Genomic DNA, 68035 nt, shown 5'->3' with positions numbered 1-68035 from the left:
AAGAAAGAAAAAGAAAGAAGGAAGGAAAGAGAGAAACAAATAAATAAAGAAAAAGGAAAGAAAGAAGGAAGGAAAGAAAGAGAGAAATAAATAAAGAAAGGAAGAAAGAACGAAAGGAAGGAAGGAAGGAAGGAAGGAAGAGAGAAAGAAAGAAAGAGAGAAAGAAATATAGAAAGAAAGGAAGAGAGAAAGAAAGAAAGAGAGAAAGAAAGAAAGAGAGAAAGAAAGAGAGAGAGAAAGAAAGAAAGAAAGAAAGAGAGAAAGAAGGAAAGAGAGAAAGAAGGAAAGAAAGAAGGAAAGAAAGAAGGAAAGAAAGAAGGAAAGAAAGAAATAAAGGAAGAAAGAGAGGAAGAAAGAAAGAAAGAAAGAAAGGAAGAAAGAAGGAAAGAAAGAAAGAAGGAAAGGAAGAAAGAAAGAGGTGTCGTAGTGGAAGGCTCCGAAATTATTTCGACGTCCTGGGGGCATTTAAACGCGCTTGCACCGCACAGCACACGGGTGCCTTTTGCCTCCGTCGAAACGCGGCTGCTGCGGCCGGGTTCTGACCCGGGTACTCCGTAACGCGGGCAGAATCCGTGTCTATCTTTTGTGCTTGAAACCCACCTCTGCTAGCCAATGAGACCGGATACCAGCCTCCGATGCGGCTTGTACTAACGATGACCGTGGGCGGGCGGATCGTCCCTCTGGAGTTTTAAGTGCAGCTTTGATAGAATCCTCCGAACCTCGACATTCGGCGTGATCGTCTAGCATAATTGAGTGCCAATCTTAAAGGGCCAAAGCAAGAGCTTATGTGGACACGTATCCCCGTGGAGGTATGAGTCGCGCGGCGCTGCTATTGCGCAATACCAAGGAGAAAACTGCCTGGTTGTAGTAAGCGTCGTCAGCAAGAAGAAAACGACTCTCGGCGCAAGCTTAGCAGCTTGCTTGCCAGCATAGCGAGCGTTACTTTGACTGTGGGGTAAAGACATATCTCAGTCGCATAACTGAGAGATAATTGGGGTTGGAATAGGCTACACTGCTGGAAGCGCGCTCTTGACCCGACCTTTCGTCCGGCGCCTCCGGGACACTTTTCACTTGAAGAATGCAGTTTGCAGCAGAGTAGAAAGCATGACTGCCATTAAAAAGCTTAAGGAACCCTTTCAAGAAATTGTGCCTATAATTTACTCTCACCATCGCATTCCATAATACTGCAAGATTTAAATTTCTTTGTTCACATTGGCAACGGTCGTTGCAACAAAAACCAACAACAGAAACTGAAAAACTATAACCCTCGGCCCGCATTTGTATCTAATTCATACGCACCTGACCAAAAGCGAAACGAGCGCATGTATGTTGATATGCACTGGAAGCACCTTGTAAAACAGTTAAATAAACGCAGCGAAAACAGAGATGAACTAGCGCCAATGACGCGCATTCAGGCAAACAAAAACTTAGTGTTGCCCTCCTTCGACTAGGAACTCCAGCTGTTTCACTAGATTGTGCAGAAGAACTTAGTTGATTATTGAAAAAATTGTTGGTAACATAAAAAAGGCTCTTAATTTGGTCATATTGTGTGCTGTATGCTAATTTCCAACAAAAACGGAATTAAGAAGAGACTAGCAAAAGCTTTACTCATCACAGTCCTGCTTTCTACGGTTCTACATTGCAAAGTCCTGCATGCGGGCAACCATAGCTGGTCATTTTCTTTCTTCTTTGCATTATAATAGCACAAAGAGAAAAAGAAAAACATTCCTCTCTCTCACGGCCCGTCCCGATCTGAGCGCCGGAAGTGCCACTATCCGCCTCGGGCACCGCGTTGTCCGCGGCTTGCGTCGCCATGCTTACTTTTCCAGAGTTAAAGCTTGGGCGAGTTGGTGATGGTTCACTTGCCACATAGCGGTAAAAAGACACGGCCACAAGGGAGACACACAGGACGGGCGCAAACTTACAACTGAAGTTTATTGCATGAAACCAGGCAATATAACAGAGAAGAGGAGATAAGCGTTATCGTCAAACAGGATATACGGATTCACAGACATGAAAAGCATTTCCTTGTCAGAAAGAAACTCTGAGGCAGCCGTGACGCACATATCTTCCTTTTGTGAATGTGTATTGAATGCCTCCATGATTTCCCTGGTAAGCTGATCTTTGTGCCAATCAATGACAACAGAGCTTTCGATATCCGGATAACAGCCAGGACACTTGTTTGTTTAGCGCCCGTCCTGTGTGTTTCCCTTGTGTCCGTGTCTTTTTAGCGCTATGTGGCAAGTGATGCTTACTTTGTTCGAGAGCGTTGCATGCCGAATTCTCTAGGATGAAAGGCATGGCGCTAAAGACGTATGGAGGATAAAGTACTCTCTAGACTGAACTAGTAACTTTCAGAGCGATCAACTGTGCAAATATAGAGGAGACTGCATACAATAAATTGAGGGTTTCGAGAACTTTCTCGAAGAAACCATGGGGTCGCCCATCTCTAGTGCCAACAGGGATGTAGAGAAGAAAAGAGCCCCTTTTGGCATCATTTTCAGTTTTAAAGCAAAGAAGTTGCTAAGAAAACATTTCAGATTTGAAAAGGGAGGTGTGATACTGAAGTGCAAAAATCTAAACTTTGATCTGACTCAGTTTTTCAAAACAGATCTTCAACTTTTCATAAAATGTTGGTATTAAGAATATTCGCCCGTGTTTCAGGCATGGGAAGCAAAGAAGGAGCAAGCTAGGCATGCGACCACTTTAAATGAAACGCATTTACTGGAGCATTCTTACGAATAAGAAAGAGAAAAACAAATGATCTGCCATTAGCGGCGACAGACTATCAGTCATTTTGCAGACTGGAAGGCAGGAACTGCAGGTCTTTGTCATGTTTTATTCATGCATAGAACACAAATTTAAGATAATAAGCCCTGTCACTGACGCCAGTGCTAACCTTTATAATTAGACATCTATGCTTCTGACCTCAGGCAAACAAGCTAATTGGTCACGTGAAACAAAAGAGAAAGACATTTGAAGAGCCGGTGCTGTGAAGGGTAAACAAATCTGATCTGAAAAGAAATGGTGGATGTTCCACGGGGAACAAATTCTTAAAAAAAAAAATCTCTGCCTCTCCCGTAAACGAGAGTAGAGTAAGCATGAAATGTTTACGGGCCTAATGTCATCTCGGTGGATACCCGAACCGCACCGTACAGGAAGGGAGGAACGCCACCACCCGTTCAGCGCGATGCCTTGCCATTTGAACGCAAGGTTTTTTTGAGGAAAGGAAATGGCGCAGTAATTCTCTGCCATCTCGGTGGACACCCGAACCGCACCGTAAAGGAAGGGAGGAACGCCACCACCCGTTCGGCGCGATGCCTTGCCCTTTGAACGCAGCGCTTCTCCCCCGCATCACGTATGACAACGAAGTGTAACGTGGCATTTATGTGCTTTTTGCACGCCTTATTAGAAATCGGAAATTATAATTCCGTGCATTATCAAACCCACAGCTCCACTGATATCTTGATAAACATTGAGAAGGCACTGGCAGCAGTTATTTTTTGTCTCGTTTGGAGACCAACCGGTGCTTGCATGCCGGTCGCGTAGGAGGGCTTAGAGAGTCTCGTTAAATCTCGTTAAGTCTCCTACGGTGCCCGGATGTTCTCGTTTCAGAGCCCGGATGACTGGAATTCAGTGCCCGGATGAGTGGATTTCAGTGCCCGGATGAGTGGATTTCAGTGCCCGGATGACGGGAATTCAGTGCCCGGATGACGGGAATTCAGTGCCCGGATGACGGGAATTCAGTGCCCGGATGACGGGAATTCAGTGCCCGGATGAGTGGATTTCAGTGCCCGGATGAGTGGATTTCAGTGCCCGGATGATGGCTCTAGGTCTCGGCGTGACGTCACCACACTGCCGACAACGGGGGCTAAAAGCATTTCATGCTTAAAAAACAACGGCATTGACAATCAATTACCTTCATTGTAGCTTGATGTATGAAAATCAAGTAGCCACTGCCGCGGGAAAAGGCAAGGTCGAATTGCCGCTGTGGTCAAATGACATCGCTGCTCGAAAATGGAGGCTAATGGTGGTGTTCGCATTGAGACGAGGTATAGGGGGGAAATCCGACTGTGCGGCCTGCTCGTGCCACCCCCCCCCCCCCCCCTCTTGTTAATTTTCTGTAATGGTATGGCGCATAATGCGCCGCATGCACTCAAGATAATAGAACAGACAGCGCTCAGCCCCGATGTCGCGTTTGCAGCCAACTTTCTTGCTTTGTGACGCGCATAATGACATGGCACTTGGAAGCACAAGTAAAATTTAGGCGCACAATCTGCCCAATTGCGCATGTGAAATGTCGTAGTAATGTTATTTTTTTTATTTATTTCATACTGCAGATCATCTTACAGATCCAAGCCGAACCAAGCTTTGTTTAGGTCAACTAATACATTTTATTCTCTCTCCTTTCTTTTTGATAACAAGCCAAGTAATATTTTGTAACGTAATTGAACATCGACACCATGCTTATAAGGGAAAATAGAGGACGAAAGAAACCCAGCAGTGCATCGGTCTGGAGAACAGGAGTGCATCGACATGTGGCGCCCGCACGTATCGCGGCACAGTTCGGAACTAAGAGGAGGGGTCAGTTACTTTTCTTCCCGGTAGTACACACTGAAATCCCCTTTTACAAAATTTTAATGATCTCGACTAAACCCGCATATTGTGCCAGTACTTTCTGTGAAAGGTGTAGTACGAAGGCGTGAAGTGATCAGAGAAATGAAGCTTAAAACGTACATGTCACTCATACATCTGCAAGCCGATACCATAGGCAGAGGTCTACATAAAGATCTACGAAAGAAATCACATGACTGGAAGCGGTTAATTCTTGATGTTTTCTCACTCAAGTTTAGCGTCTTATGCAAGCTATGGGATGCACAAGAGATTTACGCGCAACACATACATGGTCTGTTCTGAAAGTAGTAGGACTGATTTTTTTAAACAAAATTTACTCAAGAGAATACTACAAACGATTACCATTTTTCAAGGTAGCACCCTTCCGCACCTACACGCTGCTGCCTATGAGTTTTACATTTTTTGTACGCCTCTAGGAACGCCTGGACCGGTATGCTGTTCAGCTCCCTCGTCACGGCCTGTTGAACCATCTCTACCGATCCGTGATGTTTCCCCTCGAGCGTCGATTTTATTCTCGGGAATAGAAAAAAGTCTGGCGGGGCCAAGTCGAGGCTGTCGGGGGTCTGAGGCAGCGTTGCCGCCTTGTGCTGTGCAAGAAATCGTAGTCCTCATTCACATGATGAAGAAGATCCTACCGGTTGGCCTTTTCCTCCTCTGACAACACTCCCGGCACCAACTTCGCGCACGCTTTCCTCATGGATACGTTTTCTGTCACGATCTCAAAACATTGGGTTTGAGGAATGCTAAAGTCATCAGCTATTCTCTGATACTCATTCTACGATCACTGTTAAGTAAATGTTTCACTCACTACACATTTTCGTTGGTCTTGCTGGTCGAAGGGCGTCTGGAGCGGTTTTCTTCCTCCACTCTTTCCTTACCTTCTCGGAACAGCTTGTGCCACTCAAAAAACACCTGATCTACCCATGGAAGCGTCACCGTAGGCCTCCTTAATCATGTTGTGAGTCTCTTTACCCGTTTTACTAAGATTTACTCAAAATTTGATCGCGTATCGTTGATCGAGCAAACGCTCGACTACTCTGCGTGACGAGACGTTTCGACAGGGGTTCACAGTACAGGCGACCTCCTCTCTTCAGCGGCCGAGAGCCTACTGCCGATTTTCCCCAGCATTCCCAATATCCTCCTTCAACGATCCTGCACGCGTAGACCAGCTCTCTTCCGCCCGTTCGCCCAGGAAAAAACCAGTCCTACTACTTTCAGAACAGACCCTGTATTTAACTGGTGAACACGATTACTCCCACAGCACTAGAAAAACATCTGGGAAACAGCGCATGAAATAGGATGCTGTTGTTTATATAAGTTTCTGGTTTCAACATTACGTCAGCACTTAAAGCAGAGCTTTATCATTGTTTACTTTAAATTTCATAGATATGTTTATAATAAACTCGAACTTTTTGTAATTTTACAATGGCGTAAAGTTTTATTTTTATCGCGTTATATTAAGGAACTCACAAACGGTTAGGTTAGATTATTCTCATGCCATATGACGCGTCAGGATGCGTTCATGTCCGGCTGTAAGAAATGGCTGAAACGCAATGCGCAATACCGCTTTTGGCCTCACGTGGTATTTTTGTTCGAAACCTACGACCTCCCTTCAAGCGAAACTCGAGCGATGTGTTGCGGAAAATGGATGGTAGCAATCAAAAACGCATCAAGGGAAAGCTCTTCGCCACGCTACAGGCGCATATGAAGGCCCAGTTATACCTAGGTAATTCTGCGCCGAGCCGGCTTATCACCCAGGCAGGGACGCAGCTCGCTTTGTTTTGACGCTGGCACTCGCCGAGCGGTGAACGAAGCGTTGTAGCCGGTGGCGATATACCTGCTCAATTTCCGCGCGTGACCAACGTCAGCCGCGTCACGAAACGAAACGCCGAGTCATAAACGTCCCAGGCGCTCCTTGCCTGCTCAGTTTCTGTTTAGAGATGAGGAGACATGCGAATGCTGTCGGCGCTATTATTTTTAAAGTCGCATTGAGCAATTCCATTAGGGTATCTGAAGGCTGCTCTACACTTCTGCTATGCAATGGGCCCCCCTAAGCCAAATGGTTCAGAATTTCCGCATTTTTCTTATTCAGGGTTTTTTCGATATTATAGTGGCCGCCAACATCCACAGAGCAACTATGGCAAAAGAAGCATGCTAGCTGTAGCCAGTTTGTAGCTAGCTGTAGCCAGTTTAGTACATTTCCGCTGAAACACCCGGTATATACCGCTCGAAAAAGACCGAAAAAAAAACACGCTGACAACTGTCGATAACTCGTTGAAAAGAAACCTGTGCGGTCTGTATTCATCGCGTGAGGGTAATGAGAGCAGTGGCTTCATGTGAGAGGCATGGGCAGCCGGCGGCATATAAAAAAACGAAACGAATGGGTGAACACAGGCTTCTAATGTTTTGTCCTTGCTTGCTTTTTTGATCACGAGGGCTCCTTGTTAGATGTGTTTCCCAACCCTCGGGGGCTCTTCATTGGTACATGGAAGCCTGGAGCTGCATGAAACAGAAGTATATGTAGAAGCTCCGTGATTAGCATGTAATTTTACAGCTCCCAGGCTTTAAGTAAAACGTTTAGCCCAAAAGTAATGTTCTGTACAGCTATTTATATGTGTGAGATACAGTTGCCTTCATGTTTGCTTCTCTTTTTGTGTGTGTGACTGCTTGTCTAACTTGCAGTTTGCTTTTGTGTATTTTGTGAGTATATATATTTCATCATCATCTGCATCACCGTCACCTATTTCACCACCACCTGAAACCCCGCAATTGAAGAGGTGTGATCACTGCAAAGAAAGCAAGAATTCTCTTATAATTAAGTGATCATAAATACTATTATAGTTAAAAATATTAATACAGCTCTGCATTGTACTGCGCAGTGATATCACTCATTTTTTTGTCTATTATTGCGAAAGAAGGCCTTATGGCAAGAAGTAGTGTCCTACAGGTACACGCTGAATTCACGATTGAAAGTCCTGCAAGGTCCAGTGATGGTCCCTCAACAACCAATCTTTCACATCCGAGGGTCGACGTGGGCCGGTCCGCACGAAGCAGATGCTGCTAAGCAGGGGCGTTCAAGGTACGGAAGGTTCATTTGAAGTGTCCAGTTTACACTTCGGAGACAGCAGCGGGACAGAAGGGGCACGAATCACCGAAAGAGGAGGGAATACTGCGGAGGCCACGACCCGGTAGAGTAGGGCGAATGTGACAGGCGCGGGTAACCATCTAAGCAAATCACCTTACCAGCGTACAAGGCCGCCAGGCATGCCGGTGCCGTGCTGTGGAAAAAGATATCTCTTGTGGCTCCTAAGGTGCTCTTTCTACATGAAGTCCTGTCTCTGGATAGGTCACTCACAGTGTTGGCTGCAAAGAGGCTAAACACAAGCCTCAGAATTTTTTTCTGGCTTGCACTAGGGTTACTAGTCTCAGTGTGCTAGCGTCGAAAAAGAAGCGTACACATAAGAAATGTTACTACATGACATTAAAGTAATGTATTTTCTTAAGGGAATCATGATATTTTTTTTTTCAAATTCTTAATTATGGTCATGTTCTCCGTGTTCACAGGGCACTTTCCCGATTTCGATCCAGATCTTGCATCAAAGCGCAAGCGCTTTCCTCATGGCGTGTTTCTAGTGTCACCTAGAAAAAGAAAAATGTCTCACTTCAGTATAATACCACTGGCACCACACCAGTTCGACCAGTCTCGAAGTGAAACTAAAGGAAAATATCAAACTACGCAAGACGAATAGAACATTCACTAGCGACATTTTTTTTCTCGCCGCGGAAAATAGGCTGCGTTCCTGACCAAACCGCAAATGAAAGTGAAAGAATGAAACAAGACAATTCGCACTGTCAGCTATGCTAGCGGCGCTGCTTTCCTCGCATCTGGACGGTAATTGTTCATCGAGACGGCAAAATACCGACAGTTCATAAATACTTCACTGGACACCGCTGTACAAATCTTCCAGTGGCAGCGCCACGTCTACATGTACTTTGAACTGCATATTTGCAGTTAGCTGAGCCTAAGCTCTCAGGCTATTCTGACTTGGTATTCCTCTTTATCGTCCCAATAATATAGTCCTAAAGCGGTTCTCTGTATTTGACCGGTATGGTGTTAAAGGCCCCCTTAAGTGTGCCGGCCTGATCGGCCGTGACTGAAAAATACAGACGAAAGTAAAGAAATAATGATTCTGGAATAAGTCAGTCAATGTTAGGATTTACGGCGAATTTCTCAGGGGCGTTCCTGTGACGAAATATGAGCAACCGAGCTGAAAAAAATTTGGGTGAAGTTAAGTTGGGGGTGGGAATTTAAACCAGGATCTTCGTAATGCGAGGCAGGCACTCTCTTCATAGGCAACAATACTCGATTTTTCATGCTGATCAAGGTTGACCTGGTGAATCCGCCGTGGCCTTTTACTTTGTCCAGTGTCTGAGACACGCACTCACTCGGACGTAAGTTATTATGAGTACGCTAATTAGGAATTACGCAATTAATCGACCATTAAAGCGAATGTACTGATAGTGCGCTGTACATGAAAAATCCGATGCTTGTGATGAGCGATTTATAGATGTGTAAAGTCTCATTCGAGTGTGCCTTATTTATTGTGTATGGTAATTAGTGAGAATTCTGATTAAGATGTGTAGTCTGTCTGCTATGCTCAGGTGACGTCACCACTCTGACGGCAAAGGAGGACTTTTCTACAATCACAGCTGTTTTAGCTTACATGTTCAGCAGCATTTCCGTAAGGGCAACTCCAATCCGTAGTCCGATGACCGAGTGGCCGCTGAGTGGGAGAGGAGGAAAGCCTCTTTACTTCCGTACACAGCCGCTAAGTATTCTACCACTGACTGCGGGGGAAGAGAGCACGACGCCAACAATTTCAATTGGCTGCGGCCACGAGATAGGGATAAAGTAGGGTGCATGGCGGAACCTATAGACCGCGCGGAAAGGCAGGGCATGGTTGAACCACTAGATCCCTGCAGGGGGCTCGGGAGTTGGTTGGAAGAACGGATAAGCTGCATGCCAGCCGTCGGTGGTCGCCTAAAGTCTTCCTTTAGAAACGCAGCATTTGCCCTTTGTTTTCATCGTATTATAGCTGTTGGTTTACCAGGAGTCAGTTAAAGTTTGATGTTGAAGCGAATACAGTTTCGCCATCGTCAAGTTCCCCTAGCGTGCATTTCCAAGCAGCCTGGCACCGTGATGCGGACAGAGAATGCAATAGAACCGAAGACCGCAAGCGGAATGTGGCCAAGTATGCACGTGTGTGAGTGTACGACGCCAGAACGGGCCCTTGTGACGCATAGTTGGCCAGTCGCCTGTGAAGCGTCAAAAATTGGCCTGCCATTCTATACTACCCGGCTGCTAATGCCAATCAGTTTTCCTGGATTAATGCGCTAAGCAGGCAAGCTTAGCTAAACATTTTTTTCTCCTGTAGCGAGCACTTGAAGTTTTGTGACCAGTTCTTATTCCCACTAGGCTATTTCGAAGATGAGCTCCAGTTCTGTAATTTCAACGTAGTCCTAAACTGAAAATTACGAAAATAATCAAACGGTTTTTAATTTTTATTAAACTAATTAGAGCATTCAGTCTCTCTACTGATGCCCAACTAAGTCTCAATGTAACCCCAGGGCTAAATTACATTTAAACCAAGTTACCGCTTTTTTTTACAGCGACAGCTGTTAAGCGTTCGTTACTGTGTTTCCTACCGTAGTGACAGTTGCATGTTCAGTCCTTGGCGCCGGCGTAACGGGTGGGTTCGTAGCCATGGGAACCACTCGGAGTGTGTTCACCGTGGAGGTTTGCTGTCGATGGAGAAGGGTATGGCGAGAATACAGGCGGACGTAACGGGAGGGCGGTTACCGCGGGAACCGCGAGAAGGGTTGTAACAGGAATAGGAGGAGGGTGTGGCAAGAACGCAGAACTTCAAAATCAGAAAAAGGTTACTTTGGGAGGTGGAGATTCCGGTGAGAGCAAAAAAGAAAGAAGGCGCAACCAGCTGGTGGTTGCCACCGGAACCATGCAGAGGGTAGTTACTCTATAAGGAGAAGGAAGGTTACCTTGGAAAGTGGTTGGTATTGCGACAGCGTCGGAAGTCTTAAGCGGACGGTGGTTACGCTTACCTTAGGAAGAGGAGGTGGTGAAAGAAGAGTGTATGGCGATATAGTAAACATGCGTAATCGGAGCGTGGTAAAAGCTGGAAACAATCGAAGGGTGGCTAACAAGGAAGGGTTAGGGATAGTATGGCAAGAACGGAGAAATGTAGCACAGTCTATCTGCGGTAGCTGCCGCGCGATGCGCCGCACGAGAAGAGGGTCATCGGTGGCTCCGCGCGCCTAGAGCGGCGCAATGGGGACGAGAATTGGCCGGAAAATCGAAAATGTGTAGAAAAATAAACAAGTGAAAAATAAATAAAGTGGTACTCTTTACCTCAACATATCGTAAAATATAAATAACTAAGCAGCTGTCACTAAATCTCGCGTTAAAAAGCGGTGACCATCCCATCAATTTCGTTTAATTGGGACCTTGTAGAAAACACTGTGCGCCAAGTGCTTTTCAGAGAATAATACAAACCTCGTCCATTTTCTTCAGAGGCAAAACGCCGAGCTTTCTCCAAAGCCTAACGAAGTAGCTGTTTAGATGAGTGGTGTCTGCTGTGCGCTTTCTGTACTCCCCTGTAAAGTCAAGAGCAGTGAAGTTGTCATCAATGTAGAAGTGAATATAAACTGAGAACTAGCATGGTATTAAAGAAAACACAAAATTTAGGGCACTAAGCACAGGCTTACTGTCATTTGTAAAACAAACGCTAGCTACATAATAATCGGCTGCCTTAAAAAAAACAACCTCAGCAGTCCGATAGCACATTTCTTCAATGATAACCACTTTTGCGGTTCCCGCCCAGTGTCAAGTTATTGTGACGAAAGAATGTCTAAATGGATCGTTGTATAGGTGCGCTTAAATTGAATGAAACGAGAAGGCGTTATTACCGATATGTCTGTAACAATTACCCGCCGTTGGCGTCGACGGCGTTTGAAGCTTCACAGCCGGTGCCACCAGAGCAACCGGCCGCTCCGGCAACCTGGTTGGGCCACCTAGATCACGTGACCTTGCAGTGTCATAGCAACCTGGTCACCGTATAACATGACGGCAGGTAACAGTCACCGAAGCCAAAGAGCATACAGGATGCGTTTTCATATTTTAAGGCGAAAGCCTTTAATGGCTCATCGTTGTAGACAGAAGGTTGTCAGCAGACGTGTCACTCTTTTCTAGTCAGACCAGAAAAAAATATTTTGTGCACGATGGGATTCGAACCACCATCCTTCCGTCCGCAGCCGAGCCTGCTAATGGCTACGCTACTTCCTGCCAACGCATATGCAGTTCTCATTGTCTAGCACACTGTAGAGTGTTTGCAGAAAGGCGTCGAATCAGACGGATGCCTCCCTAACGCCCTCCAGTGTCTCCAGCATTTAAGATTCACAAACAATTGTGTACTCAATTAACATCTTAACCACATATCAGTGACAAAAAAAGCAACACCACGCTTAAGGCTTTCGTCTCACTGCACTTTAGGTCAACAAAGTACCCCCCTAAATTTTTTAACTCGTAGTTTTTAATGCGAGGTTAATAAAAGAAGAAGAAAAAACAACCACGTGCCACCGACGGGATAAAATCACCCATGGTGTAGTCAACCTGTGCGAAGACCGCTTTAACCATGGGCTCCCCGCCATCATGTACTGCACGGTGGCGAAATAAGCGTTATTATTGTTATTACCTAGCTGCATGCCCGCCACAAACATCCATTCTGCCGACTTCCACTACAATTCAGCAGCGCCCGCGCCTAACCTACCACGGTACACACTTTCACCACACATTCCCCTCTTTGTTCCATCCTTGCACACTACTTTCCAACGCTTCCTAACTAAGATGCATCAACAACTACAACGACGAGAACGGCACATGCAGCAACAAATGAGTGCCTGGCAACACTTGGCGGTGCTCTGTAACGTTTTTATCAAGCAGATTGAACGCATTTCCCCGAAACGGGCTGCTGCCGTGGAATGTTCTTTGGGAAAAATATACCATCGCATCCAACCTCTCCTGGAGGGTAGCGATTCGGAAAGCCTTGGTAGCTTTCCTCCTCTGGGCGCTCATAATGGTCCTCACTAATCCTCGTGCAACCCTCTACTTTCCCTTGAAAATATGGCAGTGGAATCACCGGTCTTTTAAATGAAAGGCTCATCTCCATTCCAATGTATTCAATTTCGCACCCATACTCCCGCCGTTATATGGCTGCACTAAGTCGGACCCAGGCCCGTTCGGCTACGCGTACACTGCATGATAGAGAGCAATGACTGGCCCTGGTGCGAGATAAATTACCACCGGTATCATCCGCAACATCTAGCCGCCGCGGTGGCTCAGTGGTTATGGTGCTCGGCTGCTGACCCAAAAGACGCGCGTTCGATCCCGACCGTGGCGGTTGAATTTCTTTGGAGGAGAAATTCTAGAGGCCCGTGTACTGTGAGATGTCAGTGCACGTTAAAGAACCCCAGGTGGTCGAAATTTCCGGAGCCCTCCACTACGGCGTCTCTCATAGCCTTAGTCGCTTTGGGACCTTTAACCCCATAAACCAAACCAAACCAAACCATCCGCAGCATCTGCACGAAAGCCCGCCAAGCACTTTGCAGCTTTGGATTCAAGGCCACCTCCCATATCAATGGAAGCAAGCTGAGGTCATGTTAATCCTCAAGCCTAATAAACCTTCCTCCACCACAGTTTTCCTAATCATCTTCCTCACCTCAGGGAACTACACTGAGGACCGCCAACTCTTCCAACCATATATATATTCTACGTTCTGGCCAGGCCTCCCTGTCCATGCTGCTTTTCTCTTCCTCAACGATGATGTCGCCTCCACACGGCGGAGCACCTTCTCACTGTGGACATTAAAGGCGCATTCGACAACATCTCACATGACTACATACTGAAGGGAATAACGTTAGACCCCGCATCTTTCAACATGTCGCCGCATTCTTATCAAAAACACCACCCCGATCGGCCTCGGCTCCACACAACACCCTTTTTCGCCACATTTAAAAACAATTACGCCCCGGGACGCAGTCCTCTCCCCACACCTTTTCAAAAACGCCATGGCCACGCTGGCCCTCAAATGTACGTACAACACTCTGCGACATCCGCTACAGACTATACTTTGATGAGACTGGGCCACCCATGGTACCTTGGCGGACAAAAAACCCACTGTACAATCCGAAATACATGCAGTCGGAGCCTTAGTAACTTCAAGCGTAATGTGATGCGCCCCCGAGAAATCAGAAGTCATCCGCATTCAAGGCCGCAAGTATCCATCAGCGGGACACATTTACCTCCAAATCCACAAATGTAGAAACATGAAAGAGCACACATTCGCGTCCTGGGCCTCTGGCTCTAACAAGATGGGCGCCGTACTCATGCGATTACCACCACTAGAATCGCCCCTCCACATCGTCCACGTGATACGACGAATTGCCGGTCATCAAATGGTCACGGGTGAGGACAAAACGATCCGCCCGGTCAGAGCCCTCGCTATGAGCCGGATCCAGCACGGCTCAACCTTAACACCACCTCGTTCGCGCAGACCTGAACAAGATGACAGTTCTCCTGTGCACCATTTACAAGACTGCCTCGGGCCTCTCAAATGGCATCTCTACAAACACCTTCTCGTCCTTTGCACCAACAACTCTTTCGAAGATATTCAGGAAGCTCCCCTTGCCTCTCAAGGAACTCGCGTCCCCAGCCATTATCAACGACAGTGGTGAGCCCAAGCTACACGCATTGTGACGCTCACCGACATCCTCCCTGTGCAAGTGCACCCTCACTTCCAACTTGACCCCCTCCACTACACACGAAACTCGATCTCCAGGCTACCCGACCTCAGTACCGCGTTCCCTACCTCCGTGGACAGTAGTGCAATGATACTAAGGCGGTATATGTGGACGCGGAATCGTACCCTCTCTACCAGACACGCTCTAGCGATGGTCGATCACTCCTCCTCCTGCTTCTTTGGTGCATCCTTTGAGGCCCTCAACCAGCTGCAGTGGCGGCTGTTGCCATTGGCTACACCATCGAAAAAGAGGACAAATAACTGTGTAGCTCCCACACTATCACCGACTCGCAGGCTGCGTTTTTTTGTATTCACCGAGAGCCGAGTCTCCGAACTTGCCCTTTACCTTTCGGGCGCTACCCCCCACCAACAACATGCCGTTACCTAGGCACCCGGTCACGAAAACCTAAGTAGCAACATCAAGGCTCACATCCTAGCTCGCCATTCCCCCAACCGAGCGGGGACTCACAGTCCAGGTATACACCTCCTTTCGACCCACTGCTATACGCGACTTGGGACATTCTCATTAAATCGATGCATCTACCCCCCCCCCCCCCACAAACCTTTTTGTTCTCGGGATGCCTACACGCACCGCCTAATCCAGACTCTCACTTTCCCCATCTTGCACCACCTACACCACCTCCACTCAACACTATATGTACGAATGCATGCCCATGCTGCTGCACCATCTCTACTTTTCTCCAAATTGCATGGACATGCCCCGATAAAAAACATAATCTAAAATGCAAACGCGGCAAAGAGCAGGGGAAGATGGATAGATGGATGGATAGGAGCGCCCCTTTGAAACGGGGTGGTGGCAATTTCCACCATGCTCAGCTTTTATTTCTTTAATTTTTTTAACTGTGTTGTCAATTCTCATTAAGATTCGCCATCTTCTTTGCCTACGGTTTCCTACACTTCTAACCTTATGTCAAATCTCTGCTTTTCAGTCACCAATCCTCCAATCGCTTTTTGCTAACTTACACTGCAGATTTCTTTACATGACCATTGTTATCTTTAAACCCAAGGGCCTCCGGAAGAGTGACTGTGCCTGCATTGACATCCGGATGGATACCATCGCATTTGAGTATGAGGCGTTCAATTGTTTCCACAGATCTACCACACACTGCACATGTGTCATCTTCGGTAAATTTCATTTTGTAGCTGCATGTTCTAAGACACCCTGAACTAGCTTCAAAATGTAGAACACTGCCTCTTGAGTTATCATAGAAAAAATTCTTTCGTGATCTGCCTTTTCCAGTATCGATATAGTTCTACACTATGTTTCATTTCCATTGAATTAATGCAATTTTTAACTTCCGCGTTTTTACCTTGTCGTTTAATGCTCTTTCTTTCTTCGTGCTCATGACCGGCATACTTACTGGTTAGTTTTCTAGTTCTTTTCCGCCACTGTGAGTCAACGCTCTTTCTGTGTGAGCATTTAAATACCTTAGCTACCCACCTGTTATCGTCCAATTTTCTCAGGGGTTCTTCATATAGTATTTTACTCTTAGCTTGCCGTGCCTTGAAAGATTCCCAGCCCATATCTCCTTGTACTGCCTCGTTTGTGGTTTTGCCGTGGGCACCTAGTGCTAATCTTCCAACAGCTCTCTGATTTACGTCTAATCTCGACTGAACTTCTGCCCTTAAGCACAGAACCTCATTGCCGAAAGTAAGCCCCGGCACCATTATTCCATTATTCCTTATATTTGTTTTACCCCCATAATGCCCTATGTTTCATTACCCCGGCGTCTCTTCTTCCTTTTGCCCTAAGAGACTGTTCATGCTTTCCCGTGTAAATCTGCCCTTCGTTTAGCCATATCCCGAGGTATTTGTATTCGGCCACTTTGGGTGTTTCGTTGCCTTCTATTGTAAGCACCTGACCAGTTGTATGGTTGAAAATCATCGCACCGGACTTAGTTGCGCTAAACTTGAGTCCTGGAGCGTCTCCTTCGTCTCCACAGCAATTAACCAAAGTTTGTAAATCTTCCTGGCTATCTGCTAACAGCACAATATCGTCCGCATACATTAAACCCGGGAGTCGCTGCTCAACTACATTTCCGCCTAATCTGTACGACAGATTATAACCTAGATTACTTTAAATTACTGACCGGCTGACCAGCGCCACCCTGGAAGCCCAGGCAGCGCTTGTTGCCATGTCCACACCGTCGGTCGGAGCCATTGGGGTGTTGGACTCAAGACTCCACATGGCCTCCTCTGCCCAACTTCTTTCTCCCTCTAAGTGAATGTTTATTGTTTTCTTTCTTCCCACAATAAGGTCTTAATAAAGCTTTTTCTTTCTCCAGCTCTAGCTTGGGCGATCAGCAACGGCTGATTGCGTAGACCCGCAGGAAAACAGAAGCTATCGGAGTTCTGGGCTCATAACGCCGCCTAAAAGCGTCCCAGTCTGTCTTTCTTAACAAACCTTTGCACCACCCCCACCGCCAACTGGTATTATCTAAGGGCTCGGATCTAAATTCTTTAATGACTTCATTTTCTGAAAAAAAAACAGTCACCTTTCATTAAGGAGATAAAGGAAAAGAAGGCTAGAACACTGCCGGCTGTATTACTACAAGCGTTTTCGCCTTGGGCGAAACGTTGACTGCGTTGCTTTGCAAGCTGCAAATGAAGTCCCTAGTTTTATCGCTCATTACACCCCACCCGACAGAAACACCGGTAGTGTGCCGTCATTTTTGCGGCGTCAACCTTTCGGAGAGTGAAAGTGGCAAACCTATCGAAAAATCATAGAAAATATATTTTTGCGCCCATTAAATGGATATTTAATGAAGTATTCATCGGCACATGCCGCCACCATGCTCTTTGCGTCCTGTTTAGCACCATTTCTGCTAATACCAGCATCACAGTTCGGGAGGATGAACAACGACCGGCGTGCCTGTGCGTCATTTGCGCTCCAGAAATTCCTTTTAGAGATTCCTTCGCAACGGCCTGATGTGCGGTATGCGAAGAAAGTGACGCCTCACATACTGATATCTAAACAGCAGAAGTCGAGGCTGGCTTTTCTATCTGGAATGTGCTTCTCGTCGTCCGTAGAAACAGCAGTATAAGTAAAAGTGGTGATTCAATGGCGGCAAGAGAAGAATTTGCGCGGGAAGGCGGAAATAGTGCAGTTGTGCAGACTTTCTAACTTGCGCAATTTGCTGGCTTATCGACGGTCTGTATTTGGCAATAACGACAGACCAGGATGTTTGTGGTTTATAATCAGTGCACCTAGCCTTAGTGTTTTCTGCATGTCCTTTTAGAATCGGTATTGAGTTGAATCTATTCGAAACGTTATTTATTTAACTTGGTAACAGAAGGAATATCGACGCTGGCGGCATATAAAGGACGATTAGGATCAGAAAAGCAAACTATTACACAGTAAACTCTGGATAGCCACGCAGCTGCCGTTTGTGCTGGAAATTAACTTAGGCTTCGGGAGCACCGAGAATAAGAAGTACCTAGGCTCAAGACCTACTAAATTCGGGGAAGGCTGTTCGACATACCGGTTGCGAGACTTGCCAGAACTCCTGAGATCACGGTGGCGCAAGCGGCAATTGTGCATATCCAAAAAGGTGACGGTAGAGGTATGCCAGTATCATGATTAGATCTGTGTAAATATAAATAGGCTCAAATAAGATCAAAAGAAAAGGCAGATGTTGTGAGACTTGGTGCAATCATAACCGCAAAACAGCTTAAGGACGATCATTAATTTGTAAAGAATTCAGCAAGAAGGCCATGCTGACGCTTGTATTGGCATAGCATATTTTAGTAGTGATGAGTTTCTAACTGATCGCTTTAGGAGTATCAAGTAGCGAAGTGCCACCAACTTCTCAATTTGTCTGCTAGCCTTGACAAGCTGCGAACTATTCTCGAATAGCGTTAAGGGCAAATGAATAATTCAGGCACAATGTATAACAAGCTTTACTATAATTACCTAAGTATTAAACATAGCGATCAATGCTACCAAAACTACAACAGTGCTCAGTTTAAACCACAGAGGGTCATAATAAAACATTCGTGGTTAACAGCATGAATGCTGATAAGCAGCCTCAACATTTAGTGAGTAAATTTACTGCAAGATGTTTATTAGAAATGTTTAAAACTTTGCAGTGCCGGCGTTTAACGCGGCAGAAATTTCTTCGATGTGCCCTTACGTTGTATCCGACAGGACTTCTGTAATATTCCTGGCAGGTTGAAAATAGGTTCCGTTGTCAAAGCAGCGTTGAATAGTGAAGTGCATGCTTGGTGGCTTGGTTCCATTCTGTAGTGCTTGCCAAATAAGGAGCAGCTGAAGACTGAAGAGCAATAGCGTTGATATTCCAGCCCCCTGCAAGATGGCGGATCCATGACCTTAGCCATATTGAAAAGCATTTAGAGCATTTTTTTTCCTTAAGATAACTCGAATATAGAAGGTATGTCAGTTTCCGCGTGCGGAATTCTTATTTCGGCTGGAAAAATCATTGGGATATGTGGCTCTGGTACATCTCAGCCATCTGGCACTTCCAGTGGGAACAAAGCCAATCAATAGGAGGTTTTTGCGTTTCGGCTTGATCGAAATATGGCCAATGCCCCGAAAAAGTCAATCCACGAACTTCGGCTCAGCAGCCCTACGCAGCAGCTAGTGAGCCACCACGGCCAGTGATTGCCTAAGAATGGACTACATTTCATCTTACGAGCTTCTCGAATCGCATGCAGTGGCTTTCGTTTGCACGTGTAGGGTGGGGTGGGGCGAGCGTTATAAAATTTGAATTTTCCTATTGTTCGGTACCCCAACGTGGCAGCCACTATAGACATCGGAGAATCTATCTTTAGCACCGGCTCGTCGCACAGAATAGTATTTTATGAAGAGCAATATTATTTTCCGCTAGTATAACTAGGGTAGAACCGCAGGCACTTCGGACCCTTTCAAACACCACTCGTTTCTTAGCCTGCTACCGTTTGCATCACATGGCTCCGCAGCTCAGAAATCCGCTGGTGCCGTTGAGAGGTCAGGCTGTATTTTTACTATTCAGAAAAAATGGCATTCTAATGAACCTGGGGTAATTGAATTCCCCCTGCTTAATTCCCCGTACTCTTGGTAATACTTTTCTGCGTGAGCAAATTTATTAATAGGACAATAGAATGCAGCAGCTTGTCTAGCCAGCATGCGTGAATGAACGCGCAGGGGAGGAGGCGTGGTTAATTCGGACTAGAGAAGGAGCGAACTTGCTCGCTCAATGCTTTGCATGTACACAGTGTGAGCCACGGCTCAAGAGCTTTAAGAGTCTGGGCAAAAGCGGAGACAAGTAGAGCGTGAGCTTTTAGAAGCGTACCACTTCAAGAGAAAAGGCGATAACTGCATCAGTGATGCTTCTGTACTGCTGTATAATGTGGAAAAGAACTACCTTCGCGGCTTTTGTTGACCTCTGCAAAGGTTCGATTTGCCTTCCTTCTATCGTTGTCCCATTTGCTAGGCACGTGTGCACACTTCCTCTACTAGCCTCAGCGCTTTTAATGAATCCAGTTTATAGTTCGCGCTCTTTCCGTCTTCCTATGTTCTTCATGAGTCTGTCTTTTACGTGTGCGCGAGCAACCTTGCACCAAGTAGCCCAGCTAGCCCAAGTAGCCGAAGTAGGCCAGCAAGAAGCCCAGGTTCTTCTAAATATATTAAATATTTATCAGATAGTGTCCGCGTTTTCCAAGTTTCAATAACTCATAAGGCTATTACTAATGGCTGGCAAGAATTCTCTAACTTTAGTTAGGCGCATATAGGCAAAAATGAAAAAAAAAACTATTAGACTTTTGTTAATCACTTTACTAGTTAACATTATGCGTATGTTTTCTGAAGTCCGCCGACACCTAATTATTATGCCGCAGGAAGTTCTGTTTATCAGAAAAGCTTATTGTTATAAATTACTGGTGCGTTTCTTTCTAACAGCAGATATCAGCCTTCCTTCTTATCGGATTTTTATTGCGGTTTTTAATGAGCGAAAAATTTACAAGCAGTGCCCGCGTGTAACTGCCAGAGCGGTTGCGTATGCCTACGGCACGAACATTTATGTTCAATCAACTAGTTCAAGGACCTAAGTAGTTTACCTGCTAAGGTCGAGGCAAAGGCATAAAATTCTGCTGCGATGACTTCATTTAGGCTAGGGCGAAAAGCGAATGCGTCCATCTGACGTACGACGTCACTACATGTAAAGGGCCTCAAGTGGTACGAAGTTATCCGGTGCCCTTCACACCGGTTTGTTTTATGGCCCATGTGCAGTTTGGGCTATTAAACTGCACATGACATTCTAGATATGGCAAAGCTGACAGAACGAAATTCATAGATTGAAAATTAAAGGCCAGCACAAGGCTTGAAGGAGGCAAATATTGTTTTGATGCCTCCTCAGGTGTAGAAATATGATAGGGCCGTGCTGCGAAGTTTTCTTCCCAGGAAACGTTTTAATGAACACATTCAATAGCAGCACTTTTCAAATTACATAGGCCGAAGCAATTTTAGACTACTTATGAGCTATACTAGAAAGGAGATATGCAGCGGATCCACATCTTCACATCCAACAAAAGCAGCACTAAACTAACGGGAAAGCTGAAAGTTAGCCTTTGTGCTTTTCTATTTAGTGTTAAAAAAACACTCCACGCATCAACTTATCGGAAACGGTTTTCACATCCTTCGAGCTTGCAGCGAACAAATGACACTCAAATTATCCCTTTTTATATGAATATCATCCTATAGGATCTACGCCCGAATGTGCAACCGTTGGGGACCAAACAGACACTTACTTAGACGAAAGAAAAATGCGAACTGTTCACAGACGTTTCAGCAAGCTGGTAAGTAAATTTTTGCAAGTTACTTTCCACAAGTTAGCAAGCTTCGAAGATTGAATAAACTACCCGCTACGCGCTGCGTTTTGGTGGCAGGTTACCGTGAATAAGTCAGCTGCTCTTGTCACTGTTTTGGGGGTATTACTTCTTTGTTCCTCTCGGTTGCCGTTCTTCCTTAAAAACTGCCCGTTTCTTCACGGAAGCTGTATTGAATTTAGTCGATTCATTGTTAAATTTTAAAATGCCAAGGTGTAGATGAAGGTTAGTGATGATATGCGATCTCTGGCGGACACCTAGTAAGCATAAACTCAGAAGGGTGTGTTTGAAGCGGAATGCATTGAGAAAAGCGCTGGAACTCGCGTCTTAAAGGGCACAAGTTGTTAAAACATCCTAGCGATTTGCGCTGCGGCTGTGAGGTGTGATTTGTTTAAGCGCGGTAGAGGATTGTGATATTGCGCAACATCCCATCAGTTTTTCTGCAATGTTGGCAACTGATCCCCAACCAAACAGTGTGGACTTCGGCTGCAGCAACGGTGCCGAAACAGCGCTGGCTATAGCCAAAGTTGGATGGCTTTTTATATGATTTAAATTAAATTCCGCATTGTATAATCTCTTCCTGTGCATCGGGCCTCGGACTTACTGCTGGTAAGAAGAAATTAGGGACGCAGTATTGAGACCAAATATCTCTGCTCGCACTTAATCCTACTAGGCTGTTTTCAAACCCAAGCCGCTCAGTTTTTCTCCTCGTCTCAGTTGCAGCGATATAAAATACGACAATAGTGGCATCGGTGGAGGAGGAAGAAAAACTTGTGGCCTTTTTTTAAGCAGTGACAAAATATCGGAGGCTGTCTAGATTTCAACTTACAACAATCCAATACCTTGTCCCAGCGGGTATTTCGGCAGACAGTTCTTCCCGAATGTGACTTGCACGCACGGGCCCCATTATAGGTGTCTCTTAGAACTCGCGCGATCAGCCAGCTTCTTTTATTTTGCCTTAAAATAGTAATAATCTTTATTGAAATAGCATTAGAGTGTCGTAAGGCCGAAACCTCGCCCATGTCCTGTATCATGTAGTTAGCTGTTTGGTGGTGAGAGGTCAGGTCACCTTGTAACATCAACACACCCCGCCCTGATGGGCCCCATTGATGGTTCTAAACAGGTCACGTGGCCTTGTGACGTAATCACAACCTACTACAGGTTGTGAGTGATCGATTTTCATACCGCAACCTAGGCAGAGAATGAAAATGTAAGTATGAAAAAGTCTGATATCTAAAATTATCAGCACCGTCACAGCACCCACTGCAGCTAGCACCCTGTACATTTAAGGCGCTTGGTGGAAAGAGAAGTGCAAAGAAACTGACCTAAACGTACACAGATGCTGCTGCACAAGCTTCGACGAATGTCGAACATCTTGAGGTGACTTAAGCACCCGCACAGTTCTACTTACACCGTTAGGCAAGAAACACCAATTAAAATACAAAACTCCGAGACTCTTCACTTCATGCATACCGGCCTTAATATATGCTCCGCTAGTGTTGGCACACATGCAAACAAATAGCCCGACGTTATTCAGGTTCCGGTGTGTTTTCCTTAGCATTTAAATATGTGGTAAGTGCGTGTGGTCAGAATTGGTGCCGCTTACCTTAGAATGTACAAATGGGAATGCAACCGCAAGGATCACTAAGCCGAGTGAAGGACCAGCAGCGGCGTTGTACACCATTATCATGGCCTGCGGGATGCAAGATACGTCATCTGCTTTGTACATCAAAGAGAACACACTGGTTACATTACAGAGCTCTGTTAATCTCGTGCATTACCACCGGCATGCTTATTAGGGCTTAACAAGCATACTTATTTCTGATCATGAAACACATTCTTATGCGGGTTACATTATTCTCAACACTGCACGGTTTGTCGTGATGTTTATTGATCGAATAGACAACACACATATCAGGTCCGGAAAGCCAACAGTCATTAACAACAGTTCAAAATGAGTACGCGACTATTTTTCTAATGATAAAGATAACAAAAAATCTATTTGCTCTATGCTTATCTCTGTGTCGATGACAACTGACATCTTTCATTCGCATGTTGTGAATGAAGCCCCCGGAATTCTTTTTGTGCTGAATACCTAAAATGGCCCTCGTTTGGATAGCGCTGCTTGCACAAGGGGGTCCGCCATAATTGAAGCTCTCACTGTTCGATCCCGTTGCAAGTGCCACTTGCAACCTTACTGCACATTTTATGGACACCGGACCGGCCGAAGGTGGCACCGGGGAACACTGTGATGCTTGGGCTACACATAACATGAGCACCCTCAACAGTAAAAGTTTGGAGAACCACCGCCGTAGCTCAGTTGGTAGAGCACTGCACACGAATGCGGAGAATATGTGTACAGGTGCCACTGGTGGAATGCAGTTGACTTTTCTTGTATTTTGTAATCTTTTATTGTCAAGATAAAAACAATTATACAAGTAGTTTCCAATAATTAATTGCCACAAAATAATTCTTGATGCTTATGCTTATTTCGTGTACATGACTGTTAGCTTCCCTCATGTGTATGTGGTGTGGAGTTCCTTACTCCCCGATTTGTCAACTCGTGGCAGGCGCTATATACCAGTACTGCAGATAATTAGTATCTATCACACAAAAAACTTAAGGTATCAAAGAGCGCTACCCTTAGCAAAGAAAGACTGCTCTAAAAATGCATTTATAACATATTGTATTATTTACATAGTCATTTTGTTCGTTTTCTCTATGCTTAAACTGCAACATGAATGCTTTCCATGCATGCTGCAAGTAATGTTTCGAAGATTTTCACAAATAGGTCAAAAATAAATCTTTTGTCCGTTCAGTATGTTCAAGATGCATTAAAATATGGTAAAAAATAGATTAAATGCATTAAACGGCATTAAAAAAACTCCAAAAATATTCACTTAATACATTAAAAATATATATCCATTTGAGCTTAAAAACGTCCACTAGTCGGTTTTACCGGATGAGAGGGATTAATGTTAGCAACCATAGAAGTAATGAGTAACCCGGAAATTAGCGACAAGCAAAAGGAATCCCTCCCTGGTGAAACGCGGAGTTATCATTAATCAGCAGGTGTATAAGTATGCAAGGTCACGTGGTCGCCACACAGCAAATGGCGGCAGAAAGTGACAGCAGTTAACAGGAAGTTATAGGAAGAAATACATGGGCGTCTATGGGAGCCGGTCGACGTTGTCAGTTTGGTTCTCTTGGCTGACAAGTTTGGGCCCAGAGGTGCCCAAGGCCACCTTGCCGGTATGATGGCATAACATTCTCCACGCACAGTGTAAATAAGTGGTGATTACCTTCCTGCTAGAAGTTACTATAACCGAAAGGACGTCAGAAAAGGGAGCGTTTCCACTGTTCCCTGTCGGTGGATTTCATGCACTAAATTGGTCCACGCAGCTTGAAGTGTGCCGCTAATGTGTGTACGCGGACGGCGCCCATTTGTTAGAAATGAAGTGTATCATAGAGGAATTAAATTTGTATTTATGAATGCACACTTCCAATGCAGCATTTACCGAAACGCGGTTTCCAGCACTAGATTTTCCTACGGCAGCTTGAGGTGTGCTGCAAATATATTCACGCAGACTGGTCATTTGCTAAAATTCATGAGTACTTTCATAAATACTAAATTATTCTCCAAAATATACTTAAGTATACTTTGAATGGATTAATTTCGTAATTACGTATGTACTCTTTAGATACATTGCCAACATGCAAACGCCATGTCTCGAAACGCTATTTCGAACACTAGATTGTTCTTCGACAGGTAGAAAGGACTGCCCCTTATTAGAATGAAGTGTACTTGGAACGACTTGATTTCGTATTGAAAGCCATTGTCTGAACTCCGTTTGTTTGAATGAGAACAGGATGAAAAACTGAATATTGAAATGAAGACGCACACTTATGGCAAAGACAAACATAGCCCTGCTTTTCAGTCGTATTGCTATCGCCACGTATGTCCGTGCTTATCCTGGTTCACCTCGGACTGTTTTCGCCGCTACTTATGTCTTCCCAGTTCCTTTCAGTAAACCCCTGTCTTACAATACACCGGGTGTTTCAACGAACGCTTTCAAAAATTTGCAAATATAGCCTTTCTGATGTAAAATTATGTTTTTTTCGGCATAGTATTAACAGTGTTGGCAGACACTAGAAAACCGGTGCATCGTCTTAATAGTAAGATGGTTAAATAATTTTTAATGATTAACTTTTTAACTATTAGAGTTAGGTGCCAGGTCGCAATTGGAGATTTGTAGCCAGTGGTTGGTAATAGCCCCATCAGTTTTAGAGCGCAGCTCTTGGGCGTCCGTTCCTGGGTTTCGCGTCGTCGTCGGCGTTGTCGTCGGCCTCGTAACCAGCTCCGCCCCCCTTTCATCCCCCCAGCGCTAGCAGCGACCGACTGATACCGCTGGATGCCGCTGACGCCGCTAGAGAGTCAAGATAACGTGACTGCATAGAACACCGTCGCCGCCATGCAGAAAGAGGAGGAAAGGGTCCCCCCCCCCCCCCCCCCCTGTTCTTGTGTGGCGGATAGGGTGCTCTTCAGTTGCCGACGCGCCGGTTATTTCACGTAGGCCCCGGCACGTCGACGAATACGTGACCACCTTCCCACGGCTAGACCTGGTTCTTAGCGCTGCGGAAGCGAGGGTATCATATTGTTTGTGTCGGCATCGGCGGCGTTGTCTCTGAAACCAACTCCGCAGCTGGGGTTGACTCACTATCGAAAAGGTGAAACAGCTTATTTGCTGCGTTCAAATTTCGCATTAGGAAGTAACGTAATCGTCGGTAATTTTTAGAATTTCGAAAACGGACTACTTGTAGCGCTTTGGCTGGACGAAATTTGGCTTTTTCGACTAGTTACATGGACTCGAAGGATTGCTTTGCCTGCATGCTTTCGAAAGCACGTGTATTTTCGCCCGGCGCAGCCAGGTTTTGTCGTGGCTACAAGGACGAGGGTAATAGATTCTTTAAAAGAGCGCAAAAGACAGGGACACAGATAGAAAAGACACACACAGCGCTGACAGGGACAGTTTTTGAAGGACTAAAAACTGATATATCTACTACTAACGACAGACTACAAATCTCTGATTGCAACTAGTCGCCTAAGTCTGTTAGGAATTGAATTCTTTTGAATTAGTTATTCAGCTTACTACTTAAGACGTTCACTGGTTTTCTGATTTCCGCCAACATGGGTGATACTATGCAGCAAAGGCCATATTTTTTACCCAAAAAAGTCTACTTTTGAAAATTTTTGAGAGTGTTGGCTGAAACACCCGGTATATTTCTCCTAAAGTAAACGCCTCTAGGTTACGGGCAGATAACAGTGACAGCTTTCATATGCATAACGCACCTGGAAGATGTTCGTTTCTCTTCTTTTAATGGCAATTGGTGAAGATTTGATGTTCCCTATATATACGACGCATTTTTTTAACTTTTTAACCACGCCTCTGTATGGGCTCAGCTTACATACAAGAGCGGTCGTTTCTTCTGGGTAGGCTATACCTGTCAATCTCTGATAATATGGCAGCACCATCTTCGTTCTTCGAAGGGCTTCTAGAAATTGCTTTCAAAGCATTTGTAAATTTTAATGCGCATATATATTTGGCTTGAGCTCAAGTACTCATTCATTCAGGACATCCGAGCGCTTCGCGTATTCCTTCTTGGGCTGGTAAAAGTAACGCAGAATTCGCAGTCCGAAGGACCCCACACTTGATAAAACCAGTTTCTTTCTAAAAACTGTTTTCATCTGTGGCGCTTGGCGATACACTTTGAATTCAATTCAATGTTTATTTCCAGAAAGTGCCTAGAGGGTCTCCTTGACTAAAAGCTCTGAATTCAGTTTGTTCCGAAGGGTATTAAACTTGTAAACTTGTAACGAAGGGTATTAAAGTTGTATCCAATCGTGTACGTAAAAAAGATTTATAAAGACAGTTTTTGCGTTTATCTTTTTAGATGCTCTTTTGTCACCCATGGTTTCCTCGCTTTCTTAGTGCGTTCAAGTGCTTTAAATGGAAAATGTTTTTCATAGACAAGCGCGAAAACCTTGATAAATTCATTGTAAGCTTCACCCGCGTTACCTTTTGGTTTTACTAGTGACAAATCTTGGAATAATATTTCTTGTTTGAACAGCTCTAAACTGTTTTCATTAATGCACAGAGTGATCAAATCTTTCTACTGCCATTTCTTTGGCATTGAATTTACGCAGTGTGCAAGGAAACCCGGGCAATGTTCACTGATGTCGGATGAAATTGTGCCTGCACTGTGTATAGTTATATCAATGTTCGCTATCAAAAGGTCAAGTGCTGCAGATGTGTAACATGTAATGCGAGTTCAATGTTACAGTTTCATTTGGGAAACCAAACGAAAGCAAATTTCATATTAAATTCACGTGCAGGATGGCTATCTTCTAAAACATCGATGTTGAAATCACCCCCACCAGTCATATTAAGGTTATTTTATGACACGAAGTTTAAAAACTGTTCATAAAAATCAAGAAAGCGCATAACGTTTCCATTTGGGGGAGGGGGGGGGGGGTATACAACAGAAGTTACTTGGCTTTTATTTTGAAGTGTCAACATTTCATAGCCATCAGTGACCATACTGAATTCTGTAAGAATTTCACATTTCTTTTGAGCTGAAGAAAGTATCGCCACACCGCCACCTCGTCTACTTAAACGGTTAAGAAAAGAATGTCTCGTAGCCATCTATTTCCAGGATAGGGTAACTGTTTGAATACCATGTCTTTGACATCATTATCACATCAAACCTAAAGGAAAATTGCTGCAAAAGAAGGATGATGTCATCTTTGTGTTTAGCCGAACCCGTGTTAATATCCAGGACCGATTCACAAAAGTGAGGCTGAAAGTCGAGATTTGATGGTAAAACCAGTCCGTAATAATACATCTGTCTTCTTTTTTTTCGTTGGTAGAAGAAACTAAGCTTCTACAGTCGCGAGTAAAAAAAGATTAGCACTAGTGACGTGCCACAGGAGCGGAAGATTGCAACGCTCGGCGCTGCGGTTACGAACAGGCCGACAACAAAAGTACTAGGTCTCTTCGCAAAGTACGGCGCAGCGCTGGCCGCGCAGCGCAATTTTCTCTGCTCCAGTGACGTCATTGTGGTAATATTTTTCACTTGCAACTCTACACACTTTACTCATTATCATTATCAGTGGAAGAAGACGCAACCCTTGCCTGGCCGGAAAAGATTTTGTCGATGTCCAGTTCAGTAACAATCTGCACAGCCGGCATGCCATCGGACTGCGTTGCGAAGATCTTTCCATTGCTTGTCCAGACGTATTTCTAGCCATTTTCGTACTATTTCTTGACAGTCAGCGCTAGAAGCTTCTTAAGTACTGGGCATAGGTGTTCATTTCTGTCCTAGAGTGCTAACGCTAGGCGACCAGTCCTCTGAGCGGGAAAACATAAGTAAATTTTGATTTCACATTTAACTGCCCCTTCGTCTATCGATCTTTTCTTTGTAATTACTTTCTTTTTCGTGCCTGTGAACCAGGACCGTATTGCTAATTAAAACTGAATGAGTGACATCCAGCCATTTAACTCCGCCGTTAACTACAGATGCAGAACACACATGCGCTCACCTTTGTGATTGATCCCATGTAGACACAGAGGCAGCTGTACGCAGTCATGGTTCCGCCTAGGAGCAACGCTTAAGAAAAAAAGTCCATGATAGTGAAACGAATGAAAAAAGGCAAAATTCTGAATGGTGACGTATGTCTTTAATTCCCCAGGAACTACTTCCAATTTCACGCGACCGAAAGGAAGATTTTTGACAAGTGTACACAAGAGAATAACGGAGGACGGTATATAAACATACCCAAACCTCGCGTTATCCACAGGACATGGGAGTCGATATTCTTGACGCGTGGTGCCAGCACATCTACGTAGATTACAGCTGCGAGGGAGTTGATAATTGACGAAATTGAGCTGCGAAAAGTGGAGTAAGAGATTTTTTGTTGAAATTAAACAAGCCCGCATAATTCTAACGAGCGCGTTCCGGGAAAAAAGCCTCGAAAAATACGCACATACTCAAAGTTGTTAAAGTAGTACCTATATATAAAGATAGAGATCCAAACCAACCAGGTAGTTGCAGACCAATATCTGTACTGAGTGTGCTAAACACTCTCTTTGAAAAGGTAATTGCGCAACATGTCAAAATATCTTAAAGAAAATAATATTGACACATGCATTCGAAGAAGAGACAGAAGTAGTGCATGCGCTAGAAGAGGAAGAAGTTATTTGGCTCTCTCGCGCGCGATCGAACCACTGGGTGACCGCCGCAGGTTTTTCGTCTCTGCGCGGGTGTTCTTTTTGGCGTTGCACGCTACAGTTTGGTGGAGCAGTGCTGGGTACGCTTCCCGACCTGCAAACTCCGTACAGCGTCACTACGGATCTCACACCGGTTCACCAGCGACCGAGCCGCCGTCTCCGCGGAGAGTCGCCTGAATTTGGGCTCCTTCCCCCGCCAACAAGGACGACGCAGCCTCGACCGCCGAGTCCAACAGACATGGCCACTGAGACCAGGACCCCGCCGCCGATCCAGCCTCTACCGTCGAGTCCAACTGCCATGGCCGCTGACACCAGGCCCCTGGCGCCGATCCTTTGCCACCCACCGCGAACACTGCCATCTTTTCACGGTGACGTGTTCGAAGACGCTGAGGACTGGCTGGAGACGTTCGAGCGGGTCGCACGCTACAACGGCTGGTGCGACGAGCGCAAGCTGAATAACGTCTACTTTGCCCTGGAAGAGTCTGCTCGGACGTGGTTTGAAAACCACGAGGCTACACTTCCCACCTGGGAGACGTTCTGCCGTAGTCTCCTGGCTACGTTCCCCAACGCTGACCGCCGGGAGAAGGCTGAAGCTGCGCTGCACTCCCGAAATCAGCGCACAAACGAAAGCGTGCGCATGTACACCGAAGACATGGCCCGTCTTTTCAAGCGCGCCGACCCCAACATGACAGAGGAGAAGAAGCTGCGCCATCTCATGCGTGGGGTTAAGCAGGAGCTGTTCGCGGGCCTCGTGCGCAGCCCACCCCGCACGGTGGCGGAATTTCTAACCGAGGCGACCACGATGGAGACGACGCTGCAACAACGGGCCCGCCAGTACAACCGGGACATCAACTGCATGGTGCCCGAAGGCTTTTCGTCGTGTCTCGGCGGCAGTGCAGACACCTTGCAGAAACTAATTCGCTCCGTTGTCCGGGAGGAACTGCAACGGATCCATCTGCCCCAGGTTGCACCTGCGCCGCTGGCAGCGCTGACTGAAGTCGGCAGTGACGAGGTGCGACAGGCTGCGCAGGCACCTCTGTCCCCGAAGCGCCGTCCCGGTCGGATGACAGACCCACGTACGCATCCGTTGTACGTCGCACGACAGGCTACGGTCCCATTACCCCAACGCCTGGCGTGAGCAACATCGGCACATGTCACGGAAGCGTGCCTGGCTACGGTATGGCCCCGACGACCCCCGTGAGTAACATCGCCGCATATTCCGCACCCGCATCTGATACAGCTGGGCCACGCCCTCGCAAGTCGGATTTGTGGCGTACACCGGACCGCAGGCCTCTCTGCTACCACTGTGGGGAGCCCGGTCACCTCTACAGAGCATTTCCGTACCGCCAAGTTGGCCTTCGCGGTTTCCATCCCGACGCACCCTGCCCTCAGAACGGCGAACGACCGCATGAGATTGCGCTGCATCTCTGGGCACGCCAGAACCCTGCCTACTCTGGAAGGCGCGAGTCCCGTTTACCTTCGCCTCTCCGTTATCGCTCTTCCAGCCCTGGCCGCCAGAGTAGCTCTGCTGGCCGTCGCTCGCCGAGTCCGCGTCGGGAAAACTAACACCAGCGACCTCTGGAGGCAAGGCCGCTGACGTTGGGACGTGCAAAGATCATCCATCGCGAAACTCTCGAGCCGACGATACCTGGACAGAGAGAGGCAGCGACAGTATCAGATACGCTGCATCCGATTTGTGTGTGACAATTGATGGCACGGAGATTACCGCGCTGCTCGATACCGGTGCTGACTATTCTGTTATGAGCCGTGTCTTTGCTGGAGAACTTAAGAAAGTTCTGACACCGTGGACGGGGACCCCCATTCGCACCGCTGGTGGCCCCCTAATTTCCCCTGTGGGCAAGTGCACGGCTAGAGTTGGGATTAGTGGTTTCACGTACGTTGGTGAATTTGTCGTACTCTCCGAGTGTTCCAGAGACTTGATTCTGGGGATCGACTTCCTGCAGTCGAACGGCGCTGTGATTGACTTTCAGGAGGCACGTGTCACGTTCTCGACCAAACAGGCCGTGGCGCGCTTTGACTCCCGCGATCCCTGCAGCAATGCCCTGCGCGTTGTCGAGAACGACGGTACGGTGCCGCCGCGGTGCAGTGTTCTGGTGCTCGTGCGGAATGACCTCTTTCACGACTACGAGGGCCTATCGGACAGCCATAGTCCACTGCTGCTTAAGCGGGGACTTGCCGTTGCAAGAGGTCTCGTCCAACTACTGACGGCCGCACCCATGTCCTCCTGACTAACTTTGCCAACGAATATCAGCACCTGGCCAAAGGCATGGCTATTGCCTTCCTCCACGACTTTGCTGAGGTTCCAGGTTTGTGCACCGTGGGAGGACCCAGTCCGGAGTATGCTGGCCCACATCACGCTCTTCAGTCAGTCAGAATAAATCCTGCCCTGCCGTCGGTTCAGAGGGATCTTCTGTCGGACCTCTTGGCAGACTTTCCGGACTGTTTCGCTACGTGCTCGAGGGTCGGCCGAACTCCACTCGCCAAGCATCGTATCATCACTGATGAGACTACGCGACCCGTCTGCCAGCGCCCATATCGCGTTTCCCCGGTGGAGAGAGAAGCCATTCAGAATCAGGCTGCCGAGATGCTTGCAGACGATGTCATTCAGCCGTTCACCAGTCCGTGGGCATCGCCTGTGGTTCTTGTCAAAAAAAGGACAATACCCTGCGTTTCTGCGTGGACTACAGGAAACTTAACAACGTGACCAAAAAGGACGTTTACCCGCTGCCCAGGATAGATGACGCGCTCGACCGATTGCGGAATGCCCGATACTTCTCGTCATTAGATCTTAAAAGCGGGTACTGGCAAATCGAAGTGGACGAGCGAGACCGGTAGAAGACGGCTTTCGTGACGCCTGACGGCCTCTATGAGTTTAAAGTGCTTCCATTTGGTCTGTGCTCAGCACCGGCCACGTTCCAACGCATGATGGACACTGTTCTCTCCGGCTTGAAATAGCAGACCTGCTTGGTGTACCTGGACGATGTCGTTATATTATCGACCACCTTTGACCAGCACTTGGAGCGGTTGCGCATTGTGCTACAAGCGCTCAAATCTGCGCAACTCACCATCAAACCCGAGAAATGCCATTTTGGCTTTGAGGAACTCCGCATTCTTGGTCGCGTTGTCAGCGCACAAGGTGTTCGCCCGGACCCTGACAAGACCGCTGCCGTCTCAGGTTTTCCACGCCCAACTGACAAGAAGGCTGTTCGCCGGTTTTTGGGCCTGTGCTCCTATTATAGGCGCTTTATTCGAGATTTCTCGAAAATCGCGGAACCGCTGAACGCACTGACCCGTGACGACACGCCCTTCCTGTGGGGGACCGACGAAGAGGCTGCATTTATCGAGCTTCGCAGCCGTCTGCAAAGCACTTCGATACTCGGCCACTTCGACGAGCATGCTGCCACGGACATCCACACTGACGCCAGCAATGTTGGCCTTGGTGCAGAACTGATCCAGTGGCAAGACTGTGCAGAACGGGTCATCAGTTATGCTAGTCGAACACTTACGCGCTCCGAGGCCAATTATTCTACGACGGAGAAAGAATGTCTTGCAGTGATATGGGCCATCTGAAAGTTCCGACCGTACCTCTACGGACGACCCTTCCGTGTGGTAAGCGGCCACAACTCTTTATGCTGGCTGGCGAGCCTCAAAGACCCCTCAGGACGCTTGGCTAGATGGAGCTTACGCTTGCAAGAATACGACTTAACAGTAGTTTACAAGTCTGGCCGTAAGCATCAGGATGCGGATTGTTTGTCGCGCGCGCCTATCCCAATCAATACCGAAGAAACCACCGATGATTTTCCTTTCCTGGGCTCTGTTATAGTACCACCCAAATGGCCCAGCTTCAGAGGGCGGACTCGGAGTTGGCGCCGCTCATCGATTATCTCGAAGGCAGTGAAGGTCCCATTCCGCGTGTTTTTCTTCGAGGGCTTCACACCTTCACTTTACGGTCTGGTGTTCTCTACAAGCGCAACTTTGCCAACAGCGAAGAAGTGTTCCTACTTGTCGTACCATCACAGTTGCGGTCAGAGATCTTGAGTGCCTGCCATGATGCACCATCCGCCGGCCACCTTGGAGTCAGCCGTACACTCGCGCAGATTAGACAAAATATTATTGGCCCAGGTTACTCCCATCGGTGCGGGCCTACGTAAAAACATGCCGTGAATGCCAACGTCGGAAGACTCCTCCATTGAAACCAGCCGGATTTCTTCACCCCGTCGATCCACCGAAGACCCCTTTCCAACAAGTGGGCATGGGCCTCCTTGGTCCATTTCCGAAGTCTTCGTCTCGGAAGCGTTGGATAGTCGTTGCGACTGACTGCCTCACACGGTACGCTGAGACGTCTCTTTCCAAAGGCACTGCTGCTGAAGTGGCGCAGTTCTGCGTCCGCAACCTATTCTTGCGTCATGGAGCACCCGCCGTTGTTGTTACTGACCGCGGAACTGCTTTCACGGCCCGCTTAACCCAGTCCGTGATGACTCTGACGCACACGAGCCATCGACCTGCTACGACGTATCACCCGCAGACAAACGGGTTGGTAGAGCGACTTAACCGCACACTCGCCGACATGCTATCAATGTACGTTGACGTCCAGCATCGAACTTGGGACACCATTCTGCTGTACGTAACGTTTGCGTACAACACCGCCCTGCACGAAACAACCCGACTGACCTCTTTTCAGCTTGTCTTCGGTCGCCAGGTGACCACGCCGTTGGATGCTATGTTGCCCGCCGACCCTTACTGCGACTCTGACGCTGACCTCGACGTAGATACCTTCGTTCAGCGTGCTGAGGAAGCGCGTCAACTGGCCCGCCTGCGAATCCACCGTCAACAGGAGACTGACGCCGCTAGGTAGAACTCTGGGCGCCGTTTCGTCAGTTATGCGCCCGGCGACCTTGTGTGGATTTGGATACCTGTTCGTCGCCGCGGGCTCTCTGAAAAGCTGCTGCGCCGATACTTCGGCCCTTACGAAGTAGTGCGCCGCATCAGTGATGTGACTTATGCAGTTGTTCCCGCCCCGACAGCTTGTTCATCGCGCCGGTCGCACCGAACTGGAGTCGTACACGTTGTTCGCATGAAGCCTTACCACGACCGGCTACCTGACTGAACTGCGGTCCACTGCAGCTGTGTTCTACCCTTTCGCTGACATTTCTCTCCTAGCCGCATCGTGTCGATGCTGCAGAAGAGGGGGGCAGTGATACATGCATTCGAAGAAGAGACGGAAGTAGTGCATGCGCTAGAAGAGGAAGAAGTTAGTTGGCTCTCTCGCGCGCGCTCGAACCACTGGGTGACCGCCGCAGGTTTTTCGTCTCTGTGCGGGTGTTCTTTTTGGCGTTGCACGCTACAATATTATTGCACCTCAGCAACACGGTTTTGTTGAAAATAGATCAACTTTCAGAGCTGTATTAACGTTATCACAAACCCTTAATTCCGCCATGCATAAAAATCACATAGCTGTAGTTGTTTTCTTAGACATTAAAAGGCATTTGACACGGTCTGTCATCCTATCTTGTTGCAGAAATTAGAAAGTTATGGTTTTGCAGAGAGCTCACTCAATTTTTTTCATAGCTACTTATCTTCACGCAAACAAAGGGTAATTATTAATGATTTTAGGTCAGATATTAAAAATATATTTTGCGGTGCAACACAGGGCCCTGTTATGGGTCCCATTTTGTTTTCACTTAATATAAATGATATTCCACAGGCACTTCACTCTTCCCAATTAATAATATAAGCAGATGACGCCGCCCAGATAGTTGCTGGTGAATCTCTTCTGGAAATTCAAACAACAACAATGAGAGAACTGCAACTCCTGTCTTCCTGGTTCTTAAAAAATCGCCTAACATTGAACGTAGCCAAAACTATAGGTACGTCATTTTTCATTCTTGGTACAAGGCAACCAACAACTAAATTCCAGAAGAGGGCAAATACGGGCTGGTTGGTACATGTTTTACGAATTGGAAAAAGAGCGCAATCAAAGACGAGACACAAGAGAAGGACAAAACACCAGCGCTGACTTACAACCAAATGGTTTATTGCTACAGGCAAGGCAGCATATATATGAAATGGCACGAGTAAAAACACAAAATAAGCATGAAAGAAAGATACCGCACAACCACACAACTTGACTAAAAAAAGGCACGTCACTGATTAAGATACGCAAGTTCCTTTGAGAGTAGATTTATGGATGGGCTGCTGATACAGGTGTTACCGAGCTTTCTGATATGGCAAGCCTCCGAAATGAGCCTTGTGGTCTCATCTTTATAACGGGCGATGATAGTGGTCCCATTGAGGTGCGCTTCGCAATCTTCACACTCAGCACAGTGCACAGCAAGGTGGTTTCTGCGAGACTTGTTCTCTATATCTTTTGCATGTTCACGCAGTCTATCGTTGATGCATCGTCCCGTCTCACCGATGTAGAAACTGCCGCAAGAGGTCGGGATCTTGTAAACGACACCAACACGACACTGAACGAACTTCCGCTTATGCTTCTTCTGGCAGCCTTTTTTGCTTCCATCCTCAATAACACGCTTGCACAATCTGCTAAGTTTATTCCTGGCTGAAAAAACCAGTCTAATGCCTCCTTTGCTCACTATCTTTTTTAGATTGTGCGAAACTTTGTGCACATACGGGATGCACACTGTTCTTTTTCTTTCTGCCAGACCCGCATCGGTGTCCTTGATCTTTCGCAGACTACATTCTGCAAGCAGGGACTCAGCAACATTTGACACCATCTTCTAACCAACAACTAAATTACAACTTAATTGTAATTTGTCTACACGACTCTATGCCCACAGTGACGGGATTTGAAGGCGCAGGCTCCTTTCCCAAGCAATGTAGCCCTAGTAAGCCGAGCACCAGGCCGGGCCATAGCTTGTACCCATTTTGAGAAGACCGGTGGGTACCCGGCCGGTGGCGGGAGTCGAACCCACCACCTCCCGAAGCCGACTTAAGTTACACCGACGAAGCAAACAACTAAATTACACTTACTCTATGTAGCTCGTTCATACAACTAGTCTCGTCTTTCAAATACCTGGGAGTTATTTTTGATTGTCATTTACATTGGAAAGAACAAATTAACAATGTATGTAAAAAATTAGCTTCCCGATGCCAAATGCTCATTAAGGCAAAACATTATTTTCTGTACGATGTATTACGCTCCATATACAATTCCTTCTGCCATTCACATATCAGTTACTGTTTTGAACCTTTGGGCCAAAGATATAAATCTTACTTGTCACCTTTATTTCGTCACCAGAAACGGGCACTGAACGCGATAAAATCTGATTCAGATCACTCTAGAAGCAACATTTTTGATGCTAATCAAGTACTATCGTTCCCATCCATGCTTAACTATAAAATCTCGCTCTTGATAAACAGCATAATAAGCACTAGCTCTCCTCTTCCATTAAGCCTTTTTGCCCTACCTTCCGTTTATACAAGACAAGCATCTAATTGTAAATTTAACCTTCCAAAATGTAGCAATGTATATGGTCAAAGCCGGATAGAGTTCAATGGAGAAAAAATATGGAACGGATTGCCCATCGAGGTAAAAGTAACCAGAAACTTTGAAATGACTTGTAAACTGCGTTTCAAGACTAATCAAGTTTTGCCTGAAAGTTTTGTTTTGTGAATTCTTGACACCTCATTTTTCTTGGTGCTTGGTTTTGGTATGTCTTTCATTGTATTCTGTGTATTATTTTCTTATTTTTGTGTTTTTTGTATTTGCTATTCTTGGTATTCTTAGTATTCTTCTTGCAGTCTGCTATCATATTCTTGTTTTTTGCTGCGTGTTTTTTGTAACCTGCACTATTCTGTATAACATGATTAACTTTTTAGTCTTCTGCGCTCTGCGGCTGAACTGCAAGATATTTTTTTATTGGACACGTCAACTACATTTGTAGCTATCGGTCCAAACAGTGTTTGTGTGTATCAGCTGTTCTCGCAATAAAGTTTCTGTTACAAAAAAAAGGTATCGTTTCAGTCGGTCCAAAGCAATCAGGCGATAATTTCTAACTTGCGCTCCAAACATTCTACAAGGATCCTACTGCGGATTACGGACTAGTGTGAACCACCATAAATCAGTTAAATTACGCACCGAGCGACGAGGATGCAGACTCTAATGGAAGGTCCGGTCTATCAACAACCGACATGGCAGCTGGAGGGGTTTTATTGAAGCAACTAACTTAGAAGGAGGAGGAGCGCATGTATCCTACAAGGTTAACACAACTTGGTTCAGGTTGCTTCAAAAAGCCAGTTTTAGAACGTTTTATATGAACCTTTCCCGAAGCTTGAAGCATGGGGCGTCTTTACAATATTTCTTTTCAAGCGGCAATGTTTTATCGGTTTCTGTATAGAATACTTGCGCTTACTGATCAGATGTTCTGGGCTTACAACATACAATTTTCATTCAGTAGTTCGCGTACGCATTGCTTTTTGCAGCAATTTTATGGGCATGGTAAGGATCTAGTGTGTTTTTGTATTTAATAACGAGATAGTTCATAACCTACCCGTTAAAATCTAGCTATACGCGGATGACTGCGTAATCTATCGTGAAATTCACAACTCCAGTTATCAGGCTCTACTTAATAGTGCCTTAGCAAGGGTTGCAACATGGTGCTCAGATTGGCAGATGTAAATAAAAACAAAATAATCTGTTGCGATGACCGTAACACGCGAGAGGCAACCATTAAATTTCTCATATTCCATAGGCAGCAGCACTCTCGCAGTGGTAAACAACTATAAATACCCAGGCTTAACCATAACACCGGATCTAAGGTAGAATGAGCATATATCGGAGATTATTAAGAGCGCCATGCGGAAATTAGGCTATTTAAGAAGAACTCTTCTACAATGTACAAACCAAGTTAAACTAACAGCGTACAAAACCTTAGTTCGACCAGTAATAGAATATAGATCAACTTTTTGGGACCCGCCCACTAGTGGCAATATAGACAAGATGGAATCTGTGCAAAAGAAAGCACCAAGGTTTATATACCGATCATATAGTTGGCGTACTTGCGCGAGTGCTCTCGTAAAAAAGGCAGGTTTACACAGTTTACAAAAACGGCGTCAGTATGATCAATTAAAATACATGCACTTGTTGTTTCATGATAAACTAGGTATCCGAAAACACGAGCACATAGAGCCTGTACACCGACGAGCCACCCGTTTGCAACATAGCAATAAACGTAAGATTATTCCTTTTACACTCAAACCTTCGCTAACTCTTTTTTTCTGAAAACGGTCCCTGAGTGGAACCGGCTTCCAGACAACATTGTAGATTGCCCTTCTACTGAAGCATTTATGAATGCCATCAAGTTGCAACTAACGATTACGGAGTGTTTTTGCGATTGCTTTGTGTTTTTGCACGCAACCATGCGGCATCTATTTTTGCTCGTGAGTGCATCTTATTGGTTGCGAAAGCAGCTTGTTGTGCTTTGATTTGTTTTGCGCATGTCACTTATGTTTTTTTTCTTATCTCCCACTCCTGCTTACAGCCTCACCTAGAGGCTAGCAGTACTGTGTAAATAAATAAATAAATAAATAAATTGTATCTGTACTGGAAATAGATTTACAAGCATGCTAAGCAAACCCAGTTCTCATTCCTGAACGTTTAGACGGGACTTGAGATCAATTGTCACCTTGTCGCTGCGCTCACAACAGCAGACAGGAACAGGCCAGTGAACCCTGGAAATTCCTTCAGGTACGTCTTGATGTAAAATGGCAGAATCTGCTTGATGAAAACGAAGCGCTTAATTCACAGTAACACACACGGCATATTTAATTCATATCTGTCACTAGTCAGCTTGAAGGATATGTAAAATAGTTTTAAAAAAGGAACTTTAGTACACAGGTGCAGAAGGTGCTTTTTCTGTGTTGCTTAAGTTAAGGCATTGGCTAGAAACTTGCCTGGTCACGGCTGTTAATGGCGCCAGATAGTTTAGGGTCACAGCCCTGAAACCACAACACCACGGCAACGGCCATAGCCAGTTCTATAGTGTAGACAGTGGCGAGGAGAAGAGACCCCGTGAATAGAGTCCTGGAAATAAAAAGCAAGGAAAATAAATACTTGAGGTCGCTTAAAAGGAGAAGTGTTTTTGACAGAGTTTCAACGATCGATACCACACTGAGTCCTTGAGCATCTGCGACAAGACTTAGCCCTATATGAAGACTGATGTACAAAGTAGTTTCTCCATTTTCAATACAGGAATATCTCGCAAAGCTTATTTGGCCTCGAACCTCCAAGCACAATGCCTGATTGAGTTGAACGAAACGCTAGGAAGCACCACCTAAATTTAACAGCATTGTGAGCAGAACACGCCCACAAGACAAAAACTGTGCGTTTTGAATTCGTTATATAATTACGTGGCGGCTAGACGAAAAATGAGGCGCCATTAACGATGGCAAGCAGATGATTTAATGGGCGCTGGCCTCGCGTGAACGCTCCGATAGGCTAGCTGCTGGCTGCTGAGACATATTTCCTCTGCGAAAAATAGTAACTTGACATAGTTCGCTATAGGGAAAGGCTTTTCAACGCGCCACCAGGCGTCTGCGGTTGACAAATAGAGGTTATTGAACCTTCTGTTAAAATCTTCGTGTCTGCTCAAACTTCGCAAGCTTCGAAAAGGAATTGTGTTTTTGTTTCCAACCTCAAGTTTCCCGCATTTTTAGGGATTGAAATTTACCCTTCAGCTTAGACAGAACACCGTTTCCTTTTAAGAGTGTAGCAGGTTTTGGGTCATCAAAGCTGGCTCATTGTTGCCCTGCTAGACTGCATTTTGTAAACAAAACGAAAACGAATAACATTTTTCTCGATTTAATCCGTCACCATGGGGGTTTATTCTTATCCTTACCTTTGCGCGCTGGCAAGCGTCCTGGAAGCAAGGCACCTCTGCATGACAACCTGGTCCATGCTCCCACGGTACATATTGGAAGCTACTGACGAAAGCACTACCCATGCGGTCTCGTCATGGGTAAAACTGAACTCCGAGCTTCAAAAAAAGAAAAAATGACGTGCTTTCACCATGACTTCTTACAGAATTCTGAGAATACCAATATAATGGAGAGAAGGAAAAAACTTTCCCAACACTATAGACTCCACCAGAAGCGGCTGCTTACAACCCGCATCTCCGGCTTGGCTACCGCGGCGTGTGCCAGCTGAGGCGTAGGTCACTCCTCAAACGCACACGCGATAGATCCACCGATAGTAGCGAATAGAAAAACCCTTGGGAATTCCTGAGACGAGATGTTTTTGTTGATTCCAAGCCAGGATAATTCGCGGAAAGCAATTCTTGTTGGAAGTTGTTTCCAATAGCAATGTGCAGAAATGTACAACCGAGGGGAAAGCCCATTTTTTTAATATACCTATATTTAGACTTGTAGATTTGAGCTTTGCTTTTTGAAAATCCGGAATACTTTTTTGTTTTATTGCAGAACACAGTTTTGGGCTTTTTTTTTTTTTTGCTGGTCGAGGTTACTTCCACAAGAAGCAGAAGCTTCTTGTGGAGGTAAGGGTGTACTTCAAGCTTTTCCCTACGCTCTTCCACGTAAATTGCAGACTTTGCGGAAAGGCTTTTGATTTGTTTCCGCAAAGATTCATCCACCGCCACCGAAACCGAAAGGGGAGACACGGACGCCGTCAACCGGTCAACCTGCCCCAATAGAATTAACTGCATCACGTGCGGGCTACTTTTCTTTAGAACATTCCTGAAGCACAGATTGCAGGTGCTGCTCTTCACCAACGTAAAATGTGCTGGTTCATAAGGCCAAAGGCCTTAATAAACCTAGGCCCATGCTTCCAACAGGTATTGATCGGGTATTGATTGCGCTCTGTGTGTGTACGTGTTTTCTGTCTCTGTCCGAGTTTTTTTTCGCGCAGTTTAATCATGAATGAATAAAAAGACAGTTCTAAGTCTAAAATCTTAAGGGTTTTGTCACGCTCTATCTGTTCGGTAAAAGCCAGGCTCTTATAAGAGGTGCTAAAAACATTTAAAATCTTATCTGCCATAAGGGTAAGCTCATCAGTTGGAGCTAAATTATGAAATGAACGCTGGCGCAACAAGGACACTAACAAGAAAGGGACACCACATGCGCACACTACCAACTGTACGCATGTGGTGTCCCTTTCTTGTTAGTGTCCTTTTTGTGCCCCCGTTTATTTCATCATGCACCAACTCGCCCCTCAGGCCGTTATTCAGGAGCTAAATTACAATGACTGAAAAATTCAATTACTGAATTAGTTGTTGGCATTTCAATTTTAAAGCATAAAGTAATGCAACGTTGAAATCTTCCTTTTGAAGGGTAATAGTGTGATAATTTAATTTGATTCTGCGTTGTCATTCCAATCGCTCTTAGGTTCCATGAGGATATTCGTGGAGCCAAAAATAAATAAATAGTACTCGAGGCTGGCCGCCCCGTTTAATTCACTCACAGTTGTTAGCACTGTACGCTTCCAGTGCCACGTTCTTGTGCTTTTGCCACTTTCATGCATGATTTCAAGGTGGTTGAGGAAGCCTGAACTTCTGAATCATGCCGTCTGTAGCTTCCATGACTCCAAAGTATTTAACACTGCAAGTTTCGGCAAACTGTACACAGATTCGCTTGCTTAGTTACTGTTTGGAAGCGTTGCTGGGCTCTGTTCATTATGTCTGGTCGTCAGATGGTACACACGGGGCCGGACAGTACTAGACTTTTTAGACTACATTTTGATCAAGAATAAAAATCTACCCCTAGACACCCGCAGTGAGTCTGGATTTCTTTTGAATGCAACCATACAAAAAACCGTGTCGCCTGGTCAGTCGGGCACGTTTTCAGCAAATCCCTTTTGTAGCGAAACCTACGTTGGCCACGTACTTGCGATTTCGCTGTGGCGGTGCTAGGCGCAGAGCTCTTGCTAGGCAACCGCCTTGAGCCGTTGCCTAGACTATACATGAGCTAATACTTCCACCGCCGGAGTTAATTTTTTACTGTATGGTTTTAGGGCCTCAGAAATTATAAAAGCACGCACCGAAACAGTGTCTGACCAAAACAAAAAATCCAGGTCCGAAAGGGTTAAGAACGACTTGCTTTTATGTTTGTTTTATTCTCTGCAGCCTGAGCGGGACCTCTTCCCGAGATAAAGCGAAATTGGATCGTATGCTAAAGCCAAAGCCCAAGCGAATTTTCCTCCTAAAGATAGCCATTTGCGGCAAAAAAGCCTTAAATTTAAGGCTTCTTTTCCGCGAATTTTTTTCCAGCCAGCGCTGGTGCGAACCCTCAGACAGCTAGATCCGCTCATGCCGTAGAACACGAATAACTGCCCACCTTCTCGCATGATGAGATCCTATCGTACGACCCGGTGGGCGACGCATATTCAAAACTGGTTTATTCACGTATTCTCCTATAGCCAGATATGGTGGGTCAATGTGGCGACATCCACCAAAGCGGGGCCATTCGCCTTGCCGATATTTCGTTGCTGTCATTCCACTACGCCTCGCTTTTGTGGTCAAGAAGGGGCGCCCGAACATATTAGTTGTCTCGAGATACCCACTCACAAATATTATCCATAAAACGCAGCAAATCTTACGAATGCTTTTGACTTTGAAGAGCTGCTAGGCATAGGTAGCTCGAATTCTTCGGTCTCCAAAAAAAAAACGTCAGAAAGAGCGGGTTGTTCAAACATACGTGTCTGTAATTCAAAAAATAATGGTACCAAGCTGTTAGATATATAATGCTTTTGTTATTCATTATTATTACTATTTTTTACTGCAGGTGTGATTAAAGGGAATAACATGAAATTAGCGATTTCGTTTTTGTTTAGCGCATCCCTTATCAACCGAAATGGCGCGGCGAGCGACTAAGGACACCCAAGTGTGGCCGGCTTGCTATTCAGGCGACAGCCTTGCTTGTCTTATTGAGTGAAAAAACGTCGCCATGTGTGCCACAAAACCCACGGTGCCCATAAGAGACGGCGTCCCCATGCCGACGGTTAGCGCATTCCACTGCAACCTGATGCTGCAGCTGGTGGGGGATGGGGGCGCGGCTCGCAGTAGGGTGACGACAGCGTTTACGACGATAGCACAGCGTTGCTGCGATGGCTTAGAGGTAGATTGCCAGCTGTGTGATATCGGGTTGCACATCAGGCCGCTGCGCACGGAGCAGAAGGGGTGGAGAGGCGCCGCAAATATGGCTTTGAACACCTGTGGCGAGTAGGGCGTTGCCGGCTGCGTGGCAATGCCAATCCCTCTGCCACGTCACTTCAGCGCAAGTAGTTAGCGGCCGGTTCTGTCTGATCCTGTGCTATGGACTGCGCAACTGCGTCAACGAATTGAGTGGGCGGGCTTTCGCCTTCTCGCACGTATGCAGTCTTAAGTTTATGTGCTGAATTTTTAAACTGCCCTGAATAAACACTGCAATTTCGCAGTATGTTCCGAGCAATAGTGGATCCCTATGCTTGGTGCCCTATTCTGAAGCTCGCAAGTATTTCCAGGAAAATTTAAAGGTGGTTTGTGCTTTGTAGCGTGTAGTAGTCGAACCGAAACAGCGAAAATTAATTCATGAACACTTCTTGAACACGTAATTCACTCGCAGGTAATTAGCTATCTTGAAGAACATAACATTATCTTTAAATATCAACATGGGTTCCGCAAAGGCTACTCATGCGAAACGCAACTTGCCGGATTCATTCAAGACATACATTCATCGATTGATGCTGGCATTCAAGTAGATTCCATATTTCTTGATTTTTCTAAAGCTTTCGACAGAGTACCTCACAACCGGTTATTAATGAAACTGGCACTGCTTAATATTCACCCTCTTGTCATTGCATGGGTTAAAGATTTTCTCTTTTCCAGGTCTCAATTTACAACTGTCAATAACCACAATTCGTCTTTCAGCCAAGTACACTCTGGCGTTCCACAAGGAAGTGTGCTTGGCCCCTTACTTTTCCTAATATTTATCAACGATTTACCGGATTCCATTTCTTCCCATATCAGACTTTTTGCTGATGATTGTGTAATTTATCGCAAAATTTATTCTAACACCGATTACCAATCCCTGCAATCTGACCTGGATTCAGTAACAGCATGGTGCTCAACCTGGCTTATGCAACTTAATCATTCAAAAACTAAATTGATGTCTTTTACTAACGGAATGTCTCGAATTCAAACAGCATACTCCTTAAATAATAGCTCACTCGAGCTAGTCACCACGTATAAGTACTTAGGACTTCACCTTCATTCAGACTTAGCATGGAACCACCATATTAACCTTATGCTTACATCTGCTAATCGGTCATTAGGTCTCTTAAAACATAACCTAAAGCATGCTCCTCCTCACCTCCGTGCTCATGCCTATACCACTCTAATTCGACCTAAAATTGAATACGCCTCGGCTATTTGGGACCCTTACCAATCGTACCTAATAAATAACATTGAATCATTGCAGAACCGCGCCGTTCGTTTTATTTACTCCGATTATTCACGTAACACCAGCATCACAGCCTTAATGAAACGCGCAGGTCTCCAGGATTTATGTCTCCGCCGCAAAATTGCACGACTATCACTTTTTCATAAACTTTATCATCATACTTCACTTCATAACGACTTTTTTTCTTTGCCTCCTTCGATTTTTGACCGCCGCGATCATCCCTTTAAAGTTAGGCGTTTCACGTGCAGAACATTTAACTATGCGCATTCATTCCTACCACGCGCAATATCTGACTGGAACACTCTGCCTTCACATATCGCAACCACCACTGATCCTGATAAATATTTTAAACTTATATCTTCAATAACTACTGCTTAACTCTTCGCATACATTGTTATTTTATTTGTTCATGGCTTCCTTTTTTGCAGGGTTTGTTACTAAAAAGATTCATTGCATTAGTGTTCTGTTTGTATAATTTTAATACTGCAGTAATCTTCGTTCTTTGCCACGCTGCCATTCTTTTGATTCTTTTGTTTACTTATGTCATGCAAAGTGTCTTATTTGTGCTTTTGTTTTGATTCTTTTGCTTCCTTATGTCATGCAAAGTGTCTTATCTGTGCTTTTGTTGTTTGTTTTATATTTGTGGTTTTGTTTTATTCTGTTCAATTGCCTGTGCCCCCCCCCCCTATGTAATACCCTTTCGAGGGCCTTTAGGGGTATTCTGTATAAATAAATAACTAAATAAATAAATAAATAAATAAATAAATAAATAAATTCTTACAGGACGCAATGGTGCCTGCCGCAAAAAAAAGTACTCATGGCTCTGAAAGCTTCTTGTTTTCAACTGGCGAAAAAAAGATTAAAGTGGGTTATAGAGACAAAAACGAAGCACTAGCTCTTTCTAGTGTGAGGGCGTCACAGTTAGTCACGAGAGTGTACAAAAAGTGTAGCGGGGTAGACTTACTTCACGATGTGCCGGCGAACTTCTAACTCGGCAAGAGATTGCTCTGTACGGCCAGTTCTGTTGAGGTCGATAAACACTTTTGTAATGACAGTTGCTGGTCCCAGAAGGATGAAGAACAACTGCATGCAGTCGGTCCACACGACGCCGCGTAGTCCGCCCTGGTTTGTCGCATGAATGGCAGGAGCAGAAAGCAATTCATTACCAGGAACGAAGCACCATGACATGTCCCTGCTTTCGATTTTTCGTTTTTTAGCACAACGTTGTGACATGTTTCCCAAACGTTTCCCAAATGTTTCCCAAACGGTATGCGGCAATAGAAAAGTCGCTTGAGAAACAACGTCTTGGCTGAAGACCACAGCCTCCCACACAAAGCAGAGAGCGTGAGCACAAGTTGAGAATACAAAATGATCAAAATACGAAGACATCGGGATAGAAAACCATAAAATACGAAGTGTTCAGGCTGTAAAATATACAGAATAATGCACTTTGAAATGAAATATTCACAGAAGTAAGATAGTAGAAGAAAGTGTGATACTTTTTATCTTGTAAGAGAAGAATTATGAAATATTCGCGTAGTGTCCAGCCAGAACTTGTTCTTAAATAAATACATGAAGGATAATCTACGACTGGTGCTGCACTTGAGGGCTCTAGGCAAATACTGCCCACCTGTGGTGGTTTAAAGTGCTCTGACACAACGCAGTGCATGGGCGTTTTTGCATTTTGCCAGTACTGAAATGCGGCCGCCATGACCGGGAGTCCATCCGGCAGCCTAACTGCAAATCCGCTCAAGTACTGCGGAGGGACAAAAGCTACTTCCCTTGGTGTGGTTTTTACTCCTTATACTCTCTCCAAGCTTCCCATGCGGGTTCAAGTAGAAGGTATCTATTTTGCGGCAATTATTTCTGGGCAGTTGTGTACATTGCGCAGAAGTTGTAAACACAACTCTAAAATGCACTCTCCTGGCCACAAAGGCTAGGAGGAAGCCAGTCGGCCTTAAAATGACAGCACGTGGAGCGTTGCATTGCCAGAGGCCAGCCTCATCCCACATGCAGATCCGATCTGGTGCACCCGAACGGAGAAATAAGAAAGAGTTCGGCTCCAAAAGGGGACGCCTTCGGAGGCGCATCGAATGACGTAAACAACCCTCGTGACTTTTTTTACGCCACGTCAATACGGCCGAAAAAAAAAACGGAAGGAATTTTTTACTAATAACCTTATATATATAGATTTGGCCTTAGGGAACCTTTAAATTTAAATGTGTGTGTATATATTGCGTCTGACAGTCGCGAATATTACGCTCGGGTGCTGCCTTCTACTAGGCAGAGCGAAATAAATATTTGCGATAGTTTCTAATTCTTAAGTGGCATCGCATTGTTTAGACATTAAAATAAAGTTTGCTCAAGCAAAGCAATTGTTTGATAACGTAACAAACCGAGCATTTGGTGAACAGGGTCTTCGTGCATAGATTTTTTTAGCTTACTGCACATGTCCTCCCGTTGTGGAGAATCCAAGGGAATTGTTGCTAACATAATACCCACGCAGAACATCGCAATAGAAAATTTTCTGTGAGCACCGTTATGATGCAGTTCACATTCACACTGAGCTGCAGTGCAATTTGTCCACAAATGTATTTTTCGACTACGTAGTGTTGACCAAACAATGCTGTGCGTTTCCTGGAAGAAAAGCTTAAATGTGACCACAGCAATAGAAAAATAGAGCGCCTATGCTGAGCCCCATTCTTTATAGCACGGGCACTGGCATGAGGGCATAGGTGACATAAATGAATAGATCTCAAAGATTACATTTGCTCACAAGGTGTCTTACCAATGCGGTGTAAACAGTTCCGCACAATCCAATTAGAAGGTTGCACCATAGGAGAGGAACACCTAAAACTGAAATAAAAATTGGAGTTCAGTTGTGTTCTCTCGCAATAACGTGCGATGTGAAATGTTTGAGTTTTAGAGAATGGTAGGTGCTCTGATAAATAGCAAAAAAAACATAAAGCAATAACTTTCAACGTTCAGTTGAGAATATATTTGCAGACTAGTTACAAAAACAGGGCTGTTTGTTGTTTTTTTAGATATCGCTGTGCAATCCATGTGTATGCCACTTTATCTCCATCTTTGACAGACGCAGAAATCATTGGCTTGCTTACGCTGAATGTCATAAGTTATGCCTAATCGTTCTTACAACGTACCTGTGACAATAGTGATGCTTGCGGCGAAGATGGATAGCCCTCCAATGCTTACCTAAACAAAACGCAGTTTTAATTTTCGGTCCTTTAGAACAAATGCAAACAAACTTTGTTTAGACAGAAGCGATGCGCAAATTTTTATGATGTAATTTGGAATAAAAGCTTTGTAAACACCAGCTCCGCTGACTGAGTGGGTGGGTCGTTTGGAGGTGGGTTATAGGGTTGCAGAACCGAATCCTGGCGACGGGATTTCGATGGAGGCAAAAAGAAAAAAATACCCGTGTGTTGTCTAATGTGAACGCTCGGTAAACAATGCTAGGTGGTTCAGATTAATTCGCAGCACTTAACTACGGCTTTCCTCATAGCCCGTGCGTTGCTTTCGGGCTTTGAACCCCGAATAACAATGGTCTTGCACACAAAGATACTTGAAACATCTGTTTTTAAAAAGAATTGTAAAGCATTCGACCATTGTCAAGTTTTGAAAGTGATTCTGCGAGGTATTTGCGCACAAAATTACTAACACTTAAAAAGCCGACATGACGGATCAGTCGTTATGGAGCTCGGCTGCAGAACCCAAAGACGGGGGTTCGATTGCGGCCCCGGCGGCCGCATTTCGATGCAGGTGGAATGTTAGAGCCCCTTTTACTTTGGGATGCCAGTGCACGCTTAAGATCCCTATTTGGTCTAAATTAACCCGATTCCTCCACTGAATGGCTTTGGAAGGTTGAATATTTTCAATTTCAATGATATTTATGATACCAATAGCATGCGTACACCATACACGGTGTAGGCAATATTTACTTTTGTATTCTGTAATTGCGCTTAAGAGCGCGACCGCATTAACACATTGGACTTGCTAGAAGGTGAGCGCTTTTACTCCGCTTTCCTTATATCGCCGGTACGCTCAACGAAATCAAGATATGATGTTTCACGTGTTCAATGTTCGTAGTGCGCCGTTTCCGAATTTGCAAGTGAAGTTTACTGTTGAGTTCTTGCAGTGCGACTTGCGCAGGTGTACGCCCACACCTTCTGGCACTACTTGTTAAAAAGGCTTTTATCGTAGAAAGGGCGTATAATTGAACTCAATGATTGTTTTTTTTTCGTGAAATATGAACCGGTGAGGCTCACGGCTCCCTACGCTTCGGGGAAACTAGCTCCGCGGGCCGAGCACATGCCATCCTTCGTGATTCCGGTGCGAACGGGTGCATCCGTGTGCAACACCATCGAGTATGTCCGCAAGTTCTTGGATGGCAGCGCGGTGAGCATGCGCGCGACCCCCCCAGCGACTGGATAAAGGCCATGAGTGAGCAGCGCACAGTGGGAGACCACAGCGGCAGCGCTGCACGCGGGAGCGGCGCCCTTCCCAGCTCTATCACGGCGTGTAGCGGCATCGTTAGAGCATTTGGCGTGAGGGGCTGGAAAACTGACGACCGTGTCAGTGTAGTGCCGACGTTCGACTATCGCGCGCAGTCTTTTCCAACGAATAGCATCTTCTTGTTTTATCTCAGGCTGTCTTAGCATATCTGAGCGTATCTATGCCTTCTTTGTAAAGTCCAAGAACTCGTATGCTACTGCGGTGTTAAGCTAGTGCGAGCGCTATACTTCGGTTGGGCCACTTTGCGGTTGCATTTGCTTTCTGGTATATTTTTGTTTTGTCCCGTTTGCCAGAAATAAAAGATGTTCTCTGCTGATTGTGGGCGGCACTCGCCCGGAGATAGCCTGGCTCGAAGCCCCTCTTTCGAAGGAGTTTTCTTCAGGTCCTCCGAACAGGCTTTACGGCCTAATTCGTGTGATGGCGGTCATTTGCTTTGATGTTTAAGGAATGAAGTCTGTTGCATCAGGCTTCATATTTGGCTGAAACAACTAAAAACGCGTTCGTGTTTTTCGTCGGCAGGCCCGCAGGTCTGGGTTCCGAACCGTAGAGCGGAGTCTTTCTTTCAGAATTTCGCCTCCAACATTGCGCAGTTTCATCATCATCATCATCAGCCTGACTACGCCCACTGCAGAATAAAGGACTCTCCCACATCTCTCCAGCGCACCCTGTCCTGTGCCAGGAGTTTCCATCATATCCCCGGAAAATTCTTAATCTCATCCTCCCATCCGACTTTCTCCCGTCTCCAGCTCAGCTTGCCTTCGTTTGGAATTCAGTCCGTTAGCCTTAATGACAGTCGCATTACGTGTCCTGCACAAGCCCATTTCTTCTCGATTTCGACTAGGATCTTATGAACCCGCGTTTGCTCCGTGACCCACTCTGCCATCTTCATTTCTCTTAAAGCAGCACCTATCATTTTTTTTTTTCACTGGGCGCTGCGTTGCCCTCCATTTGAGCGGAACTCTTTTTGTTAGCCTTCATGTTTCTGCCCCATTGGTGAGTACTGGTAACATACAGCTGTTATATAGTTTTCTCTTGAGGGATATTGATAAACTGTCATTCGTGATCTGCGAAAACATGACAAACGCACTCGACTCCGTTCTTATTCTCCCAGTTATTTCACTCTCGTGAGCTTGATCTGCTTTCAGCAGGAGCCCTAAGCACACGTACTCCCTAACCACACCCAGCACTTCTCTACCAATTGTAAACTGGTGTTTCGATTCCCATGCTGTTGAGCATTTCTTTGGGTTTCCTCATATTAATTTTAAACCCACCGTTCCGCTCTCTCTGGTGTAGTCTGTCACTAAACGAATCCAGATCTCAAAGGATGCAATCAAAGAAATGCTTAGTGAGCAAGTATTATTGTAGTCAAGAGTCCGGCGGAAAGCCGTCTGGTCAGGCATGGTGATACAATGAAGTGAAGTAGCAGTCACTGACCATAGTCGCAAAAAGAAAGAAGAAAGTCGTTTCGAAACCCGTACGGGTTTCTTGTTCATAGTGAGCAGCACAAGAGCGGTGGCGAATCTATATCCGGAGAATGTGACGTCACATTCTCCGGATATAGATTCGTCACCGCTCTTGAACTGCTCACTGTGAACAAGAAACCCGTACGGGTTTCGAAACGTCTTTCTTTTTTCGACTGTGGTCAGTGACTGCTACTTCACTTCATTGCAGCAAGTATTATTGCGTATGTTTCCTGCAAGATCCCACAGCACGTGTTCCTATCTTATCGCAATATATTTCCAGGCAAACATGAGGTTGCTCAACGCTCCTTTTTATTCGCCAAAACAGGTCAAAAAGTGCAAAATGCACACCTGCAAGGAATTAAGTATCTCTATTGCGCCCTTCAGGAACATAGTTTAACGGGTGAAACTTATATTTAAAATATAGAAGCTGTTGTGATGTCGATTGTCTGGTTAAATATATTTTTAGAAGATTGCACTTAATGCGCTTGCGAAATGCGCCGAAGCCGCCACACGCAAGAATATTGGAACAGAGGATTGGCTGCGACGCCGCTGAATGCACTCCCTGACAATCCATGTCACAGAACATTGGTGGGAACCCATTGTTAGCAAGAAGTGGCCGGATTCTTATCGAATAAAGCAAACTGGTATATTTAAGGATACAAGAATACAAGAAGTTACGGATACTACAGTAAGATAACGAACGGTCGTTGACACGTAGGATGTTCGGCGGATCAGCAGAGTTGGGAGGGCTTTGCCGACGCGTCTCGTTTCGTCGGCGTCTCTGGGTCCTCTCCTGGGCCTCGCTCGAAGCATTCGTCGCTCCGTGCTGTTAGGTTCTGGGCCAGCCGAGTGGGACGCGTGCCTGCGTTCTGGGCAGCCGAGCGGGACGCGCGCCGGCGTTCTGGGCAGAGCGCTAACACGGCCCTTCCAAAAATTGCGCCAGTCCTCAGGCTCACGTTGTCGACAGCAATTCTTTGCCGTGCTGGGCGTTCTTCGCCGCGTACCTTGTGGCTTGCGTCCAGCTCGTTCCAATACGCCTTCGCTTCCATCTAGGGAGACGATGCGACTTGTGCGAAGCGCCGTGTTTGTCTCGTTCGTTTCGTTTCTTGGTCAAGGGCGTCGGGCTTGCACCGTGATGCTCACCGATACGACTGCGTCGTCGTATCCACCTGGGGACCTCATACAACTTATGCGCACTGCCGTGTTTGTCTCGTTCGTAACGTTTCTTGGTCCAGGGCGTCGGGCTCGTTGGATCGTTCCGCATCCTGCAGCGCTTTCGTCGCGCCGTTGCCTTCATGGATGGACCAGCTCGTGTTGGCAGCGGTCGCTGCACCGCAGTGTCCGTGCAATGGACGCGGGGTCCATAGTGTAGTTTTGAGCCCTTTTCGTGGCTCGCTCTCGGTGACACCGGCTGCTGCACCGTAGTGTCCGTGGCAGGGGCGCGGGGTCCGTCGTGTCGTTGGGAGCCCGTTTCGTGATCTTCTCACGGCGACACCGTGTGCTACACCATAGTGTCCGTGGCAGGGGCGCGGGGTCCATCTTGTCGTTGGGAGCCTGTTTCGTGATCTCCTCGCGGCGACACCGTGTGCTGCACCGTAGTGTCCGTGGCCGGGGCGCGGGGTCCGTCGTGTCGTAGGGAGCCCGTTTCGTGCCTCGCCCATGTCGACAGTGGCTGCTGCTCCGTGCTGTCACTCGTATCGTGTGCACCTGGCGCATGAAACGGTGACTCACTCACCGATGGCTGTACGGAAACCAGGGTGACGTCGTTCGAGGGGTTGAACGTGAAGTCGACGTTCGCGGCACGGCGCCAACCCGAACCCAGAATCAGGTCCATGGCACTTGGCAAGAAGCGATCACGACCTCTTCTAGACGCACGGTCGACGTTCCGACGGTCACCTCCAAGGTGGCCACGCGCACTGGACTGATGCATCGGTCAAGCACTTCTATCTTTTCGGGAGACGTCCAGGGTCGGGGTCGAACGTGGGGTCCAACGGAGCTCTCGTTGAGGACGAACACGTTCGAACCGCTGTCTATGCAGACTCTCACCGGTCGGTTTTCGATGAAACCCTTCACGATAGGTAAGGTGCCGCCCCTCGATTGGAGGAAACAGTTCGCGTGCCTGTTTGTCGGCCCGATGTTGAGTGCTTCGTTAGTTCTGGATCCTCGGCATCGTTCTGCACGGATCGTGGCTTCTGTTTTCGGCCTTGTGCAATCCCTTGACAGGTGCCCAATGTTGCCGCAATTGAAGCAGGCTCGTGCTCGCATGGCTCTACCTGGGTCTCGTTGCTCCCGCCGCCTTGACTGCTCGCCTGGATCACTGCGTCCGTCGTCCGCCGCCGCTCTGGACTCGTCGCTGCTCCTCCGCTGGTTCCGCTGCCCCAGTGCAGTTTGTCGGAATTGCGCCGTTACAGTCTTACGCCGCCTGGTGTCGAGCAGCGCTGCGCGGTCGATCAGATCAATGACGCTGCCGCAAGGCTGTGCAGCGAGGGATTTAGCCCAGGTGTCCTCGTTGATTCCGCTGAGAATCAGCGAAATTATTTCTTCATTCGCAAGCGCGTAGGGGGACTTGTCAGTAAGAGCACTTTTGGAGCGCATATACTCGACGAGGGTCTCCGAACTGCGCAGTCTTCGAGCATCCTGCAGTTCCAGAAACTCTTGCATTTTGAGCCTCCGGTCGAAACGCGTGGCGAAGGCATGCTTCCAGGAGTTCCACGTTTCGTAAGTCATACAGTAAGAGCTGTGCCAGTCCTTCGCAGCTCCTTGCAGCCGAGTTGCCGCCGTCGCGAGCGTGAGTGATCGGGACCAGTGGGCCAACGGAGCCACGCGCTCCACATGCGAGATCCAAGTCTTGGCGTTTCGTTGAGCACTACCGTCGCACTCGGGGATGGCGGACGCTGTATCGTTCGTAGACTGAATTAGCACGTGCGAAGCTTGCGCTGACATTCTCGTCAATGCCTGCGTCATCTTCAGCTGCGCCCGAGCGAACATAGCCACAACTTCGTTCAGGCTTGGCGTACACTCGGGAGCTGTAGTGGCGTCGTTTTCCGGTGAGGACTGAGGAGGTGTGCCGCGATCGGTCTCTGCCGGCCGTTGGTTGGCTGCCGCGGTAGGGGCGCGGACTCCCTCATGACGTTGGGAAGCCGTTTCGTGCCCAGTTCGTGTCGGCAGCTCGTGTCGTTGTTGGGCTAGAAGCCGTCGTATTTCGTCAACCTCGGCCCGCCGCATATCGATCGCAGCCGGCGCTTTCGAGTCCGCTTCTCCGTGGTCATCGCCATCTGTACCGGCCTGGCTGGTCGCTGAGTCGGACGTGGTTGCCGGAGCCTGGAGGCGTGCGTTCTCGTCCAGAAGACGAGTCACGAGATCGTCCTTTCGGCCGGTGCACGGAAGCCCGCGGGTTCTCAACTCGTCCGCCAGTCGCTGCTTCTTCAAGGCATTGAGAACGTGGCGGTCAGTCGATTTCGCAGGAGACCCGATGAATGTGGACTCAGAGCTCACCGACGGCGTTCTGCTGTGCTCCGCGATGTCCAACCTTTCTTCGTGCACGGGAGGTTCCTCTGCAGATCCACTCGGCTGCGCCATGTTAGCAAGAAGTGGCCGGATTCTTCTCGAATAAAGCAAACTGGTTTATTTAAGGATACAAGAATACAAGAAGTTACGGATACTACAGTAAGATAACGGTCCTTGATACGTAGGAGGTTCGGCGGATCTGCAGAGTTGGGAGGGCTTTTCCGACGCGTCTCGTTTCGTCGGCGTCTCTCGGTCCTCTTCTGGGCCTCGCTTCGAGCTGTCACCTTCTGGACAGCCGAGCGGGACGCGCGCCGTCGTTCTGTGCAGAGCGCTACCACCTTTGCCTGTGTACCTAGGGCAATTATCTGCGAGGCACTTAAGCTTGATACTTTCAGCTTCCCATTCAGGGACCGAGGCTTCTGTACGAAAACCAGGACCTTAAACCTTTTTATCAATCTCTGGTCGGCGTTCTTTTTTCTTGCTTTTAAGTGGATTTCGTAGTATAAAAACGAATGCATACTGTTCGACTAGGTAAACTTTTGCACGGAATCTTATCATGAAAAATGTGCTAGTCTTGCGTAGTGAAATTTTCCTGGGCAAGCTTAAGCCGCGGTCTCTACAATCAAAGCTCAGAGGGAAAATTTGATGTACTCACCAAGACAATCACGTAGATGCCGCACGCCGTAAGCGAAATAGCCGAGTTGAACCGCATTCGAATGTACTAGAACAAGAAAACATTTTTAACAATTCAGGGCGCGTTGAATAAAACCGGTGCACAGCCATCGTGCGGATGCTGGACTGTAGAGTCTCTGTATGATATGAAAAACGTCTTTTTATGCCGCTTTTACTTGTGGTGAAAAAAACTGTTTTGTGCTGAAATGTTAAATACTTTAACTGTGGCCAACGATCAGAGTACTACATGCCATATTTTTAAAAGCCCTGCAATTAACAGCAGATCATTAAATCAAAGCGCTATGTCTAAATGTCTGAACATCTTCTTTGCACAATGGAATGAATAAGTACGCGACACTTAAGTCCCACCTTTAAGGGTATGACACGATAGCTTTAATGGATCGTGTCAGCGACTCCACTTGCCCACCTAGACGAGGACGCTTTTGCCATAATGCGTGAAAGACTACAAGACGTACTGCCTTTGTCAAAAGTAACCAGGCTGCATGGTTTGCTTCTAGCTCGAACAGTGGAGCCCTTACAGCTTCCCTGAAGCTGAAATGGTCGTTAAAGGTGAGGACTGGGGGTCTTCTTACCTTTAAACAACTTTTATTTTTAGGAAAGCCACAACGGCTCCACTATACAAGCTAGAAGCAAACAGTGCATCCTGGTTACTTTTGACAAAGACGGACCATATAAAGCCCAGCTTTGACCAAGTCGTGCTAAAGGAACTTCTTGGCTCACCGGCTCGTTTCACGATTTTTGTTTCTCAATACTACAAGCCATTCCTTCTTGCTAGCTGGGCTTAAAATGCGACTGAGTTTTCGTCTGCATTATCCATTCGCGCTGACTGGTGACGGCCGTGAAAGAGATTTGTGGGCTTTCAAGATGGAGGTTACTTATAGATTCGATTTTCTTGCTCTTGGCTTTTCATTTCGTTAAAAGATTTGTTCGCGCTGCCAAAAAGACACATGGCAAAGGCACTAATGGTCTATTTATTCCCTGTGCCCGTTCATCGACATCCCTAACCTTGTATTTCGGGTGCAGGAAAGAAAGATCAGCGGATGTTGCTTCAGAACGCTGCAAAAACCTTAACTTGGTTAAGCCTGGAGAATGCGAAGCATCATCGTGTCGCGTAATTTGGAGGCGCACAACCACAGCGACGGCGCGGGGTGGGCCCCTGTTTCTCCACTGTCGTGACGTCATCGTGTCACGTGGTGTGATGTCATGTATCACGTGATTTGGAGGCGCACAACCACAGCGACGGCGCGAGGTGGGCCCCCGTTTCTCTACTTTCGTGACGTCATCGTGTCACGTGGTGTGACGTCATGTATCACGTGATTTGGAGGCGCACAACCACAGCGACGGCGCGAGGTGGGCCCCCGTTTCTCCACTGTCGTGACGTCATCGTGTCACGTGGTGTGACGTCATGTATCACGTGATTTGGAGGCTCACAACCACAGGGACGGCGCGAGGTGGGCCCCCATTTCTCTACTGTCGTGACGTCATCGTGTCACGTGGTGTGACGTCATGTATCACGTGATTTGGAGGCGCATAACCACAGTGAAGGGCTGAAGTGGTAGCTAAAGTAGTATGCTTCGCATAAAACCTTTTTTTAGAGTCCACACCTCGAGTCTGCCTCAACACATAGCTTCGTGTCAAGCAGACTCACGTGCAATCGTTGGTGAACTGCCGCCATTCCGGCCAACCGGAGCCCATCGATCATTACTTTGATTGGTGCCGTTAGACAGCGTTTTTTGGGACATACTTCGATATAAAAATTGAATGGCACATTGAAACCTCTCCTTTCGCTATAAGGTTCCTGCCTGTACTCAAGGACTCCGGAATTTCTCGGTATCTGTTAGTGCTGAATGCACTGATGAAGGTGGTTCATGTTGCGCAGCACATGTGTGTATCTTTGTGTCTGCCAAATATCGGGCTCCCAACGAAAGACTTCGCAAAGCTTACTTTGAATGAAAGCGGCAAAAGTTGTAATCCCTTCAATCATCAAGTTTTCTCTGGCTCCGTAACACCGCTACGCAAAAAACAGAGCAGGCAGCGGTCGTCTTTGGTCCCCTAGTCTCAGGTGCCGGCATTCGCGACAGAATTAATGCACATGTCCCTTTCGCTTCCATTTGACAGGTCGTCTATTGTACAGCAAGCTCGGAATTAAACACGATCTGCACGTATTAACAAAACCGAATATTTTACCTGTGTGCTTTTAGCTGTACATTACAACTATCTTGATTCAAGTTTCTGGGTAAAGGATGTACTAAAGTACATATTCATAGCTGTTGGATAGGAATATCTAGCTGCAAAGTTTAAAAGTACAACACATCCGTGTTCGCGTTTTATTCTGGCCTTACTGTATAAATACACCATGCTACGAGGCTACGAAAAACAACAAGTCAACAATGCTGTGCGGTGAACGCACATTCCCGCTTGCAGAACATCGCTGCCGTCAGCTGAGGCGGTGGTGGTGGAAAACATTTATGTACGGATACACTTAAGGAGGTTGTGCTTGAGCTGACCCAGAGGGGGCCAGCCCTCACAAGTACTAGGTGGAGGTCCCTAGTTCGAGACCCCAGTGGCGTCGGCCGCCGTCCTTGCTCGCGCGACCAAAGTTCGTTGGGCAGGTCAGAGCAGCCGAGCAGGGTCGCCTCCCAGTCCTCCCGGGTTGGGTTGGGGTGACGGGGGATAGCAGGGTTGGAGGGGCAGGTCCGCACCATGTGGTAGATGTCCGAAGACTTCTCCGCACAGTGCGGACCGCTGCCCGCTAAAGAAGGGTCGAAGTGTTTGAGAGCTGCCGGGCGCAGCAAAGCATTAGTATACAGGTGAAGCAGAAGCCGCTCCTCCGACTTTGAGGGACCTTCACACGGGCGGGGATAAGGACCGTGGCCAAATTGATAAAATAAAACAACATGTCTTTGAAGGAGTAAACTGGAGTGAAATCGAGTTCCTGATCGTCGGGTTCAGAGGGGGTTGTCCGGTGAGAGAGCGCGCGGGCTGCGGCGTCAGCTGCTTGATTTCCCTCTAGGCCCATGTGACCAGGAGCCCAAACGATATGACGGTGACCGGGTTCCCCGGTGTAGACGCTGTTTTGGAGAAGGCGGTAGGCTAGGTACGGCACCCAGCCCTGCTCAACGTTCCGACAGGCCCCGCGCGTTTCGGAAAGAAATGTTTTTGAAGTGGGATCAGATTCAGCCAACGCAATGGCGACCTCGTGCACGTGTGTTTTGTCACGGGCTTGGAAAGTAAGGCCGTTCACTGTTTTTTATTGGTGAACGACTGCGGTCGTGTACCATCCCCCATGGTAGGGCTGGAGACATCCATGTAGAATACGCCGGGTTTCGATTCATAGTGGCGGGCCAGGACTTCCGTCCACGCCAGGCGGCTGCCATTATGGCCCTAATGCTTCATGTTCGCGGGAAGAGGGCGCACGTGGAGGGCGCATCTCCACTGGGATGGCATACGTGCGCGCTCTTCCATGAGAGTGGTGTGTTGGATGTGCAGCAGGGCAAGAAGGCGGCGACCCGACGATGTCTTCGAGAGACTTGCGTATTGGTTAGTCAAGTGGGCTTCCCGGAGCTCCCAAAATGTGTTCACCATGCCCAGCCCTAGGAGGCGCTTGTTGGAGGTGTTCGCGAGGAGGTCCAGAGCCCGCTTAACAATTCTGCGGAGGATGATTTCGAGTGAATCCTCGTCTTGCTTCCGTAAGTGGAGGCACGGAGTCGAATGCGAGGCGTGCGCTCTATATGCAGACACCCTTAAAGCTCCACGTAACTTTTCCTTGCTGCAGCCCTTAGTATCATATGGAAGGACTGCGCGAAATCAGGTCATTTGAGAACGGCGCGTTTTTGATGCTTTGCTTGACGGTGAGGACAGTGAGCATTTTTTCTCTGCGAAGGTACTGGGATAACTCCGCAGAATCGGGGTCGTAATCAGCCGCTTCAGTCCTGATTCTGAATTCAGTTTTCCATGGTACAACGATTGGAAAGCAGGACATGAAAAGGTTGACGCCTACGTTGAGGACTGCTAGCCGGCTTGCCTACAGCGCTGCTGTAGCAAGGAAATGACCTGAATTAAGGCTGTACATTACGGCGAGAATTTCATGTCGGTGTCATTTTCGTATTTTTTTCATTTTTTTATGAATTCGCATTGGCAGTCGCATTCGTCGCCACTTTTTCCAATTATGAAAGAAATTAGAATTTTCTCTCTGCGGCAATGTCGATATTTCTTCGTTATTTTAGCAGATGCTCTTACCACCTCCCCGCGCTCTTGTGTCTTTGTAATAAATGACGCAAAGCCCATCCTAAAATAGGAAAATCATTTCCTGTTATCCTTCGGAGCGAATTTTTGTAGTGTATTTCGCAGCAATTGTCGTCATGGCGACCGGGCATTGCGCAAGACTGGAGAACGTGCTGTCTTTATGGAATAAATTGGTGCCATTGGGGCCCCTTCAAGCACTGAAAAACAGCCCGTATTTCTATTCTGCTTAGTTTTTTTTTTTTACTGGACATCATGTAGGCTATGAATGAATAAAAAACTGGTTTGTGTTAATATGGGGGTATGAGAACGCGATCCGCACTCATCGTTGCGCTTTTCCGCTGGCTGCCATTTACTAAGCGGGGTAGTTGAAGCTTCCGGAGATCAGCAAAGCACTCAGGACGCCTGAGGCTATTTCACCTCATTATTTCCTTACTAGAGTGGTAGGGCTACAGCTGGCGCCGAACTTACCCAAGACTCCTCCCTTTGGCTGCAACTTGCGCGAAGCTCTTCCGAAATAACCGGAGCTTACCTTAATTACTCCGAGGCCTCACACAAGAGTTTTAGTTGGAGCCGTGCTAAGTATAGTGCTTTCGCACTATAAAACCAGCACAGGTGCGTGCCGCTTCAAATGGGCAACTTGGCACCGTTTAGTATATCATGCAATATGGCCCATGCAATATTAATAAATTATGCACCGTGTAGTACATTATATAGTATTGTTTTATAACCATTAGCAGTAGTTACTATTTGTACACGCAAGAAAACTTAAACGCTCCGGGTTGCGTGTGACTTAGCGCGTGCATATAGTAACCAGCAGTCCGTAGTACGATGGTCGCGTTGTTTTTTTCTTAGCGCTCAGGCAGTAAAAGTACCATTTCGTAAAACGGCGTGTTCCGTCCACTGAAGCCATTAAACTCCTGCCGCCCACTTCCCACTTCACCCCTCCAGGAGGCCTCCTCCAACCACTGTCTGTGTACGAAGCTTCCACCCTCCTATTGATCCACCCCATAACCGCAACCAGCCTCCAACCTCATTCCCCTTTCCAAATCCTCCCCCCCCCTCCCCCCGCGCGCAGGCCACGCAACAAAGGAACGAACAAGTAACGACGAAGCCAAACTTAAACAGGCATGGGTAGCGATCAGTGTAAAACGAATATGTACATAAAAGTAAAAGTAGCAATAACATAACAGAGAATATGAAAGCCACGTTCAATCAATGATTACTGTATGGGCTATTAAAAGCACTGCTTTTCTTTCTTTCTTGTTTTTCTCTGGAGAAACATCCAAAGAAAATGTTCAAATTAAGCGCATAAAAAACTGAACAGGCTTTTGTATGCAAAGCGAATGGTCCCTTTAATATTGAAGTTCATGTAGAATTAATACTGTAAGCGAAGATTTTACGCACCACATCTTGTTACCGCCTGTTAGATTTTTAAGCGTTGTGATACCACATAAGGTGAAATAAACAGCACAACCTGGGCCTCGCTGAACACTTGTCATTGCAGCACACCGACCTACCGCTACAAATGTGCAGGGGGGGGGGGGGGGGGAGGCTTTCGGATGAGATAAGAAATACCGCATAAAAGCAGATGGCGAAAGAAGCATGATATAGAATGCTGATTTTCCCATGTGTTTCAGGTGTAGACATCTGCTCTAAACCACCATTTTTGTTTTATCCCTGCCTACATATATGTAAAAATTTGCTGCTTTTTCACCAGCCAGCTATGAAAGAAAAACCGTTGGTGCAAAGCATTACGACAAGTTCGTACAGCCAAGATACTTTTGCTAAGCGGACATTGAGACCCGGTTTTCACGGAAGAAAACATTGATCACAGAAGGTGGGAGTCTTACAATATCACCTTTCGTATGCCACACCTGAGCACAGGAGCTAAAAAGCAGACTGAGCTGTTTAATGTCTTAGATATATACACGCGCTGTGCGTGAGTGGAGTACGTGAAGTAGTTATATAGTATACTTATACTACTGATGCGAACAAACTGTGATTTCAACTATTTGCACTCTGTATGCAGGGGTATGATCCTGTAGGAAGGTTTGTATTCTCGTCATATTCTGCGTACATTAAAATATACCTTGCATTTTGGCCTAAACGATAATTTATAGGAGACACTTAAGCTCCGCCTTAATGATATGACGTGATAGCTTTAGTGGTTTAACGCCCATACATATGAAATTCGTCATAATCGACTTTACATTCATAGATCGATGACATCACACCACTCCTGACAGAGTGGTACAGCGGTTAAGCGACGGCCCTGCGATGGCAAGTGCTGCCATCGGTGGTCATTTTTGTAACAATGCGGTGCGCTGGTTTTGATGATGCCGCATGGTCACGTGACCTAGGCTGCCTACCTAGGTTGCTTTTCTGCGGACTTTTCGCTCACAGTGCCTACAACCTCACCGACGACGATGCCAAATTTTCTCCACAATGGACGCCTTAACGCTACGTTCCTTAATATTTAGCTACGACGATTGTCACGCATTCATCATGTTGAGTTGTGCAAACTTTTCAAAATCCACATCTTGACCATGCTTTAATTGGGTATGCTGTCGCTAACTCGACAGTTGCGGACAGACACTTTTCCCCGTTTTAAAAATGTTTTCTCGCCTACGACATGCGGCTCGCATAACGTTGCTCAGTAACCACTACGTAACTAGCACCTGCAGGCGGTATAAGTAGCGACGTCACCTGGTAAGTACTGAACGCATTGCTTCAAGGCTATCCTGAAACATTATTTCGTTAAAAGTTAAATTACAGGCACTGCGCTCTTGAGCGGTGGTCAAAAATTTCTCTAATTTTCTTCTAATGGAAATGCTGCATACTAATTCAAACTATCAATAAAACGCTGCGTAGATATGAATTCGAACTTGCGAAACGACAGTGGTCCACACTTGAAGCACTGAACCACGAAGCCATGCGAGTCATCAGTGGCCTACCACGAGCAACTCCTATTTGTCTGCTGCAGGAGTATGCCCCACTCAACACACTGGAAGATTTAATTACACAACGACAAACCAATAGAGCACGGAAAGTTTCTCTTCGTCCGATGTTCGTGCCTCAACCACCTCCATGGAACTACTGTCACATATGCTGTAAAACTAGCGCACAACGAACACAGGGACGGATAGGAAACGACGCAGACAAGCGCTTAGCTTACTGTCACATAACATCAAACAAGCCTGCTCGCCGTTACCACCGCGAGTTCTCACCGACGTTACGACAAGCTTTTTCTACGCAACATGATAGCTGTATTCTTTACACAGATGCTATAACCCCAACAGGAGGATCAACTGCTTTTATAAGCCCGACACACCCTCGACTCTACGGCCGACAAATCTACTGTACTGACACTTCATCACTTCCTTTGGAGCTGCAAGCGATATTAAATGCCATAGCAGCTTTACCTGACGACCCTCTTTATAACCAAGTGCACCTATGTACTCTGTCACAAGAAGCTCTGAAGCATCTAAAGAAAATATGTGGTAACCTTCGAGTTTCCCAGGCCATACATGCTGCTTGTAAATCTTACCCGGTGCCTATACTCATCCACTGGGTTCAAGCTCGCACAGATGCCCATAGCATTGCACTTGACATATCTCGTTCGACTCACGTTCCAGAAACTCCACCTGCCTCTTCGCCACCAGATCCACTTCTGACACTTCTAATATCTTCAGCCTCCCTCAGGCAGCGTACACGGGCTCTTATTCCCCCGTGTACCTACCCCCTTCCCCCCAACCCATCAAGGTGGAGGAGGTCTCTCTGAGGCGACTGCGGGTCGGAGTGGCCCTTACGCCTGCATTTCGCAACCAGTGGCCAAGTGACAAGATTCCTGTGCCGCAAAATGCCCTCACTGCGAAGCACCCGCTTCCAACACCAATGTCCACCACCTACTGCGGACACGCCCAGGAACTTCGCTGGTGCGCGCTCGTGTTCTTCAAGAGGCAGGCCTGTCTTCAAACAATGACTCTAATTTGCCCTTGTGGCTAACGAAAAATATTTACGCCCGAAGCTTATGTGACTTTTTACACGCAACCGGGCTTCATGGTTTTTTGTAACGTATTATACCGTTCCTCATTAACAGCGCGTTTTATGCCGCGCGGCACACTCAGCGCCTCAAATAAACAAATAAATATGAATTCGGCATTTTAAGTTCTTTAACTCAGGGAGAAGGAACGCTCTTTACATGCCATAAAAACAGTGTAAGGACGCAAGTATTGGAAACCTCGGTTGGCAATAAAGGACATTAATGCGACAGGACTCTGCCGTAACATGAGCAAGGGTCGCTTGGGGTAATGAACAAAAAAAAATTCGACTGAAAGTGGTAGTGTTATTATACGATCATGTGACGTGGATGAGATGGGATATCTGCAATATGTATGCCGTCCAAAACACTGCAGACAAAAGCGTAAATTTGGCTTAGCAGAGAGGTTGCTTTTTCTTTATTCGAGTCGCTCGAATTTACTGTGCGCGTTCCCCCTCTTTACTGTATTGCAAAGTAAACTGGCCTATCGCTCCGTGGTAAAAAGCGTTATGCGTTATAAGGGGCAGCACCGCAAAGTCCTCACCGTACTCAAGCACTGACTATATTTCGTCACTCGCATCGAAGAGCAAAATTAATCTTCCCGTACTTAGTTTATAAAAATAATAGCTATGCAATACCAGTTTCCTGAAAGAGAGCGCATTGCTATCGCTATTTTTATTGGGTGATTGCTTTCATGAGAAAACAGAAATAGGCTTACTTGAAATACTGAGGTGATTCGCAGTTCGTACATGACGGGGAGAAATACGCGGGAAGTCACGGTCGCGGCAGGGACGGCGACGAGGGAAGTCCATATGAAGTGGAACCCATAGGCGTAGAAGTGTCCAGCCAAACCCACTATAGAAGTGGATGAGATGAGGCTGGCCGCAATGGACGCTGCAAGGGGAAAGGCGCGCAAGGAGCGACTTCCAAGGAATACCTCTGTGGTCGTCTCGGGTGAGTTTGCCTTGCGTCGCACGGAGAAGTACAGGCCGAGTCCAAAATTAAGGATCATTAATGCGCCGAAGACCACGTACTCGACGACTGAAACCATGGCTTTCCAAACCTTCACCAGCCTCTGCGACGACGAGAACTGTTTGGAGAGTCGTTTGTGATTCAGGCTGCATTCACGAAAGAATAATTCATGAAGAATAAGTGGTTCATTCTCTTCAGCGGTTTCCACAAAGGTGCAGCACTCAACAGCCGATACAAATATAGTTTGCAGTACTTCCTTTCGCCGCTAACCATGTGAGGAAAAGTATTTCAACAAAAAACTAACTGCAAAGTAGTATAACCTTGAACAAGGATGTAAAGCTACCAAGTGTAGGTGCTTCAAAGCTGGTCTAAACGTTGCTAGTTATGAATATTACATGCCCCTCTGAGGCGCACATTGGCTGCAGCTTCGGCGGTTTCTGGAGCACACAGTATTCGAACATCGCACGAAAAAAAGAGGCCACCTGCGTTTCTCAGCCGGCACTGAAATGCCACCTGTTCTTTGTGCCACCATTCCAGTGCCGGCCTAAAAACAGCCTATGAGTGGATGACGACCTCCGTTGCTGCTGTGGTTCGCAAGAAAAAGCAATTTGCCGTCTATTCTATATCGCACTCAACGGTTCTCGCTAGGCCTGTTTAGCGGAGTGTCGGGCGAAACGTGAGAAGGGAAAAAAAAACGAACTTTTTTTACTGTAACTCCTGCAACTAAATTCGGAAATCATTATAATTAGATATTTGGCTGCCATAGTAAGCCCATGTGCATTATAAATGCACCGAAGATTGACCAGATTAGCAGTTTCAAAGTCGGCAGAAAATTCTGAAGTGAGCCTGTGCAGTCGAGAGATCAATCAGAAAGAACACGAAGTTCTGCGCGCCACAGTTTTCACAAGTGTACACCTGCACCGATCTTGCGTCGTATTGTAATGTAAAATAAGTATTTAATTATTACTGCTCTTTTTTAACGTCCAATACTTGTTTGATTAGAAGTGCGTTGTACAGAAATAATGCTAAAACAGCAAAAAGGAAACATTCTACGCGATGCGACCATAAAGGTGCTAAATACCAATTTGAATATAGGCGAACAGCTCGCAGTAACAAAGCACGCAGCACTCAAATGCTTGCATGGCTACAAAAAATTGGCTGTGGCGTAGCTAAGGTTAAGCCTGGATAAGCGAAAAGCTCCCGTTGCTTTTCAGCACACTCCCAAGCTACCTCTTCTGGATCGGTGTTTCTGCGCCGTCCGACTGTTGCTTCTTCTCCTTCCATGGCGAGTGTGTGCGCCTGTTCTATGGGCAAGCGCGCCATATAAACTCCTGTCAAACGTGCACTACGCACGGCTGCGGCGAAAGGTCAAACGATGGCGAGGATGGCCGCCGCTCATGCGTTCTCGCAACGCCTTGCGAAAGAACCTTCTCCTCTTGGGACGGCGGCGGCGACGGCTCGGCAGCGACGAAGGGTAAAACGGAGGCGAGGAGGACAAGCGGTGAAGCTCAGAAGACGGAGTCAGCGCACGGCGGCTACGGCGGCTGCGGCAGCAACGGCCACCTGCGCTTCGCGTGACGTCGCTCGGTTTCGCTCAAGCGCAACTGTGGCTAAAATTGATCACGGCGCATGCCAGACCCGGTGTTGACGAGCCTAGTGAAGCTTCTTGCTGCAAAAAAACAAACAAGAACAAACAGAGGGAAATAGATCGAGAATGGTGGACAACGAGTAAGTAAACCACAATCTCTGCGTAGTAAAACAAAGAACCATGGGTCGACTTTTCAGTAGAAAGGCACACAGATACTTAATATACGTCAAAAGATTTGAGCATACCTTCGAACTTAACCAAATTGTCTGCGATTCCAGGATTGTTGGGAAGGCCGGTAAATCGTTTGCTGTTCGCATGAAGAAAGACCGCCAATGTATGTTTTTTTTGCACGGCTGTGACACCAGTCGAGTGTGTTTGTGGTGAACTGAAAATGGGGAGTATTTTGTGGGAATCAAAATAGATGGAACAGGGTTCAAGTGGCTAATTTTCGGCGTGGGTGAAGATAGGTTCTTTATTTCTGTTTCACAAGTGTAGGACGAATAATCGGAACACACAAATCTAACGGCGCGACTTTGGATACTTTTAGCAGTTTCAGAAAGATACTCTTGAAGCCGTTTCCAAACGACGGCTACATATTAATTCGAGGACATTACTTGGCGGTTTGTGCGGAAATCTCGCCGTCAACAGAAACCTGCGACCAAATGCGGCACACAAATGACATCATCACTCATCCTGCAGCAGGAGGCCGCCAGCATCCTCACCACCACGTAAAGCAATAGCGCGATTGAGAAGTCCCCTGGCCCAGGGAGCCATTGATGCGCCTTTCCTTTCCTCAACAACAACGAATTCTAAACGTTCCGCTGGTTTTGATAAAAGGAAAGGCACACAACTACCGCAATGTGTAGGTGGGCTGTGCCGTCTACTGACACCGTGATTGAGGTGTCCACTGGCCCAGGAAGCCAATTAAACTTGTGCGCGCGTTTACGCATCACAATAATTGCCTCTGTGCCCCCAAAGTTGTCTAATTTAAGGTGTATTAGTGTGGTGAGTGCTCGTAATTTTACATTTGCTGTAGCAAACATAAATTAGTGCTTATAAGAAATTGGCAATGCTTACTGCCACCTTATTGGCCGTGCTTCGGAATTTTTGCGGCTTGAAATCTTAGGTGAAAGTTATTTCAGCAGCAGACTCGGTGTGGGGCAGTACGCAACAGCATGGTGCTATGGAAGGACTAAAGTAAAGATAACGGCAGTACTTCTAGTTCCGAAACTTTATCCCTGTTCTGCTCTCTAGAATAATCTGAGGGCACACAAGTTAAACACTGAATATTTGCTAGCACGCTGAATAAGAAAGCCCTGCTGGGACGCAAGAACAGCCCTTACCGTAAAGCCTTTTTTTTGTTCGCAGAGAAGCCCACCATATAACAGTAGGGAAAATGAGAGGGTATGAAACGCGAAACAGCATAAAATACCTTGCGAACTTCAACGTCGCACTCTTTCCGGCAGGCAAGAACAGCTCCTAGCACAGTACGCTTGAAATGAAGCAGACTCTGTCCAGTCTGACCTGCTGTCACATTGAAAAAATGGCTGTGGCTTAGCTTGCTTAAGCCCGGTAATTGCGAAAGCAATATCCGTAGCTACGCCATGGTTCAGCTGGTAGTGTAGCTGGTGGTGGTGCTTGTGGTTAGACTTGTGGTGATGTATCGGTTATACAGTGATTCAATCTGGATACGGCATGGTGTTTTAATTAAAGATGTTACCTGGTTATTCTATGTACAACTAGTAGCGAGGCGAGAAGTGCTGTGGCTGCAATGATGTACTTGGTTGCTGACGAGGTTAATGCAGAGCGGCTTTCGCGGTAGGCGGCATTGCGACGTCTGGCCGCCGGCGCGCTGCGCGCCCGGTTTTGCGGCAGATGGAATGACGTCAGACCGCTAAGCACACCGCGCGCGGCAAGAGCGGGAGTTA

The 68035-nt window shown here is 46.6% G+C and overlaps 1 protein-coding gene across 1 annotated transcript; it reads right to left on the bottom strand.

The window, feature by feature from the left end:
* Positions 1-14652: 14652 nt before the first annotated feature.
* On the bottom strand, positions 14653-64598 carry LOC149325562 (sodium-coupled monocarboxylate transporter 2-like). Its single transcript, XM_089564334.1, has 13 exons — positions 64266-64598; positions 55226-55291; positions 48229-48280; positions 47856-47923; positions 46032-46189; positions 40516-40653; positions 39572-39701; positions 39304-39392; positions 29187-29296; positions 28951-29018; positions 22957-23043; positions 18662-18834; positions 14653-14740 (listed from the first exon to the last, which is right to left on the bottom strand). The coding sequence occupies exons 1-13, from the start codon at positions 64596-64598 to the stop codon at positions 14653-14655; spliced, it is 1560 nt and encodes a 519-aa protein (XP_089420460.1).
* Positions 64599-68035: the final 3437 nt, after the last annotated feature.

Source organism: Amblyomma mixtum, chromosome 10 (genome assembly GCF_055824585.1).
Source record: "Amblyomma mixtum isolate Tamu chromosome 10, ASM5582458v1, whole genome shotgun sequence".
Classification (NCBI taxonomy): Eukaryota; Metazoa; Arthropoda; class Arachnida; order Ixodida; family Ixodidae; genus Amblyomma; species Amblyomma mixtum.
This window is presented reverse-complemented; position numbering and strand designations above follow the sequence as displayed.

Bases quoted from the DNA above. Each gene is read 5' to 3' on its own strand.
- LOC149325562 (XM_089564334.1), bottom strand. From the start codon at position 64,598: ATGGTTTCAGTCGTCGAGTACGTGGTCTTCGGCGCATTAATGATCCTT. The intron at 40,654-46,031 runs GTAAGTCTACCC...CTTTTTTTGAAG, and splicing joins GTTCGCCGGCACATCGTGAA to CTCGGAGTTCAGTTTTACCC. The intron at 29,297-39,303 runs GTGACAATTGAT...CACTTTTCGCAG, and splicing joins GTTGTGAGCGCAGCGACAAG to CTCAATTTCGTCAATTATCA.